Source organism: Physcomitrium patens, chromosome 18 (genome assembly GCF_059467195.1).
Source record: "Physcomitrium patens ecotype Gransden chromosome 18, ASM5946719v1, whole genome shotgun sequence".
Classification (NCBI taxonomy): Eukaryota; Viridiplantae; Streptophyta; class Bryopsida; order Funariales; family Funariaceae; genus Physcomitrium; species Physcomitrium patens.
Window position 1 is genome coordinate 8,402,775 of NC_143427.1, and position 66,208 is coordinate 8,468,982.

At 38.5% G+C, this 66,208-nt stretch overlaps 9 protein-coding genes across 20 annotated transcripts in view; 4 read left to right on the forward strand and 5 right to left on the reverse strand.

The window, feature by feature from the left end:
• The window catches only part of LOC112295162 (putative folate-biopterin transporter 7), a 3,199-nt gene extending 2,399 nt beyond the window's left edge, over window positions 1-800 (reverse strand). Inside the window, exons 1-2 of one of the 3 annotated variants that reach the window (XM_024546383.3) lie at window positions 660-800; window positions 1-134 (exon numbers count right to left, since the gene is read on the reverse strand). The exon at window positions 1-134 is cut by the window's left edge and continues 64 nt beyond it. In XM_024546383.3, the coding sequence (XP_024402151.1) occupies window positions 1-71 (71 nt within the window). In that variant the 5' untranslated portion in view covers window positions 72-134; window positions 660-800. Of the gene's footprint in view, window positions 135-362 lie in introns of all 3 variants that reach the window. The other 2 variants (XM_024546382.3, XM_024546381.3) reach the window with 2 other exon arrangements.
• Window positions 801-1,854: 1,054 nt separating this feature from the next.
• LOC112295163 (uncharacterized) lies at window positions 1,855-5,816 on the forward strand. 5 transcript variants are annotated; one of them, XM_090244483.1, is made up of 11 exons: window positions 1,855-1,932; window positions 2,146-2,463; window positions 2,798-2,854; window positions 2,983-3,047; window positions 3,384-3,594; window positions 3,806-3,924; window positions 4,181-4,256; window positions 4,538-4,597; window positions 4,857-4,907; window positions 5,122-5,200; window positions 5,412-5,816. In XM_090244483.1, the coding sequence occupies exons 2-11, from the start codon at window positions 2,386-2,388 to the stop codon at window positions 5,489-5,491; spliced, it is 876 nt and encodes a 291-aa protein (XP_090100609.1). In that variant the 5' UTR covers window positions 1,855-1,932; window positions 2,146-2,385; the 3' UTR covers window positions 5,492-5,816. The 5 variants fall into 5 exon arrangements, with proteins under 5 accessions (XP_090100609.1, XP_024402154.1, XP_090100608.1 ...); XM_024546386.3 differs by having other exon boundaries at window positions 2,170-2,463; window positions 4,538-4,642; XM_090244482.1 differs by having other exon boundaries at window positions 2,170-2,463.
• A 1,266-nt stretch (window positions 5,817-7,082) lies between these two features.
• LOC112295160 (phospholipase D gamma 1) lies at window positions 7,083-13,322 on the forward strand. Its single transcript, XM_024546380.3, has 12 exons — window positions 7,083-7,219; window positions 7,537-8,296; window positions 8,600-9,555; window positions 9,693-9,809; window positions 10,003-10,194; window positions 10,329-10,583; window positions 10,764-10,832; window positions 11,048-11,195; window positions 11,381-11,529; window positions 11,749-11,919; window positions 12,089-12,286; window positions 12,616-13,322. Exons 2-12 carry the CDS (start codon window positions 7,864-7,866, stop codon window positions 12,910-12,912), a joined length of 2,985 nt encoding a protein of 994 aa, XP_024402148.1. The 5' UTR covers window positions 7,083-7,219; window positions 7,537-7,863; the 3' UTR covers window positions 12,913-13,322.
• Window positions 13,323-14,876: 1,554 nt separating this feature from the next.
• Window positions 14,877-17,006, reverse strand: LOC112294996 (uncharacterized). The gene is made up of 4 exons (XM_024546048.3): window positions 16,563-17,006; window positions 16,192-16,311; window positions 15,811-16,041; window positions 14,877-15,638 (listed from the first exon to the last, which is right to left on the reverse strand). Exons 1-4 carry the CDS (start codon window positions 16,776-16,778, stop codon window positions 15,051-15,053), a joined length of 1,155 nt encoding a protein of 384 aa, XP_024401816.1. The 5' UTR covers window positions 16,779-17,006; the 3' UTR covers window positions 14,877-15,050.
• Window positions 17,007-18,984: 1,978 nt separating this feature from the next.
• LOC112294959 (uncharacterized) lies at window positions 18,985-21,671 on the reverse strand. Its single transcript, XM_024545980.3, has 5 exons — window positions 21,128-21,671; window positions 20,303-20,490; window positions 20,115-20,163; window positions 19,890-19,950; window positions 18,985-19,781 (listed from the first exon to the last, which is right to left on the reverse strand). The coding sequence occupies exons 1-5, from the start codon at window positions 21,316-21,318 to the stop codon at window positions 19,587-19,589; spliced, it is 684 nt and encodes a 227-aa protein (XP_024401748.1). The 5' UTR covers window positions 21,319-21,671; the 3' UTR covers window positions 18,985-19,586.
• Window positions 21,672-23,805: 2,134 nt separating this feature from the next.
• LOC112295188 (uncharacterized) lies at window positions 23,806-29,958 on the forward strand. Its single transcript, XM_090244266.1, has 9 exons — window positions 23,806-23,846; window positions 23,930-24,011; window positions 24,299-24,624; window positions 25,649-25,793; window positions 26,136-26,938; window positions 27,061-27,365; window positions 27,835-27,921; window positions 28,264-28,790; window positions 29,213-29,958. Exons 1-9 carry the CDS (start codon window positions 23,806-23,808, stop codon window positions 29,642-29,644), a joined length of 2,748 nt encoding a protein of 915 aa, XP_090100392.1. The 3' UTR covers window positions 29,645-29,958.
• A 1,165-nt stretch (window positions 29,959-31,123) lies between these two features.
• On the reverse strand, window positions 31,124-42,631 carry LOC112295187 (DNA-directed RNA polymerase III subunit 2). Of its 4 annotated transcripts, none has more exons than XR_002973593.3 (38): window positions 42,382-42,631; window positions 42,016-42,140; window positions 41,809-41,881; window positions 41,548-41,675; window positions 41,343-41,435; window positions 41,007-41,091; window positions 40,559-40,767; window positions 40,170-40,275; window positions 39,882-39,992; window positions 39,645-39,704; window positions 39,250-39,291; window positions 39,060-39,110; window positions 38,746-38,844; window positions 38,391-38,450; window positions 38,037-38,129; window positions 37,789-37,890; window positions 37,527-37,637; window positions 37,095-37,211; window positions 36,774-36,890; window positions 36,521-36,601; window positions 36,243-36,347; window positions 35,931-36,011; window positions 35,631-35,762; window positions 35,478-35,522; window positions 35,211-35,288; window positions 34,823-34,962; window positions 34,608-34,716; window positions 34,347-34,471; window positions 34,073-34,208; window positions 33,829-33,959; window positions 33,393-33,518; window positions 33,122-33,177; window positions 32,936-33,006; window positions 32,720-32,804; window positions 32,532-32,635; window positions 32,242-32,370; window positions 31,662-31,794; window positions 31,124-31,390 (listed from the first exon to the last, which is right to left on the reverse strand). XR_002973593.3 is itself a non-coding variant. In XM_024546428.3 (36 exons), the coding sequence occupies exons 1-36, from the start codon at window positions 42,066-42,068 to the stop codon at window positions 31,744-31,746; spliced, it is 3,495 nt and encodes a 1,164-aa protein (XP_024402196.1). In that variant the 5' UTR covers window positions 42,069-42,264; the 3' UTR covers window positions 31,402-31,743. The 4 variants fall into 4 exon arrangements, 1 of the variants encoding a protein (XP_024402196.1); XR_002973592.3 differs by having other exon boundaries at window positions 42,016-42,154; XR_002973591.3 differs by lacking the exon at window positions 42,382-42,631 and having other exon boundaries at window positions 42,016-42,264.
• A 92-nt stretch (window positions 42,632-42,723) lies between these two features.
• On the forward strand, window positions 42,724-48,037 carry LOC112295189 (protein KINESIN LIGHT CHAIN-RELATED 2). 3 transcript variants are annotated; one of them, XR_016498353.1, is made up of 8 exons: window positions 42,899-43,636; window positions 44,170-44,598; window positions 44,872-44,967; window positions 45,163-45,638; window positions 45,831-46,246; window positions 46,591-46,790; window positions 47,030-47,757; window positions 47,998-48,037. XR_016498353.1 is itself a non-coding variant. In XM_024546449.3 (8 exons), exons 2-8 carry the CDS (start codon window positions 43,561-43,563, stop codon window positions 47,470-47,472), a joined length of 2,136 nt encoding a protein of 711 aa, XP_024402217.1. In that variant the 5' UTR covers window positions 43,252-43,389; window positions 43,467-43,560; the 3' UTR covers window positions 47,473-48,037. The 3 variants fall into 3 exon arrangements, 2 of the variants coding, with proteins under 2 accessions (XP_024402216.1, XP_024402217.1); XM_024546449.3 differs by having other exon boundaries at window positions 43,252-43,389; window positions 43,467-43,636; window positions 47,030-48,037; XM_024546448.3 differs by having other exon boundaries at window positions 42,724-43,636; window positions 47,030-48,037.
• A 2,070-nt stretch (window positions 48,038-50,107) lies between these two features.
• LOC112294926 (serine/threonine/tyrosine-protein kinase HT1) lies at window positions 50,108-53,151 on the reverse strand. The gene has a single exon (XM_024545919.3). The coding sequence runs from the start codon at window positions 51,621-51,623 to the stop codon at window positions 50,298-50,300; it is 1,326 nt and encodes a 441-aa protein (XP_024401687.1). The 5' UTR covers window positions 51,624-53,151; the 3' UTR covers window positions 50,108-50,297.
• Between the last annotated feature and the right edge of the window lie 13,057 nt (window positions 53,152-66,208).

Sequence of the window (66,208 nt, forward strand, 5' to 3'; positions counted from 1 at the left end):
AAGTAGCATAATGACACCAAGGACATGAAAGTGCCTCCATAGATTTTCCTTAGTCGGCCGATGGTACCCATGGCTTCTGCTTCAAAAGCCCCCTGTACACACTCTTCGACCTCACCGTCGTCGTCGTCTAGAATCTGAACAAACGATTTTCCCGCGGTCATCTTTTCGTGCTCAGTTTCATGAACTGGTATGGAAGCAGAAAAACATGAAATCAAGAGAATAGATCACAGCATTTATCAAGTCCCTTCAAAGACACACAACGAATTGCCGACCACATAACCTTCACAAGGAAAGTAGCCACTCTAATTTGCGCACAGGAGTATTGACAATTGAAAACTACGACAGACAGAAAAACTTCCTACCAGCTCGTAACTAGGCAAAATGACGGTCCGAGGATAAGTTCATGGCTCTCCATCTCTCGCCATTTTTGAATTCCCCGCAACGCAGTGCTCAGTCAAACCCACAGCCCTCACTTCCACTCCAAGCAACACAATTAGATTAATGCTTGACGAGCAAGCTGCGAAATCGATCACACCCCAACTACCCCGCTCGCGGTTCAACACCTACAATCTCAAAGTCTTCATGTACTGCACACATCAGCTTTCACTGTCACAGTCTCCCTCGATTGCTCTAAATACTCAGTTACCTGCTTCACTTACAACGAAAAGCCGCTTCTTCGGTTCAATCTCAGTCGAAAGTTCCCGATTGAACTGTAAAAGCACCTGCCGGCGAGGCCGATCAGTCTCCTACCACAGAGCTAATATTTTCCAGAATTCTTATGGACCCTGGTTTCCCATTTGAGGCGAAAAACATGTGACGGAATACGGTAATAGGGGCCCTCACAAGATGTGCGAGGAAACATGCAGAGCTTCTGAATTTCAGTTTAATGTTTATTACAAAGAACTAAATATGGGGTCGACATATCTACTTAGATGATGCTGAAGAAGAAAAAAAAAGAAGAAGATCGTCGTAACACGCTAAAAGTACCCAATTAAAATTGTGATTTTTATATTTATATTCGTGGTGGTAGAAACTTCGACTTTTTGAGGCGTATCGTGCGGTAGGGCCCGAGAGCGTGGGGTCAGAGGGCGACAAGTGTTGAAGTTGTCACCGCCACATGTGAGTCTCTTTACTCCTTTCTCCCTGCACTGTTTCTGGAATCTTCCCGCTCGATTCCTGTCGACGGACTGTGGCGCTGAGGGGGCCGCACTGGAACTGCTGAAAATCATCGACCGAGGAGGGTTGCAATCGGGGCTGGATTCGAGGCCTTGGATTCCAGGCGATCACGGTCCGGAGAAGGACGCAGGCCTGAGACTGGGAGATCCAGTGTGCCAAGGCTGAACAGAAGCTTCAAGTATCACCAAAGTTGTAGATGGGATTAATGTTTCTGTGAATGCATCGCTGCCATCTGGTTTAAAGGGCCACGGAGGGTCACCAAAACATGGTGCAGTTGCTGGTTTCTCGAATAGACTGGATTGGATAATGTCGATATCGATGTTGCGACCACACCGACTGCGGTCGGAGTTGCGGTCACAATTCGGTTGGAGACGATGAACGGCAATCTTTGTCTGTGTGAATAAAGAGAATTAACTGGAGCTATGATATCTTCTTCATATCGGACGTATGAACGCAAGAAGTTAACTTCTTGAATGTGTATATCTGAATGTGGGGTATGTACGTGTTAATACCTATGTAGTACTCTGGTGTCTCAAAATTGTGAGCAAATTGTAAGACCCGGCGGAGGTCTACCACCGTCCACTCGAAGGGTATCAGTCCATATCCAGACCAGGGCATCGGCCGTCTGCCGAGCCTTGCAAAACCTTCACAACGGGATCGTTTGCGCAGAACTGGATTTACAAACGACGAACCGAGCTTTGAGATTTGTTCATCTCTTTGTAATCAGGGCATTTACGAGTGCTACAAGCCTTGCTGGTAAATCTCTTGGGCTAGTTTTATGCAGAGAACAGTTTCTTAGTTCTTTGCTCGACGTGGCGGCTCAGAACTTGCGAGGAAGCTTTGTTGTTTTTGCGAAATAATGCGTAGTGTTCTGTGCCATTGGATGAATTGGTAGAGTTTTAGATTTGGTGTGTTGAAGTGAATTTCCTTTCGGTTGATGGTTTTCTTCTACTGGATTTCGATTTACAGGCTTTTGAGCTCAGTTGCGGGAAGTGATGTGTTGTGCAGAAGGTGAATCAAATGCGGAGCGGTGAAGTGTGAATTTAGGAATCAAGGTAGTGGCCGAGAGTCGATGCAGCGGAGTGGATTGGGGTGGAACAAGAGGTGCAGGAGGGCGTAGCTCAGAAGTTGCTAGGTGTGTTACCAGCGGTGGTGTGGTGTAGAGGAACCCTAATCTGAGCGTGTTCCGATCACAAGAATTTTGTGAACATGGAAGATCCTCCGCCTTATGAGGAAGTATCGCACTGCAGGGTGTGCAATTGCCAATTCACTATGCTCAAGCGCCGGGTGAGATTGCACCCTCATTTCGACCGATGGATGGGTTTATTATGCATTAAACTTGGATCCTTTTCGATTTCACATTGTCTCCATTTTTTAGTAGATTTTATGAAGGAAATTCCAATCTAGCTACATGTAGAACGTCTTGTAAAGTTGACCATTTCCTAAGAGCTCTTTTCTCTGTTGTACTATGATCGAATTATTTTTTCCAGTACCTCATTCGATTTAATCATCCGACCTGATTTTCCTTCTTGTACTGTTCAACTTATTGAAATCAAGAGTTACCAAAGTTATTATCTTCATCAGGAATGGATAAAAACTGACTTCAGTCTTGTATTCACAGCATCATTGCCGTGCCTGTGGGAGAAGCCTCTGCAAAGAACATTCCTCAAACCAAAAGGTAGGTCAACTAATTTGGGTGCAGGAGTGTGGACATGTTAATGTCTGAAGTTTTGCTATCATTACGAGATAAAGCGGTTTTCATTCTGACACCCTGGTGTGACCTACTGTTAACATTGGGAATCTTAGGCTCTTCCTCAATTTGGAATCTACACTCCTGTACGAGTTTGCGATGACTGCCTCAAACCTCCCAAGTATGTGCTCAAGTGCCTGGGTGTTACATACATGCGTTATTTTTATGCCAGTTGAACGTCAGTTTTGTTACCACTTATGGTAAGAATCGTCTAGAGAATGTACTGTGATGAGCTGGTTTGAGACAGTTGGTAGACACTTTCTTAGGAACTCCTAAACAAACATGAAAATCTGTATGGCTTTAGAGCTTGAGTTGGTATTTGCAATGTAGGATTGCTATTCCATATGAAAGCTACTGGTTACATTTTTTTCTAGAATTTTATCCGAATTATGTCACTTTCTCAGGTTTGGACATTTTAGACTCTAGCTTAGCTTTGTCTACTGTTTTTGCTCATCAGGCCTAAAGCGAGGTCAGTCACAACCAAAAAAGTTGAGGAACCTGTGGAAAAGACAAGTGCATCGTTTAGTAAAATGAATCTTTCTTCGGCTGGTCGGGAAGAGGATGACGTTGCTCCTGCTCCACCTCCAACTCCAGCTTTTAAGTGTGTTTGCGGTATGCCGTTGTGTATATGCGAAGCTCCTGCTCCTACTCCAGCTCCCGCACCAGAGGTATTCCTAACTTTTTGTGCTAGCTACAATAATGTATCTGCTATAAAGCATGAAGGGACATTCGGGTTTGGACCCTGCTATATATTGGAGAGAAATTCAACTCGTTTGGGTACGTTTTAGGTGGTTCATACTCATCCGTTTATTTGCCAGTTGTAATTATTTCTTTCGAGCTTTTTAATTGATGTGATATTATGTTTATGTTTTTTTCTAGCTGCGTTCACCCTCACCATCTCCCGCCACGCAACAAGTGAGGTTAAAGAGGCCATCCCCAGCTCCCGCGAAGACATCTTCTCTTGCGAGAACCTCCTCCTATGGAAACACTATGCCCAGGTATGCTGTACCACAATATGAACATAAAATTTATAGCTGATATATTTCATCTTGTGAATGTCCTCTGGTCTGTTTCATACAAAACAGAGGAAGTGCTTTGTCGACCAAGTTATTCAATATGGGACGTCGTTGTGGGTTACCTTGTAGTTAATTATGCTTTTGGGATATCACGGCTGGTTTAAGTTCTATCGACATTGGGCTTATCCCTTGTATCATTTCCAAAAAGTCTAACCATGCCGTGTGTGTTACAATGCAGTTTGTTTTTCCAAAATGGAAATTCTTCACAAGGAAGCAGTCGTTCTGCCTCTAAGTTGTACGAGCCTAATGGGGAGGTACTTCTTGTTGCGTTGTATGTAAATATGGAATTCGTCTTTCCATATATTAATTTTATAGTACAGCCAGTGATGGTTGAATATTGGGTTGCTAAGCCAGAATTTTTTCCAGAGCTCAATGTAAGATGTTTGTTGTTAAGTCTGCTTTCACGAAACGGTATGCTTGCTCTGCAGCTAGTTGGTTGTGGTCATGTGCAAGAAGCCCCTTGGATTTTGCTTTGCTGTTTTTTCCTCCAGCATCGGGCTGCTTCATGAGTTGTAGCTTTGGCATTGGCATACAGGGATTGAGGGAGGCCGTTATGGCTGCAGATATTGCTGCAGTCAAAGATTTACTAGCCCGGGTTGGTGTTTTATGCTTGGATTTCATAAATAATCGATTCCGAAATGTTACAGTTCACCCTTTTTCCTTCTTTTTAATTCTTTCCTACTTAAAAATTATACTTTTCTAGCAGCACATTGTAGTTCCTAAGATGGGATTTGGGATAGCTAGCCTGCAGTGTCTAATCGTTGCCCCTGGATGAATCTTTGAAATCATATTTCAACTCGGATTAAACCAAAAAGTTTTATATTTGTTCTTGTGCACTGCATTTATTTTTGCAGGGCCTTAACCCTAACCATGTTGATAAACAAGGGATGTCTTTGCTTCACTTGGTAGTAACCTCAACTTATGCTCTTTGATGTGTATATGCAATTTGTTATTATCGTTAAGTGGTACAAAATTTCTCTCTTATGGGTATTGCAGTGTTGAGCGTATGCCGTTGTCTATGTTTATGAGTGCAGAAGCAGTTTATATCTTATTTTCAATGTCATGAATATTGAAAATCAATCCCTCTCATGCCGATCTTTTCTTGTGTACAATCTGCAGGCTGCAATGTTCAACTTCACTGAGATCACGTTTATGCTGATGGATGCTGGTGCCAATGTTTCTGCTAAAAATTCGCAAGGTGATAAAATAGTTGTAAACGTTATTATGCAGAGTCAATCTTATTTGTGCAATGTAGTCTCTAATGTTGGTAACTGTTATGGTGTACTGAAGAGTTTATCACGTTATGTCGGCGAAACCATCTCATGTCTCTTACTGTCCTGGGAAGGTATTCAATCCACCATGCCCCTTTCTATTGTACAGGAGGTACTAACTGAACGACGTGATTACAGGAGAGAGCCCTGTAGACTGTGCTCAAACTACCTTGAGTTACAAAATGCGACAGCGGATTGAAGCTGCTAGTCTGAGCTAAAACTTGGTGCTCAATATCAAAGGCACCAGTGTGCTTACGAAGCGCTTCGTAGAAAGATGGAGCTGCCATTCTCTTGTTTTGGTTGTAAAATGGGACCTTCTATCGAGACTGATGGTTTCTTCTGGAGGAGCATTTGCCGGCACTGCCTTGTCAAAAGACATTGCGGGGATTTCTGGAGTGATGCCCGGCGTCTGGTTGCTTGGTTATGTTAGTTTCAATCGAGGAAAATATATTGTTATCCAATACTCATGCAAGACTTCAGACTCTTACAGTACTGAAAAGACTTTTATTTTATGTTATGAAGATTGAAAGGCGACATTCTTAATTTGCCTGTGTCCTTGCCATGAACACGGATTCTTATGATTTCTACAATTTGCAAAGATATTTGCTGTTGTTGAGAGGTCTTCTTGATTTCTCATCACCCAATTTGATGCATAGTCCTTAAGGTATCTATGGTGTTTTTGTTTGTTTGTTTTCTTTTTTTTCTTTTTCTTGTTATCTTTTCCCCTTAACTTTCAAATCGCCTGAAAGCTGTGTGTCCTCCTCATTTGAGTTGCAGTTCCGACTTCGCAATAAGGTCGCTGATGTGCATGACACGAGGACTTATAATCGTGGTACCACGTACACTATCTGTAAGGTGTTCAGATGAGAAACGTGCGACTTCGTACATGTGGGCCCCGGTTTTCCGATCATTCTGCGGTTGGATATTTATTCGTTAACGAATTTCCTGCAGTATGGTGGAAAGAAATATATTCAACGCTTCGAAATTAGATCCAATGATGCCCAGTCTACCATTCGCTACCATACTTGTCGCCTTGATTCTCCAGTAGAGCCGTGGCACCATAATACTAAACAAGAATCTTTTGTCAAAGTTACGAACGTCGTCGTAGTCCCTACCTACTACCACCTCCACCATCTCCTTATTCGGATGCCGTGTGCCTCACAACATGGGTCTAGAGCTTAATATGTGTGCTCTGTGGTTTAACATGGTTTAATGGGGTTTAAGGTTCTAATTATCTCAATAAATTTTATGCAACCTGTGCAGTGATTAGATTACAACACAACAAACTCCATGGAAAAAACAAAACAATCAGGTTCAAAACAGATTGAGAAATGTTGCAAGACTTGCTCATTGCAAAGAAGCCAAAACCCATCCACAAAGCCTTCTACAGCATCATCATAGCGAGTTCTGCACCCAGAACAGTATCAAATCTGATGAAGTCAAATGAGGCTAGAACTTCATCTTTTGCTACGATGCCTGCTTCATGTATTTTCACATGAAGCATGTCACACTAGGTTAGGTTTTCAAAGCTGGTATACTGGCATTTTACTCCACCTAGTTTTTATTGCAAGGAATTCTCGCACCCTACACCGTTTGTTGTTGCTATAAATAGCCGCTCTTATTCTCTGACATCCCTTACTCAGACAATGTGCCTTCCACTTGGCAGCTGTATAGCGTGCCACAGCTCGATTTTGACACGTCGAAATCTTGAATAACTTGCACAAAGAAGCTGGTGCAGCGCTTCTCAATTCGACGACTTGATGTGTAAGGCGTGAGGAATCCAACTATCGCGAAGCTCGACCACCTGAATTATTATCCAGATTTGGCAGTAAGCAGCAGCTCACATCTGGCCTGGAAGCGCTAGTGAAACCTCGAAAAGGATGAGCTCTAAACAAGTCTACTCTCAGAACATTGGTTACATGTGGATGTCCGTTTGGAAGGATGAGGTTAGTGTTGTGGAGTTGGTAGCATTGTGGGTTGGAAGGATGAGGTTGGTATTCTGGAGTTGGTAGCATTGTGTGTTTGGAAGGATGCAGTTAGTGTTCTGGAGTTGGTAGCATTATGGGTTTGGTGTCTGATCGAGTGTGCCTGTGTGGACTGATTTTAAAACTTGCACATCGAGGTTTCCACCTTTGAAAATGTAGTTTGGGATGGCTTGGTTCTTGACGTGAGTAGGTCTCCATTATGTTGTTTTGAATCGTTCTAATAATTTCTGCATATAAATTTTCTTGTTCGTGTGTGTTCGTTCCCTGAATTTGGGCAGGAGTTTGAATTCCCAGCAGGTTTCGTGAATTGGTCAGGTTGACCTGGGTTCTCAACGGGTGGGTAGTTTACGTTGCTCAGCGGATTCGGTGGATAGATCTTACTTAAAGAAGAGGAGCTTTGTGGCCGCTCAATAGAACTGGTTATAAATGATCGAGGACCAATTGCGTGACTTCGGTATGTCGTGTAGGCTAGGAAGCGGGAGAAATTTCTGAACGACGGTGATCTTTGAGCTCCAGTTTCTAAGTGAGAAAATTTTGAGAAGGTGCTTCAATTTAGTTCTGGAAGAGATTTTCACACGCAGACAGATAGCCGTAGAATTTACAGAATGGAGATGGCCAAGGGAATGGCCAGGTGGTTAACAAAACAATCGGGATCCATGGACCGCACAACTCCTGCCCCGCCTCCCGGCATCGTCTCAAACTCCTCGCATTACTCTCCAAGCAATTCTTTCCAGGATGAGTCATCGAGAGGAAGTTTTCAGCACTCTGGACCTTATACTGATCAACCATACCCACCCAGTCCACAACCCTCGCCTTATGTTGTGTCTCCTTCACAACCTCCTCCGTCTTTTTACAAATCCTCTGCGCACGAATCTTCTCAAGAAAAATCCATGTACCCACCACCACATGGGGCTTACACGCCAAATGCTCCGCCCCAAATGGGCTCCTCTGCTCATGGCTTCGGTCCTTCTTACGAGCAAGTTGCTGATGCATCTGTTCCGTATCCTCCCCAACAATATGGAGTCGGACCGCACTCTGGTGAGTTTCGGTATCTGTACACACTTGCATTTGGAATTGTGCGATCCTCGAAGTCATCAAAACTAGAATTAAGTGGAATTTGTAGCGTCAAGGTTAGCTCATCTTCCTTAAGTTTTCCGCCTCGTCTGGGTTTACACTGTGGAGAGCAACTAGGCTGGTTATAATACTCGATGGATGACTCACGAAGGAAGAATCGATTGAATCAGTCTCAATCACACGTGAGGAGCAAGATCTGTTCAAGGACAGCATAGAGATTTTTCGGCGACTTTTGCTGTGTGTAATTAGTGGTTTGTGAACGTCCAGGCCGCAATACAGATTCAAATGGATTGGCCCGCTTATCTATGGATGCAACTCAGGTCCACAGCGGTCCAACAACAAGCTACCTGCTGCACGGATCCCTCGAGGTCACAATCTTCGAGGCCGTGAACTTGCCAAACATGGACATGTTCTCTGAGAAAGTCCGCCGGTTTGCTCACAACAACTTGCCCAGTTCCCTTGAAAAACTCAAGAAAACAGCGCATCTGCATGGTCCGAGTACTGTCATCACCAGCGACCCTTACACGGTAGTGGTGCTCGCTGGTGCAAGGGTAGCTCGCACTCGAGTGATAAACAACGACTCGAACCCTAAGTGGAATGAGCACTTTCTTGTCCCAGTTGCGCACCAAATCTGCAATATTGTTTTTGTTGTTAAGGACCAGGATGTGATGGGTTCAGAGTACATCGGAGAGGTCAGAATTCCTGCCTGGTTGGTGATCAACGGCGGCGTCGTCAATGATTGGTTCGATCTACTCGACAAAGAAGGCAAGCCTTGCCATGAGGGCACTAGACTCCGCATCTTCACACGGTACATTCCCGTTGAGGCAAACCCGATCTACACTCAGGGGGCGGGAGGCACATATGGGGTGCCCAACACTTATTTTCCTCTGAGAAAAGGATGCCGAGTGACGCTCTACCAGGACGCCCACGTCTACGATAACTCTCTGTCAAACATTATGCTTGATAGTGGGATGCATTATTCCCATGGACATTGTTGGGAAGACATTTGTACCGCCATCAACGATGCTCGGCACTTGGTGTACATAGCCGGATGGTCAGTATACCACAAGATTACTCTGGTGCGTGATGAAAACCGTCCGCTGTCGGAATTGAGTAATTTGACGTTAGGGGAGCTGTTGAAGAAGAAAGCAAGCCAGAAGGTGCGAGTGTTGATGTTGGTTTGGGATGACAAATCTTCCCACGACCTTCCTTTTCTCAAAACGGTAACAAGATTCTCAGCACTCAATACAAGGTCTTTGGAAGCGTATTTCCACATACTCCCGTTTGCACAGGTAGTATTTGTGAATATTTGTTTTTAGTTTGCGTAGTGCTTACTACATCCATTGTGGTGTTCGTTCAGAGCGGTCTTATGAATACACACGACGAAGAAACCAAGAGGTTTTTCAAGGATACAGGAGTGAGGTGTATTTTAGCTCCTCGATATGGTGCAAGCAAAACGACTTGGTTCCGGCAACGGGTATGTACTGGAGCTTCCTTGTAATGTTCAATTGCTACTGTTGGAACTAAAAGAAACTGGGCTTTGGTGAATATGACTGGTGGCTGCTCGTCTTAGCATTTTTGTGGCAAAATTAAGGAAGAAAAGTGTTCACGTGGACCATAGACTCATGAATGATGAAATGGTTGTTGCTGAATTGATTTTGAGGTTCCAGGTGGTTGGATCACTATACTCGCATCACCAGAAGACCGTCATTGTTGATAGTGGACCAAATGAACAAAGGAGATTGACCTCTTTTATTGGAGGTCTGGACCTGACAGGAGGGCGATGGGATACGCCTTGTCATTACCCTTTTGCGTCATTAGAGAAGGAGCATAAGCACGACTTTCGCCAAAAGTCTTGGGCGGTGAGCGTGTTTTGTTTTTGAAAACTGTGAATCAGTTCTACATGTTTCGAAAAAGGTTATGCAAGCAATTTATTTCATTGAATTCTACTTTCTGATTTGAAATTTAAGATGCTTCCAAATTTCTCTTGCAACAGCATGGACACATTGAAAGTGGTGGTCCCAGAGAACCTTGGCATGACTGGCATTGCAAAATTGAAGGTCATGCCGCCTATGATGTTCTTACCAATTTTGAGCAGCGGTGGAGAAAAGCCACTACAAGACATGATGAAGAGTTAATAGACTTTGACAAACATGATGGACTTTTTAGTCCCTTAAATCGAACTCCTGATGCTGGTGATCCTGCCCTTTTTGTGAGCAGTGATCAGGACCCGGAAACATGGCATGTGCAGGTAATTTTACCACCTGCTTTGCGGGTTGGAATTACAATGTGACAATTTCTCATTGAATGTGGTAATTAACCATGGAGAAGAGATGGTAGCTTGAGTGAATTGTTTTCTCCTGGATGTAAAGCTCTTTCTATATAATGCATACTAAGATACTAATGTAACGAGTGATTGTTGCTTTGGCAGTTATTTAGGTCTATCGACGCAGGGTCTGTGAAGGGATTTCCAACCACCGTTGAGGAGGTTCAGAAAGAGGTAAAAAACTCCTCTTTCTGTTAGTGTCTTTTCTTTCCCCTTTACGTTCCTTGTGAGTCTTGTGTCTGTCCAAAACGTGGGTGTAGATGCTGACGTTAAGAACGTTGCATTAATAGGAGAAATATTGGGTAGATGTCTTTGATTGTTTGCCACAAAGAGCTTTGTGAGTATTTGTGATCATTCCAGTTAGATAATGTGTCAACTCTGCAATATAGAATCTCGTGTGGGGAAAAAGTGTTGCCATAGACATAAGCATTCAGATGGCGTACATCAAAGCAATACGTTCAGCTCAGCATTTCATTTACATTGAGAATCAATACTTTTTGGGATCTTCATACAAGTGGCCAGATTATCCTACTGCTGGTAATTTTCACCCTCATCCTCTTAAAACTGTGCATCTAATGCTGGAAAAGTTCCAGATATATACGCCTCTTTTTCGGGCATTACCATGATTCGAGCACAGTTGTTTTCCCTACATCTGGTCAGACAATGAAAACATTACTGAAAGTGAATTAATCAAAAAAGTAGCTGATTGTAAATGGCTACAGGTGCCAACCATGTCATTCCAATGGAGCTGGCACTGAAGATCTGCAGTAAGATAAGAGAAGGCAAGAGGTTTGCAGTGTACGTGGTAATTCCTATGTGGCCCGAAGGTATCCCCGACAGTGGTCCTGTTCAAGAAATTCTTTTCTTTCAGGTAGTAGTCAAATCTCGCACTTTTGTGTTTAATCTCTTTGGTCTTCTTTTTTCTTTTTTCTTTTGAACATTCTTCCCTCTATAAAATTGTATCTTGAATATTGTGGAAAGTGCTTTTTGATGAATTTTTGAAATTTTGTAGCACGACAGTTTCTTGAAGTCTTGTACATGAATTATGGTTTATATACATTTTTACACGTGTTCTGGGTTGTGTGTATAGTCACAAACTATGAAGATGATGTATGCCACGATTGTAGAGACCATAAGAGAATGCGGACTTACACAAGCAAAGCCTACTGACTATCTGAATTTCTATTGTCTCGGGACTAGAGAGACTCAAAAACCTGGGGAAATTGTCCCTCTCGAACTACCAGATAATAACTCTCCGCATGTGAGTGTTCTCTAACCTCTTTCTTGACATCTATTCGATCAGTGAACTTGAGCGATGGTATTCAGGTGCTTTAGCTTCTCACTGCGCTCTATGGATTAGTACTTTAATCAAGAAAGAATAGGAATTAATTAACCTAAATAGTGTTTCCCTATTGGCATTGTTATTTCAGGGACTTGCCCAAATTAGCAGACGTATGATGATATACGTGCATGCCAAAGGAATGATTGTGGACGATGAGTTGGTGATATTAGGATCTGCCAACATAAATCAGAGATCTATGGACGGATCGAGAGACACGGAGATTGCCATGGGTGGATATCAACCATACCACACATGGGTTCAGAAACATGGGCATCCACGGGGCCAGGTGGAGTGTCAACTCATGTTTGTCTTGTGAATTTTACCCAATTTCAATTCATTCTACTTTAAGAGTGTAACTGAACAGCACTATGGTTAATTGATTTAGAATCAAATCTCACTTATTTCAAAAAAACAAAAAAACAAATATATATATATATATATATATGTGTGTGTGTGTGTGTGTGTGTGTGTGTGGTATTAGCACTTGATTGCATTTGAAGCTTTTCTAGTTATCTGTGCGAGGGAGCAACACACTCTTGAGATTGATTGCCAGAGACAATCAAAGGCTTTTACTAGAACAAATTGATCCTTATGATGGGATTAACCAACTTGCAGGTTTATGGCTACCGGATGGCCCTGTGGGCAGAGCATCTAGGATTTTTGGAGCCTACATTTGAGGAACCTGAGAGACTGGACTGCGTGCAAAGGATTAACTACATTGCAGACATGAACTGGGAGCAATATGCGGCCCCCCAAGTAACGGACATGAGGGGTCACCTAATCCGTTACCCACTTAGAGTAGAAGACAATGGGACCGTGACGAATTTGCTGGGGTACGAGACCTTTCCTGATGTGGGTGGCAAGATCATGGGTACCAATCAGCCTAATATTCCAGACGACCTCACCTCGTAGTAAAATTGTATGCATATTACCTGTTATCCATGGAACTTGTTTCAGTTGTCATTTTGAGAATTAGATATTAGAATGCCCGGAGATGATGTCCTCATACCAGTAGATGCAGAGGCAGGATTTGGAATCCCCAGTGTAGTGTATGCAATCAGGAAGGTTTTAGAAGAGTTTCTGTTTTCTGATACTTGACTACATGTGTATAGTAGATATTAGGATGTTGTCTGTACAGCCATTTCGACCGAGATTTTTACATACCATAGGTAGATTTCATTCTCATGCATGTGATAAACGTCACATGAGGGTTAATGCCAAACCCCTTCGCAGAGGCCCGTGGGTTTGTGTATACGAACAATTTTGATCCTTATTGTGGGGGTGGATATTTAATATTATCACAAAGAAGTGTTATTCTTCAAGTTGAGCGAGATCGAAGTTGAAGAAATTGAATTTTATGAAGTAAATGGAAGTTTTATCTATAATATTAAAGTATCATGGATACTACCAGGAATATAATCAAAAATCTAATCAGATTTAGAAACAAGTTCCCAACATGGATTTTTTGGAATTTTTCTTCATGAAAACGCTGAAAAATTGGGTTGAATTAATTATTTTAAATGTTAAGAGCAAGTTTTTGACTCCTGCATAGCGTAAAAAATTGTTTCTCGTCTTCTTGTATAAGTTTTCATGTTAATTTTAATGGTTGCTAAGATCTTCAAAAACTGATCTGCAATTTTTTTTGTTGTTTAACTGTTGGCCATTTAACATTAGCTTCTTATGTTCCAATTTACAAGTATAAAAAATAATAATATTAGAAAAAGTGGAAGTTGATTTTTTTCTAAAACCTTTTAAAACTTTTAAGAAGTTTGTTCAAAGAAAACCAAGTTATATGTGTTTAATAAATAAATACTCTAAAAATAACTATATTAACAATAACAATAATAACAATGATAACTCAGCAGATATTTAATTTACAAGCTTTTAATTTTTTCAAATAATATATAAAGATACATAAAGTTTAAATATAATTTTTTTTAATTATTTTACATTTGACCTTATTTAATGATGATTGACATTATGTCTTTATTAGTACTTGAATTTTTTTTACATACTTTTCTTGTTTTTTTTTTGGTAACCATGAAATAAAATTAGTTATTTAAGATTAAAAAATTGAGATTTTACATTTTAAAAATAAAAACAAACTAATGAAATTTAAATGTGTTTCATCTTCTATCATTTTTTCATACAAGAATGAATCATTCAATTTTAGATGACATAATACATTAATGGAGGCTAATATGACTATATATTTGAATAATTAAAAATTCCAATTAGTATTATTATTATTAAACAAATGGTAAACATTTTATTTGAATGTAGAAATTATAAATCACAATATTCAATTTAAAATACCTCTGATTTTTATTTTAAAAAAAAAAAACCAACACACACTCATTCAAATTTTTAAATTAAAATATCAATGTCTCCAAACAACACTCTTCTACAGCAAAATAATCAATAAACTTGTTACAAAAAACAACATATTTAACAAAAGATATATGTACATATGAGGCAACAAAAATACCATCTAAGACTTGACAGTTCTCATTGTAAAAAATACTCTATTCATAATCAAACAATAATCAAATACAATAAAATCGTAAGCTCGAAACATAAAGAATTTTGAGCTGTATAATAACTTCAACCGAGACGACACCACATAGCAACACAGTAGTCCAGCTTTTTGAGCAGTAGCTAAGTTAGAGAAACTCCCTCACTCACACTCACTCACATGTTGGTGGTGCCCAGGTTGATGTGACCCAACAAACTGTAACATGGGTTTAAGGTTTAGTTGAGGAGGAGAATAGGAAAAGGAGCATGACTAGCAAGCTCACTAGCAGGCAAGGATTGTGCTAAGCCCCACAACCTTGCAACCGCAAGATGATTCATTCATGTTAGATGTGCAAAGTAAAGACAAAGCAAAGCAGGCCAGATGTTGATCAACTCAATCAGTATAGTATCAACATGTGAGTGAGTGTTTGTGTCACTTTAACAGGTAAAGTGAGGTAGATTAACGTGATCAGACCGAGATTGTGGTGGATGCGCAAGCACGGCAGGAATACAATTGTAAACACCTCCGACATTCACTAAACTTTGGTGGCTAGTGGAAGGTACCACTCCGGACCAAAGCCTGCAGCTGCTCTAGCGGCGTCGTTGAACGGGGGTTTCAACGGACCTCGGAAGTGATTCCGCACTAAAGAATGAAATGCAGACACCACAGATTCTGGTGTCTGTCTCCCATCCATAGCCACACCGGAGTCCACCTTTTGGTGCCCTGCTTCCCCGTTCATGAGGCTTTCCCTGCAACTGCTTCCATCCCCACTTTGCATCTGGCAGTTTGTGGTGGACGAATCGGCAGAGCTCAACCCACCCCCCGCACCATCTAGATCTAGACGAACGAGCTTACTTTCTAACAACTTGTCGTCGTCGTCGTCTTCGGCTTTGATGTCTGCTTTTGGCACAAGCATCCTTGAAGCTTGCGAGTTTTCCTTAGGATGAGTGAGGAGGTGCTCTGGAGAGTCTCTGAGACAAAGGAAAGAGAACCACTTCACTCCAGCTGCACAATGCGTGATCTCCTCGGGATAGATGACTGTTTCCAAGAGTTTTGCAGTCTCCTCGTCACCTCCTCTTCTGAACCGGCTAATCGTGGTTGGCAAAACGTCTAGGCCTCGTGCCTAAGAATGAAGTCAGAAAACGTTGATTAGCGATAAGGCCCGAGATTACCATCGAAATATTCTACGAGTACAATTCAATCCAAGTATGTGGGGATGGGGAAGTGAAGTCCATTGGAAGAGGCAGCACCATTAAATTCTCAGAGTTATATCAAGGGTTATGAAATTGACTTACTTCGTGAACACAGTGCTCCACGGCCAGCCTTGCTTTGAGATCGTGGGCTGTGGTCTCTGCCGAGTCCCATAGACCGTCATGGGCAGGTAATGCGCCGTACCTGGAATTCAGCTCCTTCAATCTCGCTGCCAGTAACAGGAAATGGCGACCCTCGTCTTGCGCGACTCTCACAAAATCGTCAAAAAAAGCTCTAGGCATCGCTTCCGCTTTCCCAAACCTTGCGATGATATCCTGCGAATTGAATTATCGTACGCGCATCAACTTGTTGACACCTAAGGCACCACACTACGCAATCACAATCACACACAAAAAAAACAAAAAAAACAAAACAAAAAAACAAAACAAACAGGAAGCAACACACAGTCCTAGCAAATCACTCACCCAGCTCAAATCGACGGCCCAACTCTCGGTGTGAACAAGACTGTGCACCAAAGCCTGACGGCTCTGCAAGCTCCCGGCCTTTCCAAGCTTGGGCATGTCGCGTGGAGCCACTAAACGCACCTGTCACCAGCCATCCACGCTCCTTCTCATTCTTGCCTGCCAATCTAACAGAATTATAGAAGAGAAAACTTCAAGATAGTGACGCTAAAGTCACAGAGCATTCCTCTAACTAGATCTTACGCTGCAACCATGAATTGGCGAAAAAAAAAAAAAAAAAAAAAAAAAAAAACCCTCATAGCTATGACACAGTCAACCCACTTCTCAACTCAAAGCAGCAGGATACCAAAATCCCCAACCGAGAATTCACTTACCATGTCCGATCGAGCGGGGCGCGAGGGTACCGCCAGCAGCGGCCCAGCCTCGTCATAGGCTTCCCGGATGGCACCCTCCAGCCACAACGAGGCCGCGAGGTCTCCATACTCTGCTTTCAACCACGGATCTCCTTCCAGCAAAACCTTCAATGCGGCCACCTCCAGTGTGTCAGTGCTCTTGGGAGCACCACCACTATTCTTCCCTACTTCCGCCATGGTTCTTCCAACAGAGAGTCCAACAATCAATCAATCGTCCCACACCAAACCAACCCAATCACCCCCCAGACTTTCCTCGTGAGGAAATGGATGATTACAGAAATAGGAACCCAGTGCTTCCTTCGCGAGACATCGGCGATGCAGCCTCGGCATCAGTCGGGACGAGCACTAGCAAAACGGCGACGACGACGACGCAGTCCGGACGCTAGTGCTCAGGAGGCTAGTGAGATCTGGACCGTCCATCTGGGGTGCCTTAAATACCCAAAGCTAGGGCACCCTGAGCGATTGTCAGAGAGGGGAAGGGAGGGAGAGGGTATTCATTAGTGTGTGTAATTCTCTTCCCTCCGTGCCTGAATTCCAGTGTTGCAATGACTATTCCATCTGATTTCCAAACCTGTATCACTTTGTTAAAAAAAAACACACTTAAGTGTACGTGTGCATATATATGTGTATATATATATATATATATATATTTGTTAACGCTATTGATATCCACAATTGATATCACAACCTCCTATGTACCTCTACATGACTTAAATTGACTAGATAGCATGCTTCTATGTTTAGGGTGCATCTGGCAGTCTAGTATTTAATCCCAATATTGAGCCAAAAATAGATTAAATAGAAGAAAAAATTGTCAGCCTAATAAATATTTTAAAAAACCAGATTTAGAATCAAAGAATTTTTTTAAAAATAGCATGTGACATTGTTTTCATAAAATATTTATGTCTCCTTCCCAACCACCACCCTCTCTTAAAGCAAAAAAAGAAAAAAATGCACAAATGAAAGAGGCTAGTTGTCTATAAGGATCTCATGTGGGGTGTAGCAAAATCAATTAAGAATGTAGTGTTAAAAATTGTCTCTCTCTCTCTGTACATACATACATATATGTATGTATGTACGTATATCTTGTTTATTTCTTAGAAAGAACTCTTTTGGTTTTGGTGATGTTTGACTTGTCTATAATTTTTTTCTCAATTACAAGGTACATCATATAATTAAGTGAATATACAACAATATCTAAATAAATTTATATCCATTAAACTTGAGAAAGTTTGCATGGTTTGCATGTATATATATATATATATATGTCCTCTTGCATTGTCCTGTTTGAGATTATTTGAGTTGAAAGGAAATAAATAAATCACTTATAATTTCTAATAGAGACAAAACATTAAAAAAACAATTACCAAGAAACAAAATTTTTAAACACAATTATCGGACTGCTGCACATATACTTAATTTTTGTCATCATTTTCACCTTTATAGGAATAAAATGAAATAATTAAAACATTAAAAAAATCTCCAATGAACAAACTAATATCATTTTCAATTTCTACAAATTTAAAACATGTACATTTTTGTACCAAAACTTTTGTACCTAACCATATTTTTTTTATTAAATAGAATAAAAAAATTAAAAGTATACTCATTACTACCACCATTATTGCTATATGTTTTATTATTATCATTATTATTGATAAGATTTTTTATTTAATCATCAAGAGTTTTGAAATTTTGAAGTTAGTAGAATCTTTTTGTATTTTTTGCCTGTAAATTGTACACTGATTTTGTTAAAAAATATAAATAAAGACAAAAAAGTGATTTTTTCCTTTGTGTGATATGATTATAATATGACTTTTACATCATAATGTATCTTTTTAAAACTTAAACTAAAAAAGAATTGTAGAATACTACTTTTAAGAATTAATTAAAATCATGAATTTTTTGTTGAAATCTACAAACATTGTTTTGATATATATATATATATATATATATATATTCTGAATGGTATTGATTAAGTGGTTATTGTTCCTCAATCATTCAAAAAACATTATAAAACAAAAAAATATTAATGTTTTGCAAACCACCTATGCCTCTTTTGGGATTTTTTGAAAATAATCCTTAAAATATTATAATTTTTTTGGATACAATACACCGCCTGTTATTAATTTAAAAAGTAAAAATAGATTACTTCATGGTAAAATGTGACATACATCTATACACATTGAAAAAAAGGACTTCAACTGAATTCCAAAATGTTTTATCCTCTCCAACAAATACCAGATACTTGCTACCAACCATCTAATAGAAAAGCTCCACCAGGACATTACGAAGTCCACAAACCTAAAAAAAAATAACCTCCGAGTTGGAAGCAATAAAGTGCGGTAACAGTTAGATCAAGCAAATTACCCCAGCCCATACAATCATTAAATAATTGATTCCTTCTCATCCACCCAGACTGAGTATTCCACAGATTTGGTCGAACCTTAAATGGATCTGAACAGGAGTGTGGCCTGTGCCTTCACAATGTTGAATGCAAATTGTCCACGTATGAATCCTTCAGGTTGACACTCAATAAGTGGATGAAGCGTCATACTGATGATGTACCACCAAACGAATTCCCTATCAAACGGCTGATCTTTAACTCACTTTAAGATGAAATAAAGAAGTCTCAGTGTAATGAAACCACACAACTAGAGTTCAGAAACGTCCAGTAATAGGATGGGCATGGATTACCTCTCTACTGGCACAAGCCTTCCCAGGTAGTGAGCTCAATTGTAAGTTTCGCATATCTACATAACTTGACATCGGATGAGTTTCCAGTTCTGTTCCTCTGTATCTATAGCTTTAAACGTAAAGTCATACAAGTAGAGCTCTGTAAGTTCATAAGCCGACACTCGATACATTTGGTTGAGGGTTGCTTATGCTTGTGGCTGTAAGGGCTTACAGTGAGGTATTCATAATTCATATTTGAATTGTGGTTGATCTGCTTAAAAACTTTGGGAATTCATACGCTGAGGAAATTTAAGGCAGTGACTGCTTCGCAGCAAACTGGATAGGTATGACTGGAACGAGGTAGTTATTATGTGAAGAATCAAACTGTTTGAAGTTTCCAACAGACCCAGACGTCTGTTGACGCTGGACTGCAGCTCGCTTGGCTTGTTGCTCAGCAGCGTACTTTTGAGATTGCCCCGGTGGTTCATGCCGTCGCATATTGACCTGGAATTAGGTATACGAAAAGAAGTAACTTAGAACAGAAGTGCGTCCTAATGAGAAGCAATAAGTTGGAAATATCGAATAAGAAGAGGAAAATATAGGTTTCGGTACCTCGGGACGACGGCCTAAATGACGAGCTTCCAGTGACCCCGTGCTATTCATGTGCGGTGATCTGCAGCAACACTAACCCTCCGCATATTATATCTTGCACCCGAGACATATCACACAAACACACACAAACGAACAAAAACAAACAAACAAACAACTGCAGATAGATAAGCGGGTGTGATGAGCAATGAATTCAATGCAAAAGTGTGAGGGACTAAGTAGTGGTACCGTCCAAGTTTGGAGGGTCCGCCAATTCCATGGGGGTCACCAGCTAAATCTGTTAAGATGTCCATAAATCATGCTCAAAGATTGAAAAAAGAGCTATTCTACTGGAAGAAATACACACATAGAAAAAATGCTGATTGTTAGCATTAACAAACCCTTCAGAAGTAAGCATAAGCACTGACATCCACTACCTTTTCCTGACGACCGCAGCGACACCCTCTCTCTAAAAACCCCTGGAGTCCCCATACCGCCAATGCCAGTGCCACTGGGCAAGTTGGGGGCTGCAGGACTTGAGAGTGTTGGAGACGGACTCGCAGCTATCCCAAAGCCTGGTGGTCCTCCTAAACCTTCCCTCTTCGTTTCTGTCTGCGCAGCACGTCTGTTCTGTCAGGAAAAAACAGGATTAGCTTCAGTATTAGCCACGTCAAAAATTGTATTCTCCTCCTGACATGGACGCTCCTGACAATGCTTCCGCTACAGCTACTACATCATAACTAGGGTTTATACTTAATCACATGTGCCCCTCGAAGATTGCTTGTCTTCCATTTCTTCGAAGTATAATTCCTGCCCATTCTCGAGGTTTCTCGGCCATGGTCTGAAATAAATTCCCTTCTACCGATTAAGATTAAACAGACAACTCCGTAACTCAAATACTCACACCTTCTGACGAATTCTGGTAAGATTTTGCTGAGAGTAGCGGTAAATTAAGCCACAAGCACATCGACCTAAAAGTAAAAGATTCATAACCTAAGAGAAGCGTGCTCTCATTTCCAATCGTAATTGATTGGTCTCAGGCACATCAAAAAGTCCTCGACTCGCTTCAGAATATTATGGTGTATCAAAACCCACGAATTACAGAACAAACGCCTTGGGAGTACTAACAAAGCTTGCAAAAAGTGAATAATCAACTAAAATAAACCACAAAAACCTACAAAGCCAATCGAAACCATCGAACTCGATCAAAGCCTAAATCCACGTCCAAGGAAGGATCCCTTGCAACAGAATGCCAAACTTACACCGCAAGTTTTCCCAGGCGACGCCTCGGCGGCAAAGCGTTAGCATTTTCCCCGCTGACGCTCCCACCGTGCGCGAACGAGTCCGCCGTGCTTGCCAGGGGCGCCCCACTCCCACTCCCTCCCAAACTCCCCGTCGACGCACTGGACGTCGGCGGCGTGGGCGATAAGTTACCCACCGCCTGCTGTTCCATGGCTACCGCAACTCAATCCCGCCCTACTCTACCGCTACCGCACGCCCCCACGCGAAAGCTCACAAGCACGAAACCTCTCACGAAACGGATCAGCAGGAGAGGAAAAGCCGATGGCAGTGAACTACTCCCATCGCTGGCCACCGCCAGAAACGACGCCTCGGCACATCCAGCAGCAGCCGTGCACAATGAAGGAAAGAGGCATCATCAGGGAACGAAGAAGAGATGAAACCATGTCCGGAGGAGGACAATGCGTGTCCCAGTATTGTAACGTCGCGGGAGCTATGTGAGTGAGTGTGTGTGCAAAATGGGGCCAGGATGGCAGATAGAGAAGGCAACAAAAAGGAAAAAGGAATGCTCCCATCCTCCTCCTCCTCCTCCTCAATTGTTCCTTCTACTCTCTCTCCTGATTCCTTTTGGTAATGGATGAATGTCGTACGATTTGAATCGTTCTTTGTTCATCCGTTGACTGCTCTCCACGGATGCAATTTGTGCGTCTGTGTTCAAGTTTGAACCGTGGATCTGTTTTGCAGATCTGAACTCGAGCTTTTCATGGTTGTAATTGTATGAAGTATATACATGTATGTGTGTATGCACGTATGTATGCATAGGAGTCAGACACGTATATATACTTCTATACTTTTTGAAAAATCATTTTGTTCAAACATATCTTATCCAGATAGTGTATTTTTGTTATATTTAAATTCATATTCTTGTTTTCAATCATCCTTTTAAATCAATGTATTATGCTATATATATATATATATATATATATATATATGTGTGTGTGTACATATGTGTATATATGCATATATGTATATAACTACTGAATCCATCAATATTTATTCATTCCTATTTGTATTTTTAGTTGTTAAGTATTGTTGATTTGTTAAGATATTTGTTATTTAAATAAGTATTTACAAATTTTTTTTCCTGCCCAGGTTTAATTCAAATAAACTTTTAAAGTCTTCCACACAAATCTATATATATATATATATATATATACATTTGTGCTTTTTGCTTTGGTACTAAATTGTTAAGTTTAATGCATTTGTTTGTTATCAACTCTAATGGCTAGTTATAGTGAGATTATGCGAATAAATATATATATATATATATATATATATATATCATCCTCCAGGATTTTTGGTACTTATTTACGTATAAAATGAATATAAAATAAAACATAAAATCTTAAATTTTGAATAATCATTTATAAATCCTGAAAAGTAGAAGGCATATAATTTTGATGCAACACTTTCTTGAGAGCTCATTAATCCTTGGTTTTAAGTATACTCACTGTTGTTATTGTTTACTATCTATTGGGTGTGCTCAGTATTTGAATTTTAGCAGATAAAATCTACCCCTTTACATTTGGCACTTTGCTAGGATTTCTAGTCATGAATTGTATAATTACTTTGTAGATTTTGTTGTTTGAAGTTGTGTTTATGGTATGGACAACATGTTTCAGTTTTTCAAATCTATTGTGCAGTTTCTAATGTTAATTTTGTGGAAGCAAATAAGAAAATGGAAAGTTTTCCTGAAAGGTAGGGAAAATTGGTGATTGATTTTTTTCATCTGTTGGACCAGCTTACTGAAGGGATGGAATTGTATTGCATACGTGAATTGAAACACTAAGATAAGAAGTCTAGATCAGTTTTGGAGTTGGTAGCAGAAAGTCCTTCTGAGTGTCTTTATTATTATTGTTGACATTATTCATGGCTAATATGTGCTGATGGTTGCATTAAGCTTTTGGTGACTTGGTGACTACATGATCTAGCACTTCAAAACAAAACAACACTTTCATAAAAAATAAAACAGAAAAGAATCTATTTTACTTTCCAACCAATTTCGTTACCTCTAAAATTCAGTACCCAACTACTCATTTCAGAATAGAATCACAGTATGTATGAACGCTTTTTCGGTGATGTTCTTAGAAAAATGAAGAAGATGTTGGTTAATTCAGATTCCTAATGAAGAATATGTTGATGAACAAGTATTTCTACAAAAGAAAGTTTCGTTCCCACAAGGAACGTGAGAATCCATTCCCGAAAGTGACAAATTGTGTCTCGAAATGCAAAAGATGATGTCTCCACTCCACTTCGTTCAAGTAGATGATGTCATGGAGGTGCGAAATCTCAACACCAGGGTTGTGAGGTCAGAGTGGGGTGGGGGCGGGGGGCCATGTAAGTGAGATCGTAGCTTTTTGTTCGGGGGCACTGCGCAGGCGGTGCAACTGAGCGGGGGTTTGTTCCTTCGTAGGGTTTGGTTGTGTCGCTTGCGCGTGACCACCCTGGGAATTGTCGTCGTCGAGCTCGGAAGCTGACCGGATAGGAGTTGGCTTTGGCTTTTGGTCGGGTTGATGGTTAGAAGTCGTAGGGGCTGTTTTATTGAGAGACACGAGCGTCGGGAAATGGCGGTGCGTAGGTGTTCCCTTTTTTCATGCCCTCGAGCAATCTTCGAAGCTTGATTGCGTTGATTGACGCTGAAATGGCGGGTGGAGAAGACCAGAATTCGATGATGCCAAAGTTGTAGGTACAATAAGATGTGAATTCTGGGCGCGCTCGGACGCCAGGGTGTTGGGGAGTGTAGTCCCTGTGATGTGTATATACAGGCCCAGAGCAATTAGGTCCCTTCTTTATGCTGCTGGAGATGAAGTGAGTGGTTTCATTTCGCGAGGCTTTCTATTCTGTCAGGTTCGCAGGGGTATAGTATGAGCAGAGGGACGGAGAAAGACATATTGAGTGCCGGGCTTATGGAGTAGGTCAGTGGATGCGTCCCTAGGGTGTGCACAATGTCAGCATTCTGTGCCTTCTTTTTACAGTTTTTGTAGTGGTTTCTTGGTAGATGCGAGGTGTATGTGAGCTTTTCGAGTTTTTTTTTTTTTTTTTTTTTTTTTAAAATTATTATTACTATTATTATATAGTTTGTTTCCTTTGTTTCGTTTTCCGGATTTGTAATTTAATCACTCGCATGATGGTAGATGGAAGGTAAAATTTACATGACACCAAACGGAGTTTTGAACGATGATTTGGGTTTTGGAGCAGGCGATTCTGCACTGAGAGGGCTGGGTTGTCTGCTGGTTGCTAAATTTAAAAAGGTGGAGTCGGTAGAGGCCAGTGGTGAAGAGACGAAGAGTAGCAGGGCCAACGATCATTTGTACAGTCGCAAGAGTCGCGACGGTGAGGATCGGGAAGCGAAGAATGGTTGCATTAGTGCAGGAAGTGTGCACGGCATGCAACCGGGCGAGGAGAAGCTTGTTATACGAAAGCAGACGAGTCTTTCTGGGGTTCTAGAATCCTTGATGAGGTACTAGGTCCGTTTTACTGAGCTGTGGTTAATTGTGCTGTCTGTGCTGAATGATTGACCTCGTCGTAGATTTTCTATAAGTTTGGGAGCGCACACAATGCACTACATGCGTCGGGCCTTGTTAACGATCAGTTGTTGTTGGATTCGAAGACCCAGGGAGTGAGCGTGGAGCTTATCTTCAATTTTTTTTGTGGCATTTGATTCAGAGCTGGTGCCGCGAAAGTCTGAAATAATTCTTTTCGTGGGACGTTGTTTTCAGCAGCTGAGTAGTAACGTTAATTTTGTGCCCGTGCATTGGCTCAATGTAGAAATGCGGTCTGTTATCGTTGTTTGTCGGTCACAAGTGGTCGTGAGTGTACAATAGAGTCGGGAATGTCGACCTTGAAATTTGGCATGGATACGCCGCACGCTTCGTGCATTTAATTTATGTCCATCTCTAGTATACTCTTTGGACATTGACTTGATATGCCCCGTTTTCGTGAATATTGGGAGCACTGCATTGCTTATTTGAACGGGCTGTAGTCGATTCTTTGTGCGTTCACTTCGCATCGTTTCTTGGCAATGAAGAGCGAGCGTTGGCTTCGTAGGTATTGTACCGATGGGTTCCCCTTTGGATGGCAGTAGGGTTTTCAATGTTTGGTGTATTGCAGGCCGCAGCTCTTTGACCTGTAGAAGTAGCGATTGAGGACCGAAGCTTCAGATTGCTGGTGCTATCGGTATAGAGCTGTAGTATAGGTGAAGAGGGATTCTACTGCCCCAAATGCATGTCCATGGTTTTGCCCTACCTCCTTACGCTGGTTTCTCATCGTCCTCTCGGCTGAGTTTTGAACCAGCCACTTAGATGCCCTGCAGCTGAGGTAGGACTTAGAACAAGAAAGCATTATTGTCACCTGTGTGAAGGTTTGTCTACAACGATTCGTTTCGATTGGTTTTTTCTTGTTTGTCCTGAACTCGTGAAAGTGGTGCAGAGCAGGACGTAGCAACAGATTTCTGATACCTTCGTGTGTGTTTGTTTGTCGAGCAGTTTGGATTCCAAAGGAGATTTTATGGGCCCTTTGGATGGATTATCTTCATCGAATCTTTCGAAGGTAGCCGAAGCCCCAATGTGCCTTAGAATGATGCAAGAGAAGATTCGGACTCATCAGTATTCCACATTGTGCATGTTTGTGGTATGTTGAGTTAAGAGCAGGATGTTTTCATTGCGGTCTTGTATAGGTGGTTGAGTGGACAGTGAGTCTATTGAACATGTCGAGTCGTTTTTCAAACAGGAGTGTTGATTTCTGAACTTCTGCGGCCTCGTTAAATTGGGTGGAGAGAATTTGCTGGAGGCCGTTCACTAAGGCACGTTAGAAGTCGTAGTTGAAAGTGAGAGATGGTTTATGTATGTGTGGCCTGTTGTGCATGTGAACTTGGTTCAGTGTATCAGTTGTTTTATTCGCTTACTTACTTAAAGGGGGTTGAATGGTTAGATTTTCGGGTGAGATGATGATATGGTTCATTCGTGTGCACAGAATGATTTCGAACGGATATGTTACAACGCCCTGAGGTGTAATCAGAAGCGTAGCATTATATGGGCTGCTGCCCACAACCTTCTACGTCGAGGTAAGAAACAGTTAGAGCAATACGAGGGATACGGGGAGAGCTTAGTCGCATGGAACCAGACTGACTCCAAAATCAGCGTACCCGTGGAAACGAAATCGGAGAATGAGGAGGCCAAGGTTTGCCATCCCGAGAAGTCTTTGGTGTCCAAAGGAGTGAAGATGGCTATATGCAGCGCTACTACTGATTCAGTTGAAAGCAACCTACCATCTTCTGGAGGTGGCTCCAAGTGCAAGATTGCACTGGTTGGGAAGGGTAGTTGTTTGACGCCTAGTCTGAAGTCAGAGAAACGGGAGAATCAGATGAGTGAGATTGCGGAGCCATTCCAGTGTCCTACGATGGGTGCTGATTCAGAAGACACTTCAACTCACAAGGACAGTCCGAAGGCAAATGCTAGCAGGGTAATTTGGAGCGGAGAAATCAGTCGAAGGGCTTCAGAAGGAAAACCTGCTAATGGATCATCTGCAGTGGGCCAAACAGACAAAGACGTGGATGTAGAGGGGGAGAGGGATGTGGATTCGGCAAAGTGGCGATGGGACGCTGAAGGCGACGCAACAGAATCTTCGAGTTCGTATGGGTCGAGTGGAAGTTCGTTGGGAAGTGAAGTGAGCCCTGACAGGGCGCAGTGGATGTTCGAGGCCGAATCAAGTTTACGCGATGGCAACGGAGCAGTCGGGCTGATCGAAGACGATTATGGTGTTTTCACTGGCGAAAGGTACAGCTTGACTTTGTGACTGGTGTAAAGCATGTGAAAGTCTTTGGTGGCAACTGTGATGACCGGATGGTTGTCCTATATTGAATTCTAAGCAGAGGATTTAGGGTGGGTACTGTGAAAAGAGAGAAGAAGGTGCTGGACGCAGAGTGGAAGCAGACTAGGCGCGGCATTGAGTGGAGATGTCATTGGTTGGAATTGAAAACGCTGGCGATCCAGGCGAAATTAGCTCAATACGAGAAAGTGTTGAAGAAAGCACAAGGTGAGAAGGTCTGGAAATGGAATGGAGAGGTCGGTGAAGAGTTATGCTCTCGAACGGTGCCGGTGAAGATTTTGCGAAATCATCCAATCGTTCATCACAAACATCGGAGGAGGGCCGAGGGCGGCCATGATGTGGATTTGGGAAAGCATCCTGTGTTCTCACGATATGGTACTGAAGGAGAGGCTGGAAGTGCATTTGCAGTTGGATTGTGTGATTTTGTGAGTGGGCACAGAGATTTAGCAAGTGTCTAGTGTGAGCACTGTTCATGCTCAGCATGCTGATTTTGTATCATTACGACGAAGAGTTATGAAATACATTTGTACACGTTCCGGTGCATACGGAAATTTGCTACACTTTATGGGATGTAGTGTTTGAGTAGTAAGCTGTGGCATTGTGCGTTGATTAGGTGATGCGTGTGATTTCATGGCTGGTCGCTGAGTTCACAACCCACATGGCAGTGTTACGTTTTGGTAGGTGTTGTAGCGTAGACTTTATGTAAAGAAGTATCAAGAACTTGATGATTGTGGTGGGTACGAAAATAAAGTATGAACTTGATGTATTTAACTTGGGCTCAGTATGATTAGAGCAAGGAGCGGTTAGCACATGCACTCATTTATTATGGGATCTTTTGCTGCAGAGAAAAGGAAGACCCAGCGCAACTCGGACAGTGGCTCAGGTCTAAGAAAGGTGGATAGGGGGGAAGTGCAACAGACAGAGTTTGAGGGTGTGTGTCTACCTCCACTTTGCATGCCATTCACATTATTTTAGCAGCGTCATTTTTTTTGGTTGTGGGACGTTAACACGATAGCACTTGTTAACAAGGTGCAGCAATTCGAAGGAGTGGCAGCTGGTAGTCCAGTTGAATGATATTTAGGGAGTTGTTATCTGAGGGTCACTGTCGGAGCCTCGTTGGCAGACCTTGTGAGTGGCTTGTGGTAATCGACGCATTTTGTTCCCTGACTTAGCCCTAAGCATGAACGTGTAGAGTTACTTGGCTGGATGAATTGATCGATAGTTTGCAATCTCGCAGTGGTTTTGAACTGATTTGATATGGTTTGTTGCGCAGTGTCTGAACCAGAATCCACGTACGAGAGGGAAGACGTGGAATTGCAACCAGGTGCAGAAAATGCATTCGAAGGGCAAGATTCCATGGAGCAACTTTTGTGGCAAGTGGAAGCTTTGCAAGTGCGCGTGAGGAAGCAAAAGCACTTACTGAGGAAAGAAGCAGCTGCACGAAAGAACATTTCAGTTGGTTGTAAGGACGGTAGTGCACTGAGCCTCTCACCGCATGCGCTTCCTCAATCCCCTCAGAAAGGTAACGCGTCTACTCAAGCATTGCCTTGTCCGAAAGGTGTAACACGTGCAGGCCCCCTATCGTCCTCTAGTGGCAGTTTGGGAAGATCAGGTTCAGGTGCTGGGCTGGCACGACGTAAGACGGCAGATTATGACATCAGCAACATGGTGATGCCCGCAAACGTGGGTACCACCTTTGTGGAGCAAATACGTCATGTGGACATTGAGACACCATTGTGGAGGGTGGCCGAAGATGCAAACCCAGCAGTGCAGCACTTGGAAGCTTCATCCAGCGATGAGGTAGGTCAAGCACGGCGGTATTGGATTGCTCTTACGTTTTCGAGGATTATATGGCGTGTGTTCTCTCACCGTCGACCGAATTTGCTGCGCACGGGATGTGTTTACTGGTTACGTGTGAATGTTACTATGTAGGGGTTTCGCGTCCTGGCTGGGCTGCAGTAGTTCGAGTAGATCAGGGATATGTGAAAGGAGTTTATAAAAGTAAATGGGTCAGAGCTCGTGGGTCTTTTGTCACAGTTGATGGTTAGAATTGTGAGGGTTAGGCAATGCGTAATGTATGGGTAACTTTGGAGGCTGAACAACTCAAAAGCTGTGCTGCCCTGGAATCTGGGTTCTTGTGCGTGGAAATTTGATTAATGTGTATAGTTCGGTTCTTATTTGGGACTGTTTAACTATTGTCTCTTGGGTTCTATCGTGAACAGGAGACGGAAGATGAGCACTATCAAAGTCGACACTCTGTGATGGAGACGCTGGAAAAGCTGCAACGGTACATGCCCCGTCCGAAGAAAAGTGTTGGCGACATTCATACTGTTGGAAAAGGGAAGTTGAAGGTGGGAAGCGGGAAGAGTGCGGTTCAGATGGGTGGCAAGGGCAGCAGTGCAGGCTCCGCTCTTCCCAGTGGTCCAAGTGGCACTTTGGCACGGTCGGCTGACAATATACCTAAAAGGCAACGTTCAAATCGGAGTGTTGTTCGCAGACCACTGGCGTCTTTAGCAAATGCTTCAGCTGCGCAGACTAAGTCCACAGAGGGTATGAAATCTGAACCTGTTAAGAGTGAGGTATCAAGGAAGGCTGGGGGTGTGGATCTCTTGCTCGTTGGGAATTGGAATACCGCATTTTCTGGGGCAGAGTGAACCCGCGTCGTGGATCGCATGGAAGAGGACTAGGAAGTAGCGTGATGCTGCATTAGCGTGTGCTTTTAATTGTGACAGAATGATAAGTCCATCATTTTTGTGGTAAAGTAGGCTAGATCACGTTTAGCTGGAGATGATAACGGTCGACGGCCTGTAACATTTGTAGCTTATTTCCACCGAAGTTGTGGCACAGTGCACCGTGCATTTGGATATGAAGAGTTCTATGCTGGTCTCGCTGTGACTAACTTGGTCGATGCTGTACAGTACTGTGCTGAATTTTTGCTGGTATATATTGTTCTGAGATTCTTTGGCCATATCTGGCAGAATATGAGAGATGTGATCTGTTTGTAGATTAATCTTGCTTCTTGTGATAGGGTGTCGATTGATGTTGAATTTTGATTATTATTACAGGGTTGTTTTGTGGCTCTAATGTTGAATGTGTAGTCCTAATTTTTTATTAGACCTATTACGTTGAGTGGTGACTGCAATGCATCATGATACAGCTTATAAGTTGCTGTTTATCTCGCGATTGATGTATGATGCTGTATGTGAGACATTGGTTACAGTGACTGTTTCGCCGCAGTCACCTTTCCATCGCGTAATTTTGTCCGGAGATTTTCGGGGCATCATGTCAAACCTGGAGCAGAGTTCGATGTGTGAAAATGAAATGCCACCCCTCCATGTCATCGCAAGTTTACCGATTTCTGTTCTCGAGGACACTCAAGTCTTCAAGTTGCTATAACTGAGCACAGCTTGAAGGGGTATCGATTTCTGTGATCATTGATGCGCTTCGATTTTGACTTATTAGACGGTATCAGTAAATGTCGTACTGAAGAAGGTTACTAGGTACAGTCTTGTTCAAATTCTCTTATTTAACGTTTTTGTAGGGGTGTGATATTTTGTTCTATTATAATCCTATTTGATTTGGTTTTTGAACAATTGTGGCTTGTTAATTTATCTACTGAATATAAAACTCCCTTACGTTTTCAAACTTTAAAGCTTTACTCGTGCCTCCTCACTTCAAACTTTGATACTGAGCCTTTATGACACTTTCAAAGATGTTAAATTAGTTTCAAAAACGTTTTTTTGATAAATAAATAAACAAATAAATAAATTTTCTAGTCACAAGTTTGAATTTGCCTAACAACCACTGCATGTTAAACATGGCACTGACTATATTTAGAATATTATTCAAACAAACATTGAGTTTGATTAAAACGATATAGATGTAGAACTGGTTGTAAGCATGAGCTTCAATAGCACATTCCATGCACTTGTAGTGAGGAGGGTGTCTTGTGGATGGATGTTCCCTTGGACAAGGCTCTAGATCTCTTTTCTTTGCATGATTTTATATTAACCCTATTTGCAATGAGGATTTACGTGAAACAAATTTAGAAACCAAAAAATTACAATGCATTTCAAAGTTTTAGTATATCCATATCCATTTTAAACTTTTGCAATTATACTAATATAAAGATGTAAACAAAATAAAAAAGGATTCATGATATTACAGATGCTTTGAGTGCTCAATATCCATAGTAAATCAATAGTTACACTATGATTTTGATTTCTGAAGTAAAAACATATCCCATCCAAAGCCTTCATGATTGATTGAGTTTATGATGAAAACATCTGTATGAAAATATACCCAAGATTAAAAGCTGTACCTGCAATCTAGTTAAGTACCGAAGACCAATACTTCAATAATTGCTTGAAGATTATGTAAGAGTTGACTTGATCAATATTCTGGACACAAATTTCAAGATGTCAGAAGAATACACTAGTCATCAGAAATGCAAGAGTTTCCGAGAGCAATTATAAATGTCTTCGGAAGAATGATACTCGTGGCAGTTAAATTAGCCTGAAACTAAATCCTGTACTCAATAGCCATGTAATGCAGCCTAGACGTTAATTGTATCAAGGCCACTGAAACAAAGATATTATTGGAGTTGGATTAGCTCAAGGTCGCATCAAACTTTGATCACTAAATAAGCAATGGTTAGAGCTTGGAATAAACCTCAGCACTATCCGATAAGTAACATAATCTGATAGTTCCGTTTCATCAAAATTGGATTTCGCTAATGTTTGACTCCAAGAACTCATGCTTCTGCTAGTGTCAAGCGGGGCACAATATTCATGGATTGAAGTTCCTGAAAGAAAAAATCACACACAACCACTTTATTAAGAACAAAGTAAGAGAAACGATACGTGATGGAGGGTACCGACGACAATTTAAAATACAATCTTAAGGTGGAAAATGAAAGACTATTCGTTGGAATTTTCTTCCTTTCGGACGGTCTGTTGACTCAAGGAAGCAAGGGGCAACGGAGATCGTATTCTAAAAAATACTAAGCTTATTTATGTTATGCAAGTTTAAGATTTCTATGAATACCCAGCAAATACGAGCAATACTCCAGTTTACTACTAAACCATCTCAAACTGTTTGATTTGACCAGCGAGTTGGGCATTGGCAATACTGTTTTACTTGGGAGCAATCAATCATTGAAATCGACACTGAGGCATGCGATCAATAAAATAACGAGAGCAAGAATAAGAACAGTCGAGAAACAAACAGATGATAAATTGGAGAGAATTACCTGAAATAAAAGTTTACAAGCATACGGGAGTTTCATTGTTGCAATATTATCACCACTCTTACAAGTAGAACACAAACAAATCTTAAGCTTGTGATGGTAGTAGCCAATCATCCCACACTTTGTGCACACCTGCCACACCATGTTAATTTACAGATCAGTGTATCACAAGAATAGAGAATGTGAACGCCGAGAGCAAATGATATCAGGTACTTTTCAACCAAACTAGAACCACCCAGAACCGAAGCTGTGAAAACAAAAGATACTTAAAATACATGGAAAAAAATGAATACCTGAATTTGAAATTGATCACTGGATATCATAAGACGTTCCAATATCATCATACTAGCACCATAAGCTATCAAACAATCACGCTCCATTTCACCAAGCCTCAAACCTGCAAGAGAGTGGCAACAGATATATAGAGAACTGCCAGGAAATTGGTGATCTATTAGCAAATATTAAAAGTAGAATTAATTACCTCCTTCTCGGCTTCTTCCTTCTGTGGGTTGTCTGGTGAGTACCACCCGAGGACCTCGAGCACGCGCATGCATTTTGTCCAAAACCTGATGCAGAACAGGCACGTAGTGCGAGCAGAAGCCATGAGCACATATTGGAGTATACTAGAATTTCATAATTCAACATGAACAGAAAAAAATTCAATCGACATCATTGTACTAGACAAGCAGATTCTTACCATATGCTTCAGCTTCTGATAATAAATAGGTCCCATGAATATATAAGCTTGTAAAGGGCTCCCAGTAATACCTGCAAAAATGTATTTAAGATCAATGGAGTCGAAGTGAGCAAGAACTGAACTAACTAAATCAGACCACAGGTAAATATAACACATCGAAATTGCTAGAACATTTCAAATGCAAACCTGAGTATATAAAATCCTTGCCACTATAACTAAAGCCGTGCTTCACCAAGGTTGCACTGTCAGCCACAAGCGGGGATTAGTTCCAATATGAAATACAAGAATTTAAGTGCTTAACTAAAGATAAAGAGGAGAGTGGGGGATTGCTGCTAAAATGTATACAAGGAAAATACGATTCTCAAGTTTGAGTGTTGTGCTCTCAGAGCACAGTGAATTAACACTGCCATCTGAATCACTAGCATCACAAAAGCCTTAAAAGAACCAAGACGAGTACCTGATAGTTGATACTTTGTCAGCATGACCACTAGGCTCACCAAAAGCACTTCCATAGTGAAACTTGCCATTATGCAATCCTGCCTTCCCTCCAAGAAGCTCTATCATTTTTCCAACGGTCATTCGACTGCCAGTATCGAAAGCGACAATCAGCACGACAGCAGTTAATGCGTACATTTGCACTCTAATTGTTAAAAGTAATACTTAACTACCAAACTTCTGAATGAAGAGATGCATGATTTGTAAACGGGAAGATATCCTATAACGTAGTAGTAAAAAAATAAAAGAATGGTACAACTTCCAACACAAGGACTAGCGATGCGTGTGTTTTTTTTTTTTTTTTTTTTTTTTTTTTTTTTTTTTTTTTTTTTTTTTTTTTTTTGTTACCAAACTCAGCTATCAACCTAATCTGCATAAGGTGGGTTATAGAAGCAAACCTGGGAAATCCATGAGGATTCATAATCAAATCTGGGCAGATCCCACGCTCGGAAAATGGAAAATCTTCTTGCTGAACAATAGTTCCACAGACACCCTTCTGCCCGTGTCTGCTACTAAATTTATCACCAACCTGAAGCCACAAAATATGCACCGACATAAATTAGCAAATCGTTACGATAAATATTGTCAAGGGCACAAAAATTGTACTAGATTCTTAAATTATGATAGAGAACAAAGGAGTACCTCTGGACGTCTCGTCTGACGAATAAGACACTTGACTACAAAGTGGTTCTCATCGTTGCTTGTAAGTAAGACCTTGTCCACAACTGCAGTTTCTCCAGCTGCTCCTTTATAGGTTTGTGGTGTCCTCTTGTAAGCCCTGAGCATAAATATTTCGGTTAGCTACTAAAACAGCATGAAAAGTCTGTCGCATCAGTAAGTGGAGCTTAATTTGAAAAAAAGATATCAGCAAAATCGCAGCGTCTTATTTACTGGTAAGCCACTTGAAGTTTCTTACGAGTCAGGCAAAGCCATGGGATTGTTGACATTGTTTCTAGTATCGATTGGGCTTTGCTTGTTCACGTAAATGTCTCCGGGACGAATCATCTCCCCAACTGCAGCAATGCCATCGTGATCTTGCAGCTGTACAACAAGATTACAGATTAGCACATCACAGTTCAGTCCACCACGATTACCTTAACACGGTAACATACTGAAAAAACTTGCCATAGTTAACTTGTACACAATAACCATTAAGTAGGCGGTAATCTCTACTTACCTGCTGACGTGCAACGACTTGGACACCTCCTTTTGCTGAGCTTTGCAGTTCAGGAGCCATAATTCGGTCTGCAGTACGATTTGCGTACTTCTTCATGGGAACTACACTCCTACCATATGATCATGAATATTATCCTCAAAGTCAGTAAAGCTGCTTAAACACCAAAATAACATAAATAAAAATTCAAGCTTCAAAAAATTACTTGTGGAGCTTACTTCTTAATTACAATACAACGACCAAATCCTCGGTCTAAAGATGACTTATTCATCACTATAGCATCCTCAATATCATAGCCACTGTAACTCATGACTGCAACAGTTGCATTTTGCCCAGCCCCGAGCTTGTCATAGCCAACCTGTAATAAAAAGAAACAACGCTCCATTAGACAACTTGTTTAGAAAGCAAGAGGTCCTAACAAAATTACCCTCTTACTGCTGGATCTATCTGAAGATAATCTAGACTAAAACTGCTAAAGTTTCTTGTTAACACAGGCTGTTAACTAAGTATTATCTCTATCTGCTATCCACAACACTTTGTTCGCTGAACCGTCATAACACTCGGATTGAAGAAGCTGACAAAATAAAATATACGAGCTGTTCTTACCAGCTCAATGCTCTTGGTAGAAAGCAGAGGTCGTTGTGGGTACACAAGGAGGTAAAGCAGTGTGTCCATCCTTTGCAACTGCACGATCATATACCCGAGTCTCAAAACATTTCAGGAATTACAATCATCAAAATCATAATACCTATTTATTTACTAATTTATTTATATTATTAGTTTTTGTGGCCTCACATCACCTTATGTGATTACAAGCGAGAGAAGAGGAGAGAGTGATCTAATGTAACGAAAGGAAGAGCTAGATAAGATCACCTGATTATAAGCAATGTTTCCCATTGCTTGTTTACCCATAGCACACTGTCATTCATAAAATGTGAAAGTAGTTAGCAAATATAACAAACACAAATTTAATACGAACCTTTGATTGAAGAAGCATCTTATCATGCAAAGAGCCAATAATAGTACCTGATATGTGTTACGGGGAGATTGATTGTGATGTGGATAAGGTATAAGGCCAGCACAAACACCCAATATTGTAAAGGGCTCGATTTCAATGTGTGTAGTATCAGGTGTAGCATCTCCTTCATAAAGTGCGATCTGTTTCAATATTAACATTCATCAATGTAGCTACTCTTAAAAAGAAAATTCAAGAAAAGCACTAGTAAGAATAATAATAATAATAATGATAAAAATGTTAAAGAACCATCTCTTCAGCAAGTCATGGTTCTTTCGTTCAAAGAGAAATAAGGAAACTGAAGAATATACCAAACTATTATTCTCCTCGTTCACGTCCAAATACTCAACAAGACCTTCTCGTAAGAAGTCATCAAAAGTGCGAAAGCCATCCTGAACCAGAATTTCATGTTCTTCATTAAAAAATAAAACATAATACTTCATATATACAAACGCAATTTTCAAAAGGCAATTAAACCATCAAGCATCCCTCACACTTCTGACATGTCGCACATTCTGCAAAGAAAGCTGTAAAGAAATTCATTTACATGTATAGATATCAAGAGATAACTTATCATTAAAAGAACGAGAAATGTGGGGTGTATTATCGTTTGTTTGACTCACCTTCAGTTCTTTCATATGATGCTCCTTGACTCGAGATACACCTTTGTCAGCTATTACAAGGGGCCGACAAACTCGACCTCCATCGGACGCAATTTGGATGTTCCGCTGCTTGCATCAGTAACTCACATCCATTACAAAACGCAGTACGAAGTGCTTTACGAATATGATATAAGGTGCTTAACAGAGAAAATGAACAAAACCAAATAAATGAAGTTATATCAGGAATAGATAATCGATTCACATGAAGCTATGTAACAGATAGTGACTCTTGCACATACGTGTTTAGGATTGACATGTACGCTAACAAATTCTCCAATTTTTCCAGCCCGACGCAGTTTTCTCAAAACCTCTGCAAATCGCTGGAATCACAAAGATTGAATCAAAACAAAAACAATAAAAAAATAAAGAGAAAAAGAAGATTGAATTGATTTGCGTCATGTTCATGCACCCACTTTGCATACTGAAACGCACTACTCTTTAACAGCCTTCTGTACCAAAGGGAAGGTATGTGAAAGGTCAATCGGATTATACATTTGGACGCCGATGAACACCCAAAATAGTTCCATTGAAAAATACTAGGTATGTTTTGGGAGAATGAAGTTCTTCTCCTGATAACAAGGATAAATCTTCTACTCCCAACGTTGTGCACTGCCATTACAAAAATTCATGTTGTTACGATCCGCTTCAAAGACATGCACAGAGCCACGCTAAGCTAGACACAGAAAAGAAGCACAGAAGAAAGTCATCGAGATTACTTAAGCGTAAAACAATCACCCATAAATCATGACTAGAATCATTACATTTACGATTCAAGACCACATCATCCACACATCCTCATAAGTGGAACCGTACCAGCTCAATTAAGGGAGCCTCCTCTTCATCAGTAGTTACATGAGTCATGAGACTCAAATTCTTCACAAGTCCACATGCCTCTCCTTCAGGCGTATCACAAGGACACAACATTCCCCACTACAAACAACATGCAAGGAAAGAGTTTAGATGCAAGGAGGAGGAAAAATAATAAAGAAGATAAAAAGAAGAAGCAGAAGAAGGATGCCAGTGGAAAGGTCGGACAATCAAGATATACTTCTGCAGTACGATAGAAAATAATCAAATTCGTAAAGCATAAGACACTCAATTGTTGGCCACAACATCTTCAAACTCAAACCAATAAGCCTTCTCTCTTCCAAAACAAGTTCAAACCACCAAGGATCATGAATTGAAGTGACCATTTGAAGATCACAAACTACATTGTGAAGGCTTTGAACCACTCTGATGCAATACCTGGCTTGGTTGAAGTGCTCGTGGTCCACTAACTTTGCGGGTTTTCTCAAACTGGGACGAAATCCTTGTCATGTGACCCAGCGCAGCAATAAACGATAGTCTTGAGACTACCTGCGCAAATAAAATTACACTTCAATCACAGATGATACCATACTGACCATTATACAAAACAGCTGTCGGCCTTCACTGCTCTACTAAATTTAACCATAAGTTGCAAGCATTAACTTGGTGCAAGCAATAAATACAAATATTAGAGATATACCTGAGTGACACCTTTCCGATCCATCTTGAATCGCTTCACTGCCCAATTCCCGCTTGATATTGCATGCTCCAACCCGTTCGTCAATGTATCTGGTCGTATTAGCTGGCATGATACAAAATAATTGGCCGAACTTAGTTTAACAGTAATCATTTAAAGAATGCAATCTCAATATGCAGGTAAGATCTAGAATATCCCCTTCCGAAAATGTGACTTCCACAGTAAAATAATATCATATGAAGATGGATTACCTTGATGATATCAAACTGAGTGGATCTATTTGCTTTGCTCAACGTGGCATCCATTGATTTCTTCAGTTCAGCATTCATTCGCTTAAACAAATCCTGTGGACCATACTAGACAGCCTTAAGCACATAGCGTTGAAATATAAATAACAATCTATACCCATATAGGAACCCATGCAAGGTAGAACACGAAAATTTTCAGATAAATCCACAAAAGTAGGCATTGCCATGTATGAAGCTCTACTTTTTTACATTCCTGCATTTGTAAAACTAAGGTTGCTTCAATCGTCTCCTACTTTCCGGTTACCAAGCCTGTCTTATCAAATGGAAAGATTAGAAGTAAGGGTACGAGGTTCAAACCTCAAATAACAGCGAAAGCAGCTGCCCAGCAAGTTCCAACCGCTTATTACCAACATAATCCTGAACATTAAGAGAAAAGGTGAGTTTTGAGTAATATTAAGTTAGGAGGTTAAATAACATAACAATCACTAATGAGGCAAGCTTCAACCACACCACAATCGTCTCAAGTAATGCACTTGAGATCAGGTTTCAAATTAATAGACAAATAGGCTTGCCAAAACAGATCAGAGGATCGTTAATCAATACAGTTCAGCACAAAATGTGTATTTCGATAATATTCTACACTAATCACAGTATGTGGCAATTCAACACACCAGCTCACACGCATACATGATATGGAGGGAATAATACTAACCATGTCATCAACAGCTTCTCTGTTGAGCATTGCTTCAAGCATCTTACGGATAATGACTGCAAGGTATATGCACTTCGCTCGAAAATCAAATTGATGCACCTGAGGAGACGAAGAAATAACTATCATTCTCCAATGAACCACGCTGAAACTATAGAAATTTTGCCAATTACCTGTGAGAGACGATTTGATTTACCTACACTTGAGTTGATAAGCTTGAACAAGCGTTATTATATGACTTAAGATCATAACTTCCAAAAGAAAATGATTAGAAACTTTGACATAGATGCATCTTAAGTAGGATGGTTGGTGATTACAGGAACATGAGCTAACACCACCGTTGCGAGAATGTCACGAGCCTCGTCCACCTATGCAGAAGTATTGCCCTCAGCAATTAGGAAGTGATCAGCAAGAAAAGAGCTTAAAAAAAACAAGAGTCAATGACCATGTACATTATTACTTTCAGGAATTGAACAAAATTAAACAAAATTCCACATTCGAACATACCTTGGTTCTCTTCTGTTTTGTGAACATGTTTCTGCTTCTAACCTGAGGACGGACGAAAGAGAGGTTTGTAAGAAAAATAGAGAAATAGAAAAATAAAGATTTGTTGAAGACCCCCACGACCAACCAGGCAGTCTTGTAGATACCCGAGGCCAATTCTTACAACAGTGAGCTTTGAGAAAAAAAGATGATCTCACCGCATTACACACACACCCTCTTCAAAGTAAAGAATGTCATTCACGAGTAAATGAACACATGAACAAACGAAGGAGAACGTGAAGCGCGATAATGTAATCAAAAAGCCTTGGTGGTGCATATATGACTTCTTTGCATAAAATCACAATATATCTCTACACATCAAGAGCTTATAACATGTTTAAGGACATTGCAACACGTACCTTCGAGCCTAGGTACTCAAGCGCCTGGTGACTGGTGTATATTTTAAGAGCAGCACATTCCTATATACAACAACGAATATCAGTACCATCAACAATTTTCTGCAATCCAGTTGTCAAAAAGGTGGTAGGATCATTTGAGTCAATTTCGTAAAAAATAATAAATTATAACCCATTAATATTATATATATATATATATACACAACAGTCAAGTAAAACTCAATATAATTGACACTGTACCTGTAATGAAGGATTAAGTATTCCAGCATACTTCGGATCTCTACCCACCATCTGCACAATTTCTTGGTCCGACTCCATGCCCATTGCTCTCATCACCACAACAATAGGTATCTAAAAACATTTGAACGTTTGCTTTCAGAACACCAAGACTTCCTATGTTTGCTTCACTCTCATCAAATCTACGAAAAAAAGGTCTAAACTTATAATATGAGCCTCTGATAATATATGCTCCAGTTTTTCTGCAAAGATATAATTGACGATACGTCAATATGAATGCGTAGAACATACATCATCGCCAAATGTGTTGTGGCGAAGGTAAATTCGCTCATGCTTCACCACCATGTTCGTCTTACTCTTCCGTTCATGAGTACTACTTGTCACTGATGCAGCCACACTACAAGCAACAATTCCGTTAACTCATGTACAAAGTTTATCAGGATAAATAAATCTAAAGTTTTCATAAATTCAGTCCACGACCAACTTCCACAACCTCCAATCGAAGTGAAACCTTAGCGGAACAACCGTGTCGAAGGAATCCAGTGGAGGAACTAAACTAATACATCAAGTCTATCTGAATGATAAAGATGACGGACAATAAGAGGGTGAGAAAACTGAAAAGAATCTAAACTATTATGTTCCTGAATCGTTCAAACTTTGGAATCATCCTTCTTCCTTACCTGCCACTGCTGTCCGTTGTAATGATTATTCGATTCTTCGATAGCTGTTCCTGAATCAGGATGACCTTTTCAGTTCCTTTGACCACAAAATAACCACCTGGATCAAGAGGGCACTCCCCTACTTTGGCTAGTTGGGCTTCGTTCTTTCCAGCGAGGATGCACCGAGAACTTCGTAACATAATGGGCATCCGCCCTATGTTGATGCTTCCCTGAGTGCATAATGACAGCAAGTCGCATCAGCTTAATGTTATCCAAGATTTCTCCATTAATTGTGTATGCAACTAATATCAACGAATATAAATATGGTGAGTCATGTCCATTCACTCCTAAAATCTGAAACCCTGAATTAAATTCCTTCAGTACCCACAAGTACTCACAACAGCATTCAAGTTCTTGCACTGTCGGAATTGATTTCACAGAAAGAGACAAAGAGCCCACGAAATCGCACCTCTTGCTTTCCATCCTTCCCTTTTCGCACAACAACCTCTTTCCCTCTGGTATACTCCACGTCCACACTTATCGGCGCTGAATAACTGTATTTAAAAAAAAAAAAAAAGATCTGAATCAGAAGTGTTCGGGATGGTCCTAGTACTCACAACGTTGCAATGTATAAAATTCAGATAACATAAACTCAAAAGGTATTAATACACACATATTCTTAGAAACATTTCCCACTTTCCCAACCCATTGGACACCGAATTTGTGAAAAATCCAACTACCCACTCCATTGAGATCACTGTGTAAAACCGAATACAACTAGAACGACCAGCAAGCCAAGACGTACGTCATGTCGCGGAGGCGGCATTGCTGAGGTGTGATAGGCTCGTAAATGTAGTCTTGCTCCACACATGGCTCTCCCACAAAAATATCCAAGTATCTGGGATCAATGAAATCCAGTTTACAAATCGCAATGCAACACAGCAACACGCAAATGAGGATCGAGCAAATACTGATAAGCTACATCATCTAAAAACAACGTAAATACTCACTTCAAGTAGAAATTGGCGTCTACGTCGGAGGTCACTTTCTCGTTCCCCTGAGCATGAATGATCTTCTTAATTTCGCAGTTGATGAAGTAGTTGAAGGAGTCAATGTGCTGTTTCACCAGTCCTCTTACCTGTAAACCCCAAGCACAACAAATACTCTAATTCTCAATTCCACGAATCCCAAAAACCCTAAAACCCTAATCAGACAGCACCAATCCTAAAACCCTACAACCTCAAGAATTGCGCGCTAGGTAGAGCGAGCACCTTAAGAAATGAAGGCAAAAGCTGAAACTTGTCAACAGCGGTCTTCACTGGCGCTTCCAATCCTTCCTTATGGCTGTGAGAGGCACGAACCACCAAAACCATATATCACTAGCCCAATAAACCCCTAACCTGAACTCCAAATCCCAAATTTGAACAAAAATTGAAAATCAGCAAGTCAAACGAGTTTGGCATGAAAAGAATTCAAACCTAGAAACGATGTTATCACCATCGTCCACCTCATCAGCCTTGCTGACCCCCATGATAAGGAATAAACCGCCGCTTGGGAGTCAATCAGAATTGGAGGCCAAAACTTGTACTTCTCTAAATCATACCTGAATCAACTCAGCTACAAGCATAACATCAAACAGAATCTAAGACCAGGACGGTGGAAGACAAGCCCCGAAACTCGACGCGAATCTCACTATAATCAACCTAGGTCCAGAGCCAAACTGCATGAGAAGGCACAATCCGGAAAATTTTCAGTCTGAATCCCAATTCGGATATTACAGACACGAATCCAACAATAGCAATTATCAACAACACTCCCTATATCTATATAATCGGCTCGCTCACCAGTCAGATTGTCTCTTGGAGTGGTGCGGCAACAAACTGAGGAATCTTTGGAGCGTTTCTGCAAAGGTGGTGATTTACTTTAGAGCGTGGGTGTGGAATCACGCATTCACACAGAGCACCGCATGAGGTTTGTCGATTGCAGTGCGAAGTATCGGAGCAACTTCCAAGACAACAACCGATCAATTTTTTCTTCACATAAATCGAGTTCGGCACCTTGTCACGAGGATATATTTTCCTTTCTTCTTGCGAGGGACCAAGTTCTGTGCGCGAGATGGTGTTGTGGGTTGTGCGTTACTCCGTGCTACTGAACCACATGGGTGTCAAGTTTCGTAAGACAATGTGAAATTGGGAACAGTTTGTTGTTGCAAAACTTACTGACACCGTCAGTTATATACAACAGGAGCCTTTAGATACACGTAATGAATTTGTTTTTACACCAAAAAAAGATTTGTTCTTTTTGTTGATTCTGTCCAAAGCATAATAAACAACGAATGAAAGTTTGGAGTTCAAGGATGGTTTGGTTTCCTTCAATGATCTATGGTCTGTACTTAAGATTTTAGAGGCACGTCAAGTTTTTCTTGCGACTGTTGCTGAAAGTTTGCAACCCCATTGTTTGACGATATCAATGAGAACATTAGGTTTTGCGATACGTTGCCCTCACACTCGCCTTGTTCCTTATTAAAAAGTAATCCTTGTGCTTAAACACCTCAATTGGAGAAAAAAACAAAACCCAAAAAACTAGTGCTGAAGTCAGAGGCCTGTTAGAGTGAGAAAATGAACCATTTATGGTTTGGAATCAAAACCCTAACCCTAACCAACTTAAACCCTTAAACCCCACTTTCACTTGATGGGTTTCCGCTGATGGAATATGTGTTTTCTGTTGAGGAAATAAGCTGCATTCTCCACATCGGCATGTTGGCACGTGCTGGTTTCGGAGTTAAGTGATTTTTGCCGTGTGTTCGGAGCGGGGCATCAGTGCGGGTGCTTCTGCGGTGTCCTTTCGTTGAGGTTTGAGGGTTGAACTTATACCTTGCGTGCTGCAATTTTGTAGAGAATTTTTACTATTATAACTAGTTCTGTTCCAGGTTTATGATGCAATCGGTTTGGCGATCGTGTCCGTTCTGAGGATACAGAAGTTTTGTGGGGTTTGAGTAGCCCTCGTGCAATTTTTCATCGAAAATGGGAATCTCTAGGCGAGCTTTGATCAGGCTGGTGCCTCTCTCTCGAAACGTGATCGCTCGGAATCGTCAAGCTTGTACGTGCTGCTTGTCTTTCCTTTTCAGTGATAGGAGCTGCAATTGTGTTGAGAAGGCGTTTTGGACAAAGGAAATGATGCTAACTGTTCTTCATGTACTTGTGTCGCCAATCTATGATAAATGCTATGGTTTCAAATCTATGCAACGTTCTATATCTTGGAAACGCTGTGTGTTGCGAAATTTTGGGAACAGTGGCGTAATATGAGGTTTATGGTTTGCCTAGCGAGCGCTACGCTGAATACATGTCTGTTGAGTGAGGAATTCTCTCCTTACAAGTATGTAATCGGTATATAAGTTGGGCGATTACAGTATGGGATGTTTGAATGAAAGAGCACTCTGTAGGTTTTACGTCTCCGTATTACTCTTGATTTTCATTAAACCACAATCTGTTAATTCTAAAAGCAGGTGGAAGGGGTCCCTACACATGTTCGTAGTGGCGCGATCCCTGTAGTGGAGGTCTTATGCATTTTCAACAGGATGAAGAAAACGACGTTTCTGAATGCAATCTAACCTTGCCTTCCTGGTTGAGTAGTTGCAGGCGTGCACGATGGAGCCTCTGCTAATCATTATGAGAAATCGATTGTAGAAAGTTATGGTGGGAATGGAGTTATAAACATAAATGCTTCCAGCAGCTCCCAGGTTTTAAATCAGCGTCAAGTTTCCGAGCAGAAATATATCCGTACCCTGTTATCTGGAACCGTGGTTTCAAATTGTTCGAGAAACACTCGGAGGGACTTGCATACTTCATCCCTCGAATTACATAGATGGCGGAATGTCCCACATACAAGTAGCAGATTGGGCAGTTTTGGCGACCGAGTTTGGTTAGGATATAGGTACAACAGCGCTGATGCGCACTCTGATTCAGAATCCAAGAAAGGTCTGCAGGAGAGTCAGATTGGACAAGAACTATTGTCCGATGATAAAGAACAGTCCTCTGCAGCCCCATCAGTCACTTCGCAAGGTTCGGCAATTAGTATAAACGATACTGCTAGTTTTCCAAATAGTTTTGCTCCTGCAAGATATGCCTGGTTTTGTACGACGAGTTATCCATGTATTTTTACCTGTTGTTACGCGAAGGAGAAGCGTTTGTTTCCTTGTTAAATGAGTGAAATTTAAGACTTAAGACAATGCGGTTTTGGGACTTGCCCTTACCACTCCGCGTAGTCTTGCCGTTTTGAGATCAAAATCTGTACTTTTGCTCACTTAGCTCTATTGTTGGGATATTCTTCTGTAGAGTTGAAACTAGCTCATGGTGAGACCCTATCGCCCGAGGAGGAGGCTATTTTGAAGGAAGCTGAGGCTGAATATGAAAGTGCTCAACGTGAAGAAGGTGATTCATGACGATTTATCTTTATTCTCATTTTATGATTAGTAGTGTCTTTTTTTTTTTATCTTTTTTCTTTTTTTTTACTTGGACCGAGTTAAGGAAATTTGAATCGATCTTTTGTAATACAACAAGTACGTACTGACTAGCGCCTTTTGAGGAGTTAAGATTCTAACAATACAACCTGGAATTTTGCCGAAGATCCAATTAGCGTGGAAAGTATTCAGGAAATGTTGAAGGATTTGTCAGCTGTAGCAGACCCAAAAGATCCTCGTATTGCCATTGTTTCTTTGAGGTTAGGTCAGGAGTACGAAGCCAGGGGCGAAGACCCCAAAACCTTCTTGAAACTAGGAGAACAAGCCCTCAGCATCTTTCAAACAGCCGGAGAATTTTCTCTAGAGATTGGAATGTGCTACCATCTCATTGCTTTAGCCCAGCATAGATTGGGGCAACAGCATTTAAGCCTCGAAAATCTGTACTTAGCATTGTCCCTTCTCAAGGATAATGAAGAGAAAGAGAGTGCACCAGTGAAGTTTGCTGTTCAATTTCTGCTGGGTGACACTTTGTCATCTATGGGGAAACATGAAGAAGCCCTCCAACACTATGTTGCGGGGCTGGCTGTCCAAGAGACTATAATGGACGAAAGTCATCCGCAATTAGCCTCCAACTATCGGCAGGTATGTTTATTCTGTGTAGTTTCAACTAGAAGTTCATTCTGGCATATGTCATACAGAAATGTTACATCTGGAGTTAATTTCCTTATTTAGTACAACTTATAGGCGTGATTTGTGGTTCATTGAAATGGTGAATCCCCTCGTGGTCCAATCGAAGAACAAATTTTTCATGAAATGTGGTCTATACTTGAGTAGGTTGGTGAGGCGTTCACTCAGGTGATGTTATTTGACGAAGCAAAAGCGCTTGTTGAAAAAGCACTTGAATCTCACATCAAAATTAATGGCCAAGGCTCTATGGACGAAGCTATCGATCGCCGTCTCCTGTCTGTTATTTACAGTGGTCTGGAAGAGCATAATAAAGCCCTGGAAGAGCAATTGATTGTGAAGTCCATCTTGAATGAAAAGAATTTGGAGTCTGAAGCAGTGTTTGTCGACATTGCCATTGCCGATACTCAAGTCGCTTTGGGTAGGTTTGACGATGCAATTGTAACTCTTCAAAATGCCATCTCCCACTTGGAGGAAGGTAGCTCAATGAGGGTTCTTGCAACTGTAAACCTTGCTAAGGCATATACCCAGCAGAGAAACAATGAGAAAGCTGAAGAACATTCCAGGTAGCTTCAGATTTCCTTAACACATAACAAGGAACATTGTATAGATAGGTGATCATCCTCTAGCCACAGGTATAGCTGTGGATCCTCGAGCCTAATCAACAAAATTGTTGTACAGGCAGGGGAATGCAACTGATATCCATCTGTAGTAAACATGTATGTTCAGTGTCTCTTGATTATTGTCTTAGAAGTCATCTAACTTAAGTGTTCATATATTAATGTTCCCTCAGAGCATTCTGAGTAGCAACTAGTGATAGTTTTGTCGACAGTGTAGTTCATGAGATTGGTCCTTGAGTTTGTTTTTTCAGCTTATTGTAACCTTGATTGTCATTTGGTTTGTGCTGCAGGGAGGCTATTGCGATTCTCAACTCAAAGCTTGAAGGCTCGACAGGAGGAGATAGTACTGAGTTGCTCGCGGCTGGGGAGTGTTACACAGAGTTAGCTGCGATCTATCAACACATGAACCAGCCTGACGAAGCGATATCTCTCCTAGAGAAAGGTCTCTCCATCTACAAGCAGTTGCCGCAGCAACTGAATGCTACTGCAGGTATGAAGTCTGTTCTCTGGAGGAGTTTGTTTTGTGCTTCTGCTATCTTTGGAGCGTTTTGGTTTCATTGTCTTGGTTAGTTTGTGAAAGTGTGAGTTTGTGTAGTTGTTGTATTTGGTGTTAAGATATGGTCAAAATGCATATGGATTGTCTTCTGTTTCTTGTGAAGAAGTCGTAATTTTATGGTATTTTTTGTTTCGGAGGTAAGTTAAGTTCACATGCACATGGGTTCCTTGCAGGCTCGCAAGCTCAAATTGGTATGCTCCTTCTTTTCAATAGGAGAGTACATGAGGCTATACCCTATATGGAAGAGGCTGCCGCGAATCTGAGACTGAGTTTTGGGGCTGGACACTACTCCCTCGCGCTTGTTCTAAATCATTTAGCCGTTGCTCACGTCGAGCTAAAGAACCTGACCAAGGCAGTTGAACTTTTTGAAGAAGCAAAGAGTATATATATAAAGACACATGGACCCGGCCAGCAAGACACGCTTTCAATTTATTACAATTTAATGAAAGTTTATGGAGAAATGAGCAGGAAGGAGGAAGCAATTGCAAATGCCACACACATTGTAGCGGAGTTGGAGAAGAAGGGTGAACCAGCAAAAGATGCTCTGGCTGCAGCACAGAAGGACTTGGCTGACCTCGAAGGATCTCAGAGCATCTCGCCACCAGAGAGTACTTAAGGATCAACGGCGTTCATGAAACTTGTGATTGGCGAGATTGGTGATTGATGCGGTGTTATAGAACTTCTTCAAGTCTATTTGCCAGTTCTTTCGGTCCATGCCCCGCTTGATTACCAGAACAGGCATGAAGTATTGATATGGTTCTGATTTGATCTCCAAGGCTGTGTTGTTTTCGATCTGACTGGTGAATTTTTAGCAGCCTGTAAACAATATGTCAGGGAATTTACCAAGCACATTCTACATTTAATGGAAATCTTGCAGGTCAGAAGGTTTCTTTAGACCAAGGTACTCGGATTTGTTTACGAAACCTTATTTCGATTTTTCAAATACTCTCACAGCAGTCCCGTAGAACTCATGCTGGCCCATGTTGATCATTAGATGGGCAAGTTAGTTTTTGCAGTTTAGTGGTCTATTGATACACCGTTTAGGATATTTCGTTGAAAATTGTGCCTGGCCTGTGCGCTACGACTTTTAAGCACTGGTCTGTTACAGGTTTTCCTGACATGTTCTTCAAATTTTTTACAGAGATTTGCAGGCAAGTTTAATAAAGGTAGCAGATAAACTAGACTCTATAGTCTGAATGGTGAGGTTATCTACTCGAATTTGCTATGAAAAGCCAACGAATTATCAATTCTGTAAAACTTTTTGAGTTACCAAATTGGTATCTGAAGTACCTCGAAAACCAATTTAGTTTCTTAGAATTCTTTGGGTCGTTCAATTTGAGTCAAGGGCAAGTGAACTTGACGAGGTGGGCTTGAGGCTAAAATGAATTAGTTCATACAATTTCTTTTTCAACACTTTAAAAATTGAAAATTCTTTTGGTTGTTTTATGTTACTGTTGTGAACTTTTTTAAAATTTTGAAAAGTTGATTTCATCTGTAAATCATCATGTAAGATGGATTCACAAATAAAATTAGAAAAAATAAAGATTTTTTTTAATACAAACTATATAAGTGAAATTTACTAAATTGAACGATTTTGATTATATATAGAGAGGAATGTCAAATAGACTCAATTTTTTACTAAATTAATCCACCCATCACAAAATAAAATAATGATCTCTAGATTCATTTCTCCACTATTGGATTTGCAATCTACAAAAACCAACCACACCCATCATGATTATCATATCCTTCATCAAAGACTATTTAACATTCCCCTATATATATACATATAAATAAAACAAGAATGATTAATACATAGAAATATAAAAGATTCTAACTGTTTTATTTAATTAAAGTTGAAGCATATTTAAGATAGTTGATATAATATAAAAATAGTATATATATATATATATATATATAATTGGATTTTATGCCCACATACATGATTAACAGTTTTTTGTTATCACAACAAGTTAATGATATGCATGTCTTATTGTTTGTGTCATGTATAAGATAGTTATTTATGCTGGTATATGATACTTTGACTGTTATGCAAATAGAAATATTTTAATCTAATCTATTTTTGTAGTACTTTTCAACATTGGCTCCAATATGAAACCCACACAAATCCAACTTCCATGCTGTATGCATGAGTGGTCTTTTAAATTGCAATCTTACACATAATTTAATCTTTTTATTTATCACTAGCATGAAATGAAATACAACACTGATACCAATGTAGAAAGTAATCATTTTTTTTTTTTTTTTTTTCAAAAGCCTTTAGCATATTGCTCAAAGAACTTCTTGCATTTATAGAGCCATGTTTCCAAAAAAAGATTAATTTTCTTTTCTTTTTGCATTGTGTTATTTTGTTGTAAGTAAAAATGAGATGAAAAAATAAATAAGTAAATGAAAACACATTTATGTAAAACTTTTATTTTATAATATGTACTTTTGTAATTTACAAATATTTTGCATTGACTTATATAATAATATAAATTATTTTGATTTATGCAAAGAGATATAATACATGTAAGTTTTATAACTTCTTTGAGATTTAAGTCTCAATCTTGCAATTATTTTGTTAGTCAAGGTTCTCTACAACACATTTAGGGTTAAAGGCAAAAAGTCATTTTTTCTTTACCTTATGCTTAATTAGTAAAACAAGCTTTCACAATCATGGTGAAAATACTCTAGTTCTTGGAAAGATATATTAAAATTCATTAAGAAGCAACAATTTTATGCATATCAGTTTCGATCCTAAAATTCCATTATATATACAAGTCTTTTCTAAATTTTCCAACACAAATCATTTGCACCCATACAACAAAAGATTGACACCTTTTTAGCAAAATTTTATCTCGAATTGCATACATTTTTCACACAAAGATGTTCATAACTTTGTACAACTGCATTTGCATTTCACGGACCTTTTCGAAGTTAGGTTCACTATATGGGTTTGAATACTTGAATATAAGTATACAAGTGCACTATACAAGTATGATGAAAATTTGCAAGTGTTGGTGAAGGTCACAGTTACACTTTATGAAAATGGAAGCATGATCAACAGAAATGGGTACTGAGAGAGATATACACAAGCACAGAGTCAGAACAAACAATTGGGTTCAGAATCCATGAATGGTCCTTACAATGGGGACAAAAAAGGCCTTCAAAACGTGCAGCATTTGCAAGGTTCTCACCACCAAAGCACACCATTAAACCTCCACACTGAATAACTAAACGGCAAAGTATTACCGGTCAAAATTCTTCTGTATTTCTTTTGATGCTCCCTCAAAGAACAGTGTTATTGCAAAGAATGGCAAAAATACAATCTGTAAAACTACAAACTGAGCATGCTACGGAGACTCTAATCCTGCAAAAGAATGGCACAAGATCATGGTTTCCACCGCCACCACGAAAATTGCCAGCTGCAGCAGCCTCTCAACCCACTTCAGCCTCCTCCGACAACGGATTGTCCAAGTCTTCTAGAGTTTGTACAATTTGGTAGAAGTTGGGTCGTCGTTCCGGATTGGCGAACCAGCAATGCTCCATCAAATGTCGAAGTGCTGGTGGACAGTCATCATCAACAGGAGGCCTCAGGTTCTTATTCACCACCGCGTAAGCAACTTGCACCGGAGTCATGTCTGGATATGGGACGAGCCCGGTCACAAGCTCCCACAACACAATTCCGAAGCTGTACACATCCACCTTCTTGGAGTAATGCTTGTGGCTGATCATCTCGGGAGCCATCCAGCGGTACGTGCCTGTATCGGCATTCTTAGAATCGCACTCCGTTTCCAAGCATCCGACACCGAAGTCTGTCAACTTGAGATGCAGATCCTCCGTGAGGACAATGTTCTCGGACTTGAGATCTCGGTGGACTACCCCTTGCGAATGCAAGTATTCCATCCCCCGGGCCACATCCAGTGCCATGGACAAGACGATTTTATACGGGAGTGACCCAGATTCGTTTTTGTGCAGGAAAGCTCGCAGCGAGCCGCCTGGAACGTACTCCATGATCAGAACACACACGGGAGGTTTCCATGATGCAGCTACGAAGGTGACAATATTTGGGTGATGAAGTTGGGACAGATTGTGCACTTCCTGCATGAACTGGCGCTCCAACTTGGTGGCGGTGTCAGCGTCCTCGCAGCTGTCGATCCTGAGAATCTTCACTGCGACATCTTGATCCTTGTACACACCGTGGTAGAGTCGGGTATGATTGCCGGAGGCGAATTTCTGACCCACGAATAATGAGGACATGTCGCAAATATATGCCTCAGGGACTTCCAGTTCCAGGTGCGACGCTTCTTGTTGCGAGACCTCGACAAAGTGTGCCCATGACGCGGATTTCACAATGTCGGGGAACTTAATCTTCTTTTTGTGTTTGGAACTTGGCCGAGCTTCCATGCTATTAACCCTCGGCAAGGATGGTTCAGCACTTTTCTGTTTCCTCAACCAATGGTGGTTTCCACTCCCCGCAGCGGGCTCATCTGTTTTCTTCCTTGCAGATGAGCTCCCTTTATCCGGACTGCTCTCCAGCGATCTGGACCTATACTTCGGCGATTTCTCCTTCTCCGGCGCATGGTCATCTTGAGCCTTTTCAACCCCAGTGAAATGAACCCCCAGTGGAATAGTCTTCGTCTTGTGATGGCCGAAGAATGGCAACTTAGGATGGAATCCTCGGCCACCGACGTGCAATTTCCCAAATCCTGTCGCAGAATGAACTGGCTCTGTAAGCGTCACTTTCTCCCGAGGCTTCGGCATCGTGAGAATCAAGCGTCAGGATGTCAATTGTAATTCCTCGTTCCACGTTAAACCCTGACCGACACCACTTTTCGCAAAATTTGATAATGAATTCGATTTCTTGATCACTCGGTACAAAGTGGAGCCATGCATACGTCCCAATCGATATCGAAAATTTTGAATGTTGTTTTCTCAAACAGGTACGAAAAAAGAAAAAAGAAAAACAAAACAAAAAACAAAAAAACAGGGGGGGGGGGATAGAAAAAGAAAAACGGAAAAGAAGAAGAAATGAAACCCTCAAGAGTTTTTTCCAACACGGACATCGGTCACAAGAACACCACGCAACTCATCTTCTCACTCTCATCCCCAACACCCGCTCCATCTTCGCACTCCTCCATAATCCTCAACCTTCCTTTCCAAGCCCAAAACCTTGTTCCGCCAACAACTAAGAGCTACCTCGCCTATCTCTCACTTGCACACCGTAAGAAGTTCTATAGCATCGTTACCATCTGTATCCAAAACCGCTTGCGCCGCAACCCTTCATCACTTCTCGAATGCCACATTTCAGGAACAGTTGAATGTCATGTACTTATACAACAAGCCGCCCGCAACCTTCCGAGGAGAGAAGGGGCTGCTCAAAGACGACCTCCTTTTTTATCCGAAATGACACCAGGCATTCACCATTAACAGTAACAGTAAGCCTCGTGGCAATTTTGTTGGGAGCCTGGCCTTTGCTGAGTCAAAACCTTGCTTCGAAGAGAACACGATTCGAGATTGCAATAAACATATATATATATATATCATTGCCCAATTCCGCCACTCTTCTCCTATAAATCTGTAAATCGCTTCTTCAAAGAAACTTGTGACGGTTCCATATTCCTCATTAGATGCCCACTTCGGGTATTGGCCGAGTGCATGTCCGCACTCAACCTACCGCAATCACCAGAATCATAGTTGTGCCACTTGGGCACACTCAACGGAGAATGCTTAGAAGCACATCTTCAGTAGATTCCGCTCCCTTACACGAAGCAATGCAAAGCACGTGGCAATCCTTCGCCGCAAATAGAACTTGACTACCCTCGAGCAATTGGGCCCAGCCACAACGCAGGCTAACGTGCCCTCCTGATCGACAGGTGACGATTACTGACGATTACTCTCAGTTGAGGTGATTTGATACGACGAGAAACTTCAATACAGATTGGTAGATTCACGGTTAAATTTTCTGTTCTCAACACAAGTGTGCTTGACTTTACTGTTACAATCAAATCCTCCCGCCCCTCACCGAGACGGAGTGTGAAATTGCGGCAAGGAAAAAGCACGGGAATCGTGCTTGTGCAGTGGTATCTGAATTTCACAGCGTTGCGCCTTTCTTCATTTCCGTCGAACGATTACGTAAAGAAACCATTGTGATGATGTTCCATTCGCTCAGAATAACCCGAAGTCCAATAATGGATTTCCATCGTGCGAATGCGACTGCCACACGTTACACGCATTGGAGATGGTAAAGACGGCCTCTAAAAGTCCACCACAAGAATTGGTGGGGCCACTCCCTCCGCCTCCTCCTTTCCATTCCTCCTCGAATGTCGCCTTGCCGTCGCCGCTGAAGAGTACAACGCGGGACCGTGAACCCGGCCGATGAATGAACATTTTTCCAAAGCAGCGCGAACCCACATGCATCCGCAAAGGTGTCCAACAATCCAAACGAAGTCAACATCAACTCCCCTGTACGCATCTTCGAAACTGTCTTCGCAGCTATCGGATTACACATGGACACACGCACACACTATTGCGCACTTGCTCCGATAACTGGCAAAAAGGCGAGAGCTCTCACCACCTCCTCAAGAAGAAAAATCCGTGTGGCATGCCCTCAACCCTCACCTTGATGCCATGCTGTCGCCACATTCCATGCAGAGGAGTCTGGCGACGCAACAGTGCCACCACCACCTCCTCGCAATCAATGGGAATGTTCTTCTTCCACCCTGCCTGCTGCCTGCGCGGCACTGATGTGAGTGAGTGAGTCAAGCTTGGGATGCTGAATCATTCAATGAGTTTTTGCCATTCGTGACGCATCAACAGCTCCTCCGGTGTTTCCTAAGGCATCGGGGAATGATCCCTCCGAGGTGCGCGACACAGTGTCGGATGGTGGGGCTGTGGGGTGGTGGTGACGGTAGTGGAATCAGCGCCATCGCCATCGCCGCGATGCTAGCAGCAGCAGCATCGGGTTGCGACACGCGGAATGAGAGAGAGAGAGAGAGAGAGAGTGCGATGCGATGCGATGCGACACTCAACCCTCTCACTCGGCGCACATCATGAGTTTGACATACACACACACACAATTGGGAAATTTGTGTGTCGTTGTGCAATTGTGTTTGAACACCTGTTCATTCAGAGCGCGATTTTAAGTTAGGGTTGAGGTTTTAGTTAGTGGAGGAGAATTAGAATATATGTGGTATATATTGTACACATGTGGTATACATTGCTACTAAGATAACAATTATAGAAGGAAAGTAAAGAATTAGAAAATTTAGGTGAGAAGGTGCAAGTAGAAGGCAAATTTAATGGTGTAAAGAACCAAAATAATCCAACAAAGGAAATTACTTACAAAAATTGAAACCTAATATGTTTGTTTGAATTTATTTTACTTAGATAATAGAAGTAAGTAGATCTAAACAAAATTAAGTGGAAATTACTTAAGTAGATTATATCTTCTTCAAAAAACATCACAGAAGTTTATTAGAAATATTTTAGATCTTTAGATTCTTTTACATATGCCACATGGCTATAAAAACTTCTATTAGAAGTTTGCTAGATTAGAAGCTGCAATGGAAGCAACCTAGAACTTTGAGACTAAGGCCATAAGCCTTGTGGTTGTTAGAAAGCTTTTGCCAAAAAAAGAAGATTAAATTCAACTTCATTTATATTTGTGCAAAAAAAAACTAAATAAAATATCTAACTATTTTTGTTAAAATTAATAAAAAAAAAATCAAATTATTTTTTCAAAACTTTAACCTATTTTAGATGATTTGGTACTAATTTGTTATATAATATAGTAGAAAAAATCTAAAAATTATATATATATATATATATATATATATATATCTATATATATATTCAATATATAAGAGTAAATAGAATTTTGTGATAAAATCTCTTAGAAATTTATATTTAAAGCAATAGACATTGTAGGATTTGAATCTTAGCTTAAAAAAATAGTAAAAAGAAATTAGTAGGTATCAAATGATAGTTAATATTATTTAGATCACATTTTAAAAGTTTTAATTAGATGAAGAAATCAAACAAGAATGAATAACTATTTAATACCTTATAATTTTACACAAAGTGTTTCAGTAATCTAAAAACAAATCTAAATATTTAGTAACCAACAACAACAACAACAAAAAAAAAAAAAAAACTAAAAAAAAAAAAAACTAAATAGTATATTAATAAATTAGGTATTTTTATACTAAAAATTATATCTAATACATAGGATCATTGACTTATTTGTGAGTTTCATTCTTTTTTATATCTCAATACTTATCGATGAATTCTATAGCACTGTGATATTCAAATAGAATGTAATTGTAATGACTGAAAAAAATACAGTTTAAAAGTACAAAAAAACTGAAAACTTAATTTAATTTTTTTATTAAGGTATTTTTTTAATTGATAAAAAAAAATCTAATCTTAAGTATTTCAGAAAATTAAAAAAATATATATATCTTGTAAGAAATAATCAAAGTAGAACATTTTTGATTTTTATTGTAATTTTATGGTGTTGATTTTTAATTTATGAAGTATATAAATAATTAAAATTAAATAATTAGACACATCTAATAAATTGTAATACATAAAATATAATAGAGCTTAGTTTTCAAATCTAGATTTAAAAGTGTAGACCTAAAAATGACACTTTATAAATAAATCTTTGTAGAATATTTCTCTGCAAATAGAGAATAAAGCTTAATAGGCCAACAATAACTTTCATTGTTTTATCAATTAGATAGAAGATTTAGGTTATCATTCCAACATAATCCAATCTCTTAATAGTTTTTAAAATATAATGTTAGAATGATGTAACTAATAGAAGATATAATAAGATATCATTTGGACATTTATTGGACAACAAAAACCTCTACTATGTTTTCAACACAGTCCAAAATCTTGCAAAAAAAATTAAAGTTTTAAAAAATACAATAAAATACTTTAAAATAATATTATTGTATTTATTATAATTTATTACATTCAATAAGGAGAAAAATAAAAATTAATAAATAAAAATTTTAAATTTTTTCTTTTTAATTAAATTTTTACACGAGGATAAATAAATGTGTACCATTTAAGACTCAAAAAACAATTTAGTTAGCATTTTGCTCTCGAAAAAAATTACTTTTATCTTCAACATCTACCATTTAATAAAATTATAAGTAAAAAAAAATTAATAAAAATTTATTGAAAAAAACAGGTACTCTAATATAATCAAAGATCAATCAAATTAATTATTAATGATAAAATTATAGTATCACGCATTTTACAATTTTTAAGAAGGCATTTTTCCAGTCTTACTTAGATATGTAAGGGGAAAATTAAATATTCTTTTACAATAAAAACGATGCTACTTGAGGCAGTTATATAGAAAGTAAAAACACTTATATTCTTGATTAAAATCTACATATTGAGTTTTTAACACATCTTTAATTAGTTATTATATTATTAAATGTTAAATTTAATTGTAACTGAGATCATAAATGAAACCAAACTAATATCATTAAATATTTAAAAAAACAAATACATAGTTCGACTTTTGAATTAATGTATTTTTCTACACAAGGCCTTAAAATTCAAAACATAATGTTGAAATTAGTAACTTTATTGCAAAATACATATCTTCATCTTCATGTTTCAACTATTAAATAATATATAATAGTAAAACTCTAATTTTTTTCTAAATTTGATAAAATTATAGAATAATATTAAGGTTGAAGAAACATTATTACAACTACAAATTATTTAGTCTTTATATATAGCATTCAATGCATAGAAGAAACAAATAGGCCAGAGTAAAAGTAGCTATTACAATCTTTTCTTTTGACATACAAGAAACAATTTTCTATACACTATGGATATATCTAGTAGTAAAATATTTTTAGAAAAAATTGTACTTAATCAATATTTATAAACTAAGAATTTTCTAGAATTATTACTTCAAAAAAAAAAAAAAGTATAAATTAAAAATTGGTAAACATTTAATGACAATGTTAAAAATATCCTAGTTTCTTATAAATTATTTCCATACAAAATTACAAAAATTAAGCATTATGGTATGTCCTACTAATTTAATTGTGTTCAAAAAATTATATATATTGAAAATAAAACTTATAAATTTTAATTTATATGATCTAAAATATGTAAGATCATAATGAGATTATTTTAACTGTTTATAAAATTCAACAAGCCATTAAAAAAAACTGGTAATTTTTTCAAATCCTATAGATCTAGAGAAACTCAAACAAGTTTCTACAGAATGCCTAGGTGGATTGTGTTTAGATATTTAGATTTTTAAGAAAAAGAAATATTAATAAGAATTTATTTCATAAAACAGGTTTACAGAGGTACATAGCAATAAAACCAAAGAATTTTTTTAATATTTATTATTAGATTTTGTAATAACTAAATAAAAAAATTAATAATTTTAAAAAATAATTATAATTTTTAAAAAGGCAGTTTAATATAAGTTTTAAGCTTATTTAATTTTTACATTTATGTATAATATTTTCTTTAAATATTAAATTTTCTCTCAAACTTCTAAAAAAACTTCAAAATTATGTAAATTTCATGTTTATTTATTTTTAAAATTGATTAATCTTTTTTAATGGATCGCTAAATATAAAAATTTGATGATTTGTTTTTGAAGTAATTTTTGAAGTTTAACTTTTAGTTTTTCTGAACAGTTTCAAAAAAAATTATATTATTATTTTATTATTTGAAAATATTATTCAACTAATATAATTATAATTAAAATAGATTATTTCAATAACACTCATCTTAATAATTTTTAATTTTTGTTTCTATTTATTGAAAATTCTTACAAAGATTAAAAAAATTATAAGATTATTATTTTAAAAAATGCAAGTAAATTTGCAATATATATACATATTTTTGGCTATTTTTGTTTAGAAATTTTTTAATTTTTATTATATATATTTATGAAGAACTACTAAGCTTTTTAGAAGAACTAAGGATATATTTTAAAATGTATAGAATTTTCTAAAACATCTCTAAGATATTAGCAAATACAAAAGATTGCAAACATAATATATTTTTAAAATATTACATCTTTTTCTTGCAAAAAAAAATCTGAAAGAGTATTAGTAGCACATTACTTTGCATTTACTAAATAAAAAGATTTTTTTTGAAATATTCTTTTACTTTTTCTATTTTTTTATTGTTACTCAATAGATGTACAGATTTATTCAATCATCAAATGCCACAAATATTTAATGTTATTTTTTTTAATAAACCATTTAAAATTTAGATTCAAAACACAACATCTTGATTGTTAATTTTATTTTTGTTAATATGTAATAGTACAATTAAGGCTTAAGAACCTTTGTAAAGCTTTCTAAGTAAAATTATATATAGAAAAATCACACTTAATGTTTAGAATGTCTTACTTTGTTTCAAAGGCATCTAAGTGAAAATAAATATTATTTTAACTTCTAAAATTGGTCTAAAAACTACAAAAATTAAGCTTAATTTTGATGTCTTGTGATATATAGTTTGACATATTAAAACTCTAAAAATATTAATAAAAAACATTTCACTCACAGTTAAATTATAAACTATGAATATATTTTAATTTGTTTGTTTCTTGCTTCTTTTTCTTATACATGCCTTGATAGAGCAACTTGTACTTAAACTAAATTGTGTTGTTGTCATTTACATAACAATATCTTCAATTTTTTAAAAATATTTTAATTTTTATTTATAAAATAAATTATATTAAAATTTAGCAACAGTCTATAGCACATTAATCAAATCAGGTGATGGCTTCAGTTTTTGTTAGCTTACATGTCTTTCTTTCTAATGTTGAAAATATTCTACACATTTTAAAATAATTTATACTTTGTGTCAATAATACAAATGTTCTAAAGAAAAAAATAAATTATATATATATATATATATATATATATATATATATATGTCATTTTGATGTTTTTTTAAAGGATGTAGAGTATGTATTTAAGAATAAATATGATTGATTAATGAGTCAATAATTATTTTAGTGATTAAATCATTTAAATTTTAGTTTAAGACTTTTAAAATGTTTATCCATAGTAAAGTCCATTGTCAATATGCATAGACATTGTCTGTAGTGAGGTATGGTAAGAAACAGGAATTTGACCAAATTGAGGAAACTAATTAAGATGAATAAAGATGACTAAAATGACAACATGTTCTTCAAACGTATGCTAAATACTTAAACAATTCTACAATACTTAAACCGGCATTAGGGAAGTAAAATTATGCATGAATGTCACCATTATTAGCCTTTGTAGTGGGAAAGGATTAATCTAAGATTGAAGTAGAGTGAACTGGAGGAAGTGGGGATCTAAGGAGTAGATGTAATCATCTTTTTAATAGAATATTTTATAATTATCAAAAATAAATCTTTTAAAGTTTTGTTAAAATTGAATTTTATTTATGAATGTTGCATTATGTAATAAAAAGAGATTGGAACATATCACTTTATGGAAGCTTTAGAACTTTAAACTTTATATGACTCATGTAAAACTATATTTTTTAAAAAAATATTTTATATATATAGCAACCAATAACTTGTAACAAAATCAAATCAAGCTAATGTCACTGACATATATATTTATCCTGATAATTATCTAGATAATAAGAATAGGTAGAAGTATATCAAAGTAGATAAATATGATAATAACTTGTAGAAAGCTTCCTAGAAGCTTCTTAGATACTGCTTTGCCTTTATACATGTCTATAGGTGATTGGTAGGTTGAAAACTTGGCCAATAAGGAGGCCATGTGTTGACATGTTGACCACTTGTAGTACAAGTTGGACATATGGCGCACACCTAGGAAACTTGCCTTGCAAATTAGACATGTATTTTACAAGTTGGATGCGTATTAGAGGTCCTATAGTATGATGCCATGTATTTCTTAGTTAAGTAGTATATATAGAGGCAAGAGTGAGGCCTTCTTCATTCTTATCAACTCATTTTCTTACTTTTTAGTCTAGTTTCAAGAGTCTTATGTTTTCTAGTCTTTGGCAATAGCCATTCCAGTTCTTCCTTGAATATATATATATTTTTCCATTCTATCACTTTTTTTTTGATATATATTCTACGACTTTATGTATCTTCTTCCAATTTGTATCCTTGACAGATTAACAACATAAATTGGAAGAATGCACATACAATATCAAAGCTTTATCTTTTCTTGATTAAGAGTGGATTATATCTTTATCTTGATAAGACATAAGCATATTAGAAGTTGTGGATTACTCTCTTCTAAACTTATATTATTTCTAGAATTTTTTTTCTTGATTCTTGAATATTGTATTTTTTAAAAATAGACACCTTTCTTTTTATTGTGCTAGCATAGTAGAGCTTGCTAAATTGAAGAATGCAATGACTCAAATACAAGAGAAAATGTGAAAATTAATGCTTGCAATGCATCAACTCACTCAACCACCACAAGGAGCAATAAGATTATCAAGCAATGAAGATATAGAGATGATTAGAGTTGCTTCAATATCTACATCAAGCTATACTACTACTCTTACAATGGAACATTGTTCAAGTTTCAAAGAACCAAAAATTAGATTACTTGATAAATTTGATGGCACAAGATCTAAGTTTTCAGAATTCATCAATTAGGTACAACTAGTGATTGAACTACAACCTCAAAGTTATCCAACTCAAGGATCACAAGTCAGGTTTATTGGAACACTACTTTCAGGTTCTGCTTTATTATGATTTTCATCATTTGTTGAATGATGTGATCCAATATTAGATAATTTGGAAGCATTTTTAGCAAAGTTTCAATCTATGTATGGAGAACATGATGCAATCCATGTTGCAACTAATAAGATTCATATTTTGTAATAAGGTAATTGATTAGTGATATTATACGCTTCACAATTCTAATAATTAGCAAGAGATATTAAGTGGAATAATATAGCACTCATCAGCCAATTTTTCTACGGATTATATTATGAAGTAAAAAAATTGATGCTCAATTTTTCTGATCCTTAGACATTAAATCAAGCAATTGACTTTGCTGTAAAATGTGATAATTGGTTTTTTGAGTTTTGATCTGAGAATCACATAAAGAAACCTTAATATTATTACAATTCAATGACAATACCAACGACTTCTCAATCTAAGCATTTGGAAGTAGAAGACATGCAAATTGATGCAATATGTTTTAAACCTCTTATCGAACAAAAAAAGACTCATCATCGTCAAAAAGGACTATGTTTGTATAGTGGAAAAGATAAACACACTGTTCAATATTATCCAAAGAAACGATGCAACTACAAAATGAGGAGTACTACTATGAAAGATGAAAACATGTTGAAAAAACAAATTTGTTTAGCTACAATTGGGATTATGCAGTTGGAATCTTAAACAATTTCTAATGAAGTTCATATTCTCTCCTGAGAACCCTCTCCTTGTTTTACAATAGATGTGTATTTAGGATTTAATAACCATAAAGCCTCTGCCTTAATAGATTCAAGAGTCTTTGCTTATTTTTTAAATAAAGAATTTGTTAAAAGTCATAATATACAATTAGTACGAAGAACTAAATCCATACACGTAGAAATCATAGATGGTTGTTTGTTATCTTTTGGAGATGTTACTCATGAAACACTTCCTATAGATGTAGTAATAAATGGTCATAATAGTTGTATAATTTTTTAATATAATTAGATCTCCTTCTAATTTAATTATTTTAGGTTTATTATGGCTAAAAAAGTATAATCTTATGATAAATTTGACTTTTTTTCAAACATCATTAAGATTTTTTTTAATCGAGTAGAAATCCATGAATCTAGTATAGTCAAACCTGTACTTGTAGGTGCAAAAGCTTTTATACATGCTACAAAAGAAGGATCGTCTTTTGTTATTTAAGCCACATCCATTTTAAATGATGGAAAGTTTTCAAGTGAAATTCTAAGTCAATATCAAGTTTTTAAAGATATTTTTGAGAAAAAAAATGCAGTTATTTATCTGGAGCATTGTCCATATGATTTCTCAATTGATCTTAAAGAAAGAACTTAACTGCCATTTGGTCCAATCTATAGCTTATCACAAAATGAGTTGGCTAAAATCAAAAGATACATTGATGAGAATTTGGAAAAGAATTTTATGTGCCATTCAAAATCTCTTAAAGGAGCTCTTATCTTATTTGTGAAGAAAAAAGATTGATCATTGCGAATGTGCATGGATTATCGAGGACTCAACAAGATTACCATCAAGAATAGATATCTTCTATCTTTGATATTTGGACTTCTTGATTAATTAAATCAAGCTAAGATCTATACAAAAATAGATCTACAAAGAGCATACAATCTAATCCGTATTAAAGAAGGAGACAAATAGAAGAGTACATTTTAAACAAGGTATGGATACTTTAAATATAACATCATGCCTTTTGGACTCACGAATGCATCGGCTACTTTTTAACATCTTATGAATGATATTTTTTGTGAGTTTCTAGATGATTTTGTTGTTTGTTACTTAGATGACATTTTAATCTACTCTAAGGATGAAGAAGAACATAAAGTTCATATTCGTCATATATTACAAAAACTTAATAATGCAAGATTGTACGTTAAGATTGAAAAGTATATATTCTATACTATCCAAGTTGATTTCTTAGGATACATCATTTGAAACAATGGTCTAATGATGGATCCTAAAACAATTCAGACAATCATGGACTAGAAGACTCCAAAAACAATAAAAGATGTACAATGCTTTTCAGAATTTGCCAATTATTATCGAATCTTCATCAAGAAATTTTCTCAAATTGCAGTGCCACTTACATGCTTAACTTGTAAAGACAAGCTCAAGTGGAGTAAAAAAGCAAAAGCATCATTTGAAGTTTTGAAGATAGCTTTTACTTTAGCACCAATTCTGCATCATGTTGACTTCTCCAAAGCATTTTTTATAGAAGTAGATGCATCTAACTTTGCCTTGCATGTAGTCTTATCACAAATAAGAACACATGGCAAACTTCATTTAGTAGCTTTTCATTCAAGAAAATTTTCAGCAATTCAGATTAATTATGAGATCCACGACAAAAAACTTCTTATAATGGCATCATTATTTAGAAGGCACTTCAAGTCCAATCACTATGTATATGGATCACAAGAATATCGAATATTTTAGATCAATATGTGTTTTGAATCATCGCTAGGTTCGTTGGAATATATCTTTGTCAAGATTTGAATTTAATATTACTTATTGGTGAAGAAAACAACAAGGTTTGTTTGATGCTCTTTCTAGATGTTCTTATTTTACACCAAAAGAAAGAAAAGTAGCTTTTGACCAACAAAAGATAATTTTACTAAAACCAAAATAATTTCATCTCCAAGCAATAAAATCAATATTGACTGTTGATTTGACTTTTCTCAAACAGATCTAAAGCAAGTATGTCCTCAGAACTTTTTGTTCATGATATTAAAAATAATTATTCTAAGTCTCAAGATACTTCCAAATTTGAGTTTAAGAAGAATCTACTCTATTTTAAAGGATGCTTTGTCATGGACATAATCATGTAAGCTAATAATTACATATACAAATAGGTAGAAGTAAATAAAATATAGTAAAAATAAGTAAATTCTATAGTATTTAATATGGAAGCTTCCTAGAAGCTTCATAGATGCTGCTTTGACTTCATAGGTATCTTTAATTGACTTTTTGGATTAGAAACGTGGTCAACAAGTTAGCCATGTGCCACACATATTGTTAGCTTGAAGATCAAGCTAACTATGTGGCCCACACGTAGAAGAACTTGCCTTGTAAGTCAAGGCATGTGTCCTACAAAGTCAACACATATTGGAGGTTCTATAGAACGTCGCCACGTAGTCCTTAGTTAGATAGTATATATAGAGACAAGAGTGAAGGCTTCTTCACTCTTGTCAACTCCTTTCTTGCTTCTAGTCTAGTTTCAAGGGTCTCTAGTTTTCTTGTCTTTTGGCAATAGCCATTCCAGTTTTTTTTTCAATATATATATACTTGTTTATATATATTTTGTTACCTCTCTTTGAGTGAAGGCTCACTTCTTTGAATTGTTTTTTCATTGAGTTCTTGTCCCTGACAGATTGACAAGAGTATACCTACAATATCAGAGCTTTGTCTAATCTTGATTAAGAGTGGATTACCCCTTTTTCTTGATAAGATATAAGCATATTAGAAGTTGCAGATTACCCTCTTCTAAATTGATATTGTCTTTAGTATTTTCTTTATTCTCAAGTCCTCTCTTCTATTTTTCTTGAGCAATATTAGACATCTTCTCTCTTCTAAGTGTTATCATGGAAGAACTTGTTGAAATGAAGAGTGCAATGGCACAAATGCAAGAGCAATTGAGAGAGTTAATGCTTGCAATGCATCAACTCAATTTACAACTACAAGGAGCAACAAGATTGGCAAGAAGTGAAGATATAGAAATGGTTGGAGCTGCTTCAATATCTGCACCAAACCATGTTCTTTCTCCTGTGGTGGAACATCGTTCAAATGTTAGAGAATCAAGAATTGTCCTATCCGAGAAGTTTGATGGCACCAGATCCAAGTTTCGAGGATTTATCAATCAAGTGTAACTTATGATTGAACTTCAACTCCAAAGCTATCCAGCTCCAAGATCGCAAGTTAGATTCATTGGTACGCTTCTTTCGAGTTCAGCACTATCGTGGTTTTCATCTTTTCTTAAACAACGAGATCCAATATTGGATAATCTAGAGGCTTTTTTGGCGGAGTTTTGATCCAGGTATGGAGAACATGATGCAATTCGTGTTGCAATCAATAAGATCCATATTTTACGACAAGACAATCGATCAGTAACGTTATATGCTTCACAATTTCGACAACTTGCAACTGATATCAAGTGGGATGATGCTGCACTTATTAGCCAATTTCTCTACGGATTACAATATGAGGTAAAAAAATTAATGCTCAACTTACCTGATCCTCAAACATTGAGTCAAGAAATTGACTTTGCTGTGAAGTGCGACAATCGCCTTTTTGAATTCCGATCTGAGAACCGTACAAATGGACCTCAACGTTACTATAATTCAATGGCAACACCATCTCTTCAACACATACATTCGGAAGTAGAAGATATGCAAATTGATGCAGTACGTTTCAAACCTCTTACTGAGCAAGAAAAGACTTGTCGTCGTCAAGAAAGATTATGTTTATATTCTGGAGAACCAAAGCACACTGCTCAACATTGTCCAAAGAAACGACGCAATCACAAAATGAGGAGTATGGCTGTGAAAGAAGATAATATGTCAGAAAACGAGTTTGTCCAACTACAATAGGGACCGTGCGGCGGGAACCTTGCACAACATCTAATAAAGATCTTATTCTCTCCTCAGAGCCCTCTCCTTGTTTTACATTAAATATTATTTTAGGACCTAAACATTACAAAGTCTCTGCCTTGTTAGATTGAGGAGCCTCAGCTTATTTTTTAGATGAAGAATTTACTAAAAGACATAGCATATCTTTAATAAAGAAAACTAAACTTGTTTATGTAGAAGTCATGGATGGTCGTCCATTGTCTTCTGGAGATATTACTCACGAAACCCTTCCTATAGAAGTAATAATTAATGGTCATAATAGTTTTGTTGTATTTAATATCATTAGATCTCCCTCTAATCCAGTCATTTTAGGTTTATCGTGGTTAGAAAAATACAAACCTCAAATAGATTGGATTTCTTGAACTCTTATTTTCTCTAAAAGTATAACTAACAGTGTAGTTAATCAAGTAAAGAGTCATAAGTCCAGTTCAATTAAATCCGTATTTATAGGTGTAAAAGCTTTCTTGCATGCTGCTATGAAAGAATCACCATATATTATTTATGCACACCCATTTCTAGTGGTGAAAAGACTTCAAGTGGCATTCCAAGCCAATATCAGGAATTTCAAGATGTATTTGAAAAAAATGATGCGGATATATTCCCGCAACATCGTCCCTATGATTGCTCAATTGACCTTCAAGAAAGAGCACAACCGCCATTCGGACCAATCTACAGTTTATCACAAAATGAGTTGGCTAAACTCAAGGAGTATATTGAAGAAAATCTAGTCAAGAATTTCATATGCCATTCTAAATCTCCTGCAGGAGCTCCAATTCTATTTGTGAAGAAAAAAGATGGATCATTGCGGATGTGTGTTGATTATCGAGGACTTAACAAGATTACCATCAAGAACATGTATCCACTACCTTTAATATCTAGACTTCTTAATCAGCTGAATTAAGCTAAGATCTATACAAAAATAGATCTTTGGGGAGCATACAATCTAATACGCATCAAAGAAGGAGATGAATGAAAGACTACGTTTCGAACTAGGT

What these genes read in the sequence shown, in the direction of transcription:
- LOC112295163 (XM_024546386.3), top strand. Translation starts at nt 2,386, where the DNA reads ATGGAAGATCCTCCGCCTTATGAGGAAGTATCGCACTGCAGGGTGTGC. An exon ending in TATGGAAACACTATGCCCAG is followed by an intron (nt 3,925 to 4,180) that starts GTATGCTGTACC and finishes GTTACAATGCAG; the next exon opens with TTTGTTTTTCCAAAATGGAA. An exon ending in TAAATAATCGATTCCGAAAT is followed by an intron (nt 4,643 to 4,856) that starts GTTACAGTTCAC and finishes TTATTTTTGCAG; the next exon opens with GGCCTTAACCCTAACCATGT.
- LOC112295160 (XM_024546380.3), top strand. Translation starts at nt 7,864, where the DNA reads ATGGAGATGGCCAAGGGAATGGCCAGGTGGTTAACAAAACAATCGGGA. An exon ending in CGACTTGGTTCCGGCAACGG is followed by an intron (nt 9,810 to 10,002) that starts GTATGTACTGGA and finishes TTGAGGTTCCAG; the next exon opens with GTGGTTGGATCACTATACTC. An exon ending in GCCAGATTATCCTACTGCTG is followed by an intron (nt 11,196 to 11,380) that starts GTAATTTTCACC and finishes AAATGGCTACAG; the next exon opens with GTGCCAACCATGTCATTCCA.
- LOC112294996 (XM_024546048.3), bottom strand. Translation starts at nt 16,778, where the DNA reads ATGGCGGAAGTAGGGAAGAATAGTGGTGGTGCTCCCAAGAGCACTGAC. An exon ending in GGGCCGTCGATTTGAGCTGG is followed by an intron (nt 16,042 to 16,191) that starts GTGAGTGATTTG and finishes TTCAATTCGCAG; the next exon opens with GATATCATCGCAAGGTTTGG. An exon ending in TGGAGCACTGTGTTCACGAA is followed by an intron (nt 15,639 to 15,810) that starts GTAAGTCAATTT and finishes CTTCATTCTTAG; the next exon opens with GCACGAGGCCTAGACGTTTT.
- LOC112294959 (XM_024545980.3), bottom strand. Translation starts at nt 21,318, where the DNA reads ATGGAACAGCAGGCGGTGGGTAACTTATCGCCCACGCCGCCGACGTCC. An exon ending in GCTGCGGTCGTCAGGAAAAG is followed by an intron (nt 20,164 to 20,302) that starts GTAGTGGATGTC and finishes ACATCTTAACAG; the next exon opens with ATTTAGCTGGTGACCCCCAT. An exon ending in ATTTAGGCCGTCGTCCCGAG is followed by an intron (nt 19,782 to 19,889) that starts GTACCGAAACCT and finishes ACCTAATTCCAG; the next exon opens with GTCAATATGCGACGGCATGA.
- LOC112295188 (XM_090244266.1), top strand. Translation starts at nt 23,806, where the DNA reads ATGGCGGGTGGAGAAGACCAGAATTCGATGATGCCAAAGTT. An exon ending in TCCTGTGTTCTCACGATATG is followed by an intron (nt 27,366 to 27,834) that starts GTACTGAAGGAG and finishes CTTTTGCTGCAG; the next exon opens with AGAAAAGGAAGACCCAGCGC. An exon ending in AAGCTTCATCCAGCGATGAG is followed by an intron (nt 28,791 to 29,212) that starts GTAGGTCAAGCA and finishes TATCGTGAACAG; the next exon opens with GAGACGGAAGATGAGCACTA.
- LOC112295187 (XM_024546428.3), bottom strand. Translation starts at nt 42,068, where the DNA reads ATGGGGGTCAGCAAGGCTGATGAGGTGGACGATGGTGATAACATCGTT. An exon ending in GGAAGGATGGAAAGCAAGAG is followed by an intron (nt 40,768 to 41,006) that starts GTGCGATTTCGT and finishes TTATGCACTCAG; the next exon opens with GGAAGCATCAACATAGGGCG. An exon ending in GTGATCAATTTCAAATTCAG is followed by an intron (nt 32,371 to 32,531) that starts GTATTCATTTTT and finishes ATGGTGTGGCAG; the next exon opens with GTGTGCACAAAGTGTGGGAT.
- LOC112295189 (XM_024546448.3), top strand. Translation starts at nt 43,561, where the DNA reads ATGGGAATCTCTAGGCGAGCTTTGATCAGGCTGGTGCCTCTCTCTCGA. An exon ending in TAGCCTCCAACTATCGGCAG is followed by an intron (nt 45,639 to 45,830) that starts GTATGTTTATTC and finishes ATACTTGAGTAG; the next exon opens with GTTGGTGAGGCGTTCACTCA. An exon ending in GCAACTGAATGCTACTGCAG is followed by an intron (nt 46,791 to 47,029) that starts GTATGAAGTCTG and finishes GGTTCCTTGCAG; the next exon opens with GCTCGCAAGCTCAAATTGGT.
- LOC112294926 (XM_024545919.3), bottom strand. Translation starts at nt 51,623, where the DNA reads ATGCCGAAGCCTCGGGAGAAAGTGACGCTTACAGAGCCAGTTCATTCT.